This window comes from Periophthalmus magnuspinnatus, chromosome 16 (assembly GCF_009829125.3).
Source record: "Periophthalmus magnuspinnatus isolate fPerMag1 chromosome 16, fPerMag1.2.pri, whole genome shotgun sequence".
NCBI lineage: Eukaryota > Metazoa > Chordata > Actinopteri > Gobiiformes > Gobiidae > Periophthalmus > Periophthalmus magnuspinnatus.
In genome coordinates this window covers 6,613,955-6,686,043 of record NC_047141.1, presented here as the reverse complement: position 1 = coordinate 6,686,043, position 72,089 = coordinate 6,613,955, and the positions used below count along the sequence as shown (strand labels likewise).

General features: G+C 41.5%; 1 protein-coding gene across 1 annotated transcript; it reads right to left on the bottom strand.

Annotated features, from left to right (window-relative positions):
• Positions 1-63,808: 63,808 nt before the first annotated feature.
• On the bottom strand, positions 63,809-66,091 carry LOC117384115 (poly(A) polymerase type 3-like). The gene is made up of 2 exons (XM_033981399.1): positions 66,006-66,091; positions 63,809-65,534 (listed from the first exon to the last, which is right to left on the bottom strand). The coding sequence occupies exons 1-2, from the start codon at positions 66,089-66,091 to the stop codon at positions 63,809-63,811; spliced, it is 1,812 nt and encodes a 603-aa protein (XP_033837290.1).
• Between the last annotated feature and the right edge of the window lie 5,998 nt (positions 66,092-72,089).

The window sequence follows — 72,089 nt, the reverse complement described above, 5'->3', positions numbered from 1 at the left end:
TGATCAGGACTAAAGCACATCCATTTGCAGATAGAGTTCAAGTCTTTAGAGCCAGAGCCCACTCCAGACTAACAGACAGAGGGAGGCTTATCCATCCACAATAGAGAAGGGACATCCTAGCCATGTATTGGGTCATCCAGCCAGGTGAAGGAAGGGAGGATCTGGGCCCACAGAACAGGAGCAGGGCACAGGAGGGCATCTAGGGTCCAGCCATCACGGGCAGGTCAGCGGGCAGGTTGCAAGCTCCAGAGGGGAGTGGGATAGGGAACAAGTGAATAGCAAAGAACGAATTTGCAACTGAAATGACCTACATTCAAAATAGGATATGAACCATTATCTGAATATTTCTGCAATGTGTTAGCAGTAGATGGAGCATTCAAAATATACAGGCTATGACAGTGACAATTTTTTTTCTTTTAAAAAAATGTATAAATCTGATTAATACATATTTTTTCTTGATGTATTCCTTTATTATAATAATTATTATTACTAATTTATTATATTATTTATTTATTATTATTATTTTAATTTATTTACTTTTTTTTTCCTTGCCTTTTTTTTCCTTTTTTTTTTATTTACAAGCATATGTTCTTTTCTCACTTTATTTACAAGCATGATATGTTCTTTTCTCACTTTACAATGAAAACTAGTACTAGCAAATATCACACAAACATTTAAAACACCACTTTTTGTGAATGAATAGAAACAGAAATACAATAGAAACTGAATTATTCACAATTTTAATGCTGTGGAATATGACCAAATGTACTGAGTTTGCGTCTGTGTTTTTGAAGTGTTTTCTGTCATGTCGTTCACACACGGCTGAAACCGCACTAACGAACACGGCTGAAACGGCACAATCCTGGTGGGTAAACTCCGGTGCTTAGACTCCGGCAGGTAGACATAGATTTGTTTGGAACAATATATAAAAAATATATCTCAGCTGAGGCTTAAACATCGGTGGAGGTGAGAGTGAGGAGCAGACTGGTGTACATGAAGGACCAAAGGGAGGTGTAGAAAAGCAGATGGAGGTGAAGAGGAACAGGAGAGGATCTGATAGAGGTGTAGAGGAGCAGACAGGAGCAGAGGGAGGTGTAGAGGAGCAGACAGGAGCAGAGGGAGGTGTAGAGGAGCAGAGGGAGGTGTAGAGGAGCAGACAGGAGCAGAGGGAGGTGTAGAGGAGCAGACAGGAGCAGAGGGAGGTGTAGAGGAGCAGACAGGAGCAGAGGGAGGTGTAGAGGAGCAGAGGGAGGTGTAGAGGAGCAGACAGGAGCAGAGGGAGGTGTAGAGGAGCAGACAGGAGCAGAGGGAGGTGTAGAGTTGTAAATGAAAGCAGATGTGTGACACTTTGAACGTGTCGTTTACAAATAGGACACTGATAGAGCACTGCTCTGCAGAGGTCCTCACTCTCTCAGACACAGACTTTGTCTTTCTCCTCTCTGTCTCTCTCAGTTGTTCTTTGTGTTCTCAGTGTGTGTGTGTAACAGTGTGTATCAGTCACACACTCACACAGCTGCTCTCCTCATGTTACATCTTTGACCACTTTATTTATTCAGGAGCTACAATTCTTGTCTAGAGAGAAAAAAGGAACTGAGGCAGCTGTCACTCACCCACATACATGAGACTAAGAACAGACAGAAAGACAGGCCCTGTAGGCCCCCACTCTCTGTAGCCCCCCACTCTCTGTAGGGGCCCCCACTCTCTGTAGGGGCCCCCACTCTCTGTAGGGGCCCCCACTCTCTGTAGGGGCCCCCACTCTCTGTAGGGGCCCACAGACAGAGTAGCCTGGGTAAGACAACCTACACTATAACAAATTGCTATAGTTTCTACAGTACATTTTACTTTTTCCTTTCACATATTACAGCTCATACCTACAGATCACAATGCATTGTGGGACAGAAAGTCATTACAGTTAGTAAGAACAACAGTAACACACAAGCTAACACAAGTTAGCTTGTGTGTTACTGTATTTGCAAATGTTGTATTTTCATGTTTGCACACTACACACAGTTTTGTGAACTAGCACTTCGATGTAAATGGAGTTATCTGCAGAAATAGAGTAATTATCTGGAAACAGAACTGCCAAGTGTTAAGTTTACAGGAAATGCATTAATGTGGAGAATATGGACAAGGCAACAGTGCAAAACTATCAGAGCAAGTAGATTAATGATAGTTAGAGTGACAGGTGTTCTTAAGAGACACTTGAGTGACAGGTGCTAAAAATCCTAGTCTGAACCAATTTTTTGAGGAGTTTGCAGGCGTCTCCTAATATCTTCATAGGCTTCCTCCACCACCTGATTCCACTGCAGTGCTGTAGCCAGGACGTGTCATCAGAGGTACAGCCCCAAATCCAATGAAGTTGGGATGCTGTGTAAAACCTAAAAAATAATAATGCAGAATGCAATAATTTGCAAATCCTTTTCAACCTTTATTGAACTGAATAAACCACAAAGACCAAAAACTATTTGAAATGTGGACTTGTCAGACCACAGCACACTTTTCCACTTTGGTCAGACCATCTCAGGCTCGGGCCCAGAAAAGCCGACGGTGTTTCAGGGTGTTGTTGATATGTGGCTTTCACTTTGCATGGTACAGTTTTAACTTGCACTTGGAGATGTAGCGACGAACTGTGTTAACTGACAACGGTTTCCTGAAGTGTTCCTGAGCCCTGCCTTAGGGGTCGAAGGTCACGGGCATTCAATGTTGGTTTTGGGCCTTACCACTTATGTGCAGAGATTTCTCCAGAGTCTCAGAATCTTTTGACGATATTATGGACTGTAGATGATGAACTCCATAAATTCCTTGCAATGGTACGTTGAGAAATGTTGTTCTCAGACTGTTGGACTATTTGCTCACACAAACGTGGTGAACCTCACCCCATCTGGGGATGTTCCTTTTAGAACCAATTATGACACTCACCTGTTTCCAATTAACCTCTTCACCTGTGGAATGTTCTAAACAGGTGGATTTTAACCATTCCTCAACTTTCCCATTCTTTCGTTACCCCTGTCCCAGCTTTATTGGAACATGTTGCAGACATCAAATTGAAAATGAGTTAATATTTGCATAAAAAAAACAATAAAGTTTACCAGTTTGAACATTAAATGTCATGTGTTCGTAGTTTATTCAGTTGAATAAAGGTTGAAAAGGATTTGCAAATCATTGTATTCTGTATTTTTTAAAAGTTTTACATACATCCCAATTGGAATTGGGGTTGTATAATACTCCCTACAACAGAAGCATCGCGAGACTGGACTGCACTAGTCTAGACTGGACACTATCACAGTGTCTTGAGGGTTCATGTTTTCGGGAGCTGGGCCCTGATGTAAATAAACTTCTCCATTAGAACTCCATCCTCATGTCTCTTCTCACAGCTCTTGGGCATAATCATCAATCACTATTGCTTTATTTGTCCCAGAGGAGCAGTTTAATCACATAGAGCAGTAAAATACAATAATAGAAAGGTCAAACAAAAGCCTCAATGCAACTCAACAGGCTGGGTCATCAGAGCCAGTGTCAGGGAGTTTCTGCTGCAGTGGACCCAAAGCAGTGTGGCAAACAAACTAAAATACAGTCAGAGGTCCAAGTCCTTCCAAGTACAGTTTACATTTAGGACAGTCTGGCTGGGGGTGCGACTTAGACACGACTTATCTGTTGAATATATGAATGTATGAATATTGATTTTTTTTCTTAATTATTATGGATTTTTTTTACTTATATTCCGGAGCAACTTATAGTAAAGAAAATACGGTAAATGGAAAACACAAAGTTATCTATAGCCTTCTTGTGAGACAAAAGCCATACTAGTCTTTGTCAAATCCTTTAAAGACATATCTCAGAAAAAACAACACACAATACTAAAATTTGTACCACATTAGCGTAGTTAGCGCAGGGTTGCCATAGATACAGGAAAAACAAATGGCTCAAATCACACAATCCAATAGTCCTTCAAGTTCTGTCTTTTAGAACTGCACATGCTGCACTTTTTATTCCAAAATTCCAAAATGTTAAGCTAAAAATTGAAGATAAAAAAAACAAAAAGTAAAAAAAAAAGTTCAGTGTGCCAGCTGGTCAGCCACAAGAGCAGCCAACCACAACCATCATTCAATCTATTCCAGTACCTCACCTATCTGGAAATCCCATTCAAAGCGAGTACAGCCACAGGTGCGAACAGCGAGAGCCCGAGGGATGAGCCGAGCACCTCCAAAAGCAGCGGAACGAAGGAGGAGGACCCGCTCGTCTCCCGTTCTCCCCGTGCTGATGGATCGCGCACCCTGTGAACATCATCCAGCTAACTAGCATACGCGCTAAACCTCTCCATCACTGCCACGCTAAAGGCTCCAAATGAAGCGTCCCATTTCCAGTGTGTTGTATTGTTAAACGCAGTTCATTAGGACTTTGGATTGATGCCGTGTCAGGGCACAGGGTTTATACGAGAACTCAAACACAAGTGATGGATCTGAAGAACTTCTGAGCAGACATAATGACAAGAGACAACAGAACACGGAGGTGGTGATGAGGAGGAGGGGATGGAGAGGCTGAGGAGGCTGATGGGAGGTGTAGAAAAGCGGATAGGAGCAGAGGGAGGTGTGGCTGGGGATATAGAGGAGCAGAAGAAGGTGTGGAGGAGCAGAGGAACATGTGGAGGAGGAGAGGAAGGAGAAGAGAAGCAGACATGAGCAGAGGGAGGTGTGGATGGAGATATAGAGGAGCAGAGTGAGATGTTGAGGAACAGAGGAAGGAGAAGGGGAGCAGACAGGGGGAGAGGGAGGTGTAGAGAAGCAAACAGGAGTGGCATAGGAAGGTGTAGCGGAGCAAAGAGGAGCAGAAGGAGGAGCTTAGGGAGGTGTAGCTGGGGATATAGAGGAGCAGAAGGTGTTGAGGAGCAGAGGAACATGTGGAGGAGGAGAGGAAGGAGAAGAGAAGCAGACATAAGAGGGAGGTGTAGATGGAGGTCTAGGAGCAGACAAGAATTGGGGGAGCTGCAGATGGAGGTATAGAGACGCAGAAGGAAATGTAGAGGAGCAGACAGGACCTATAGAGGAGCAGAGTGAGTTGTTGAGGAACAGTGGAGGAGCAGAGGGAGGAGAAGAGGAGCAGATAAGAGCAGAAGGAAGTGTAGATGGAGGTCTAGGAGGAGACAAGAATTGAGGGAGTTTCAGATGGGGTATAGAGGAGCAGAAGGAAATGTAGAGGAGCAGACAGGAGCATAGGGAGGTGTAGCTGGGGATATAGAGGAGCAGAGAGATGTTGAGGAACAGAGGAAGATGTAGAGGAGCAGAAAAAGAAGCAGAGAGGTGTAGAGAAGCAAACAGGAGCAGAGAGATCGGGATAGGGAGGTGTAGCTGGTGATATAAAGGAGCAGAGGAAGATGTGGAGGAGCAGAGGGACATGGAGAGGAGTAAACAGGAGCAGAAGGAGGTGTAGATGGAGGTATAGGAGCAGACAAGAGATGAGGGAGATGTAGATGGAGGTATATAGAAACAGAAGGAGGTGCAGAGGAGCAGACAGGAGCAGGGGGAGGAGGCTCCGAATGATCCGTCCCATTTCCAGCGCACTTTGGTGTTAAATTGGAGTTCATTAGGCGTTTGGATTGATGTGGTGTCGGGGCAGAGGAGAGAACAGTGAGGGCACCGGGTTTATGGAGGAACTCGAACAGAAGTGATGGATCTCACGAGCGTCTGAGCAGATAATGACCAGAGACAAAAGTTATGGGGGTGATGAAGAGGAGGAGACGGAGAGGTCGAGGAGGCGGTGGTTCTGCTGCTGCGTAGAAGGGCAAGGCGAGGAGCAGAGAGGTGTAAAGGGGGAGGGAGAAGAAGAGGAGCAGAGGTAGATAAATGAAGAGGAACAGATGGAGGTATAGATGAGCAGACAGGAACTGGGGAGGAGCAGGTAGGAGCAAAGGGAGGTGTAGAAAATCAGATGGAGGTACAGAGGAGCAGATGGAGGTACAGAGGAGTAGACAAGAGGAAAGGGAGGAGCAGAGGTAGGTACATAAAGAGGAACAGATGGAGGTATAGAAGAGAATACAGGAACAGAGGGAGGAGCAGATAAGAACAAAGGGAGGTCCAGATGATCAGATGGAGGTATAGAGGAGCAGACAGGAACAGAGAGAGGAGCAGATAGGAGCAAATTGAGGTCCAGATGATCATATGGAGGTATAAAGAAGCAGATGGAGGTGAAGAGGAGCAGAGGTAGGTACATAGAGAGGAACAGATGGAGCTATAGAGGAGCAGACAGGAACAAAGGGAGGAGCAGTGGAGGTGTAGAGGATCAGATGAAGGTATAGAGGAGCAGTCAGGAGCAGTGGAGGTGTAGAGGATCAGATGAAGGTATAGAGGAGCAGACAGGAGCAGATGGGGGTCTAGAGCAGCAGACAGGAACAGAGGGAGGAGCAGACAGGACTTTCTTTTTAGAGGTAAGATCGGGCCTAAAAAATCCCGCCCGACCCGACCCAGGCCCGCGGGTATTAAAGCCCGACCCGGCCCGAGCCCGACCAATTAACTTGATTTGCAGGCCCGAGCCCGAAGCAAACCCGAAATTTCATATTTTATTTGTGAGGATAAATAAAAAAAATAAAGAACCAAACAAAGTTAAACATGCGTAAAAATAAGCCTAGTAATAAAAAACCTTCGCCACTAAAGGTACGTTCACACCGGTGCGTCAGGTGCGTCGCGTTCACATGTAAAGTCAATGGTGAACGCGCGTCTTGACCACGCTGCGTCCACCATTGGCTTTACATGTGAACACGACGCACCTGACGCACCGGTGTGAACGTACCTTAACTACTGAAAATGGTCTAAGGTCCTGACAGCAAAAGTCCACGCACTTGTCTGTGATGGCCTGCTTAGCGCAAAAAGGTGCGGTCTTTGGGACAAATGATAATATAGATGTTTGACGATCATCACTTTTGCCAGTACAGCTGTTTAAATGCCTGCTCAGTGTCGAGGTGCCAGTCTTTTTGCTCTCGTATGAAAGCAAAGCGCCACATTTACTACATTCAGCGAAGCCAACGCACGTTTCTGTAGCATTTTCAACAATCAATTTGAAGCCACACCTCACTCTTGCCGGTGCGTGTTTGCCTTTTCAGTTCCCCTGTCTTTAGTTTATCCTTTACTTCTTGCTGCTCCATATCAGCGATACCAGGTCTAAATAGATGTGGACTTGCGGAGGGGAAGAGGGGGCGTTCACGTGCGCAGAGTATGCTCTGGCTCTGCGGCTCCTGTTTAGTAGTTAAATAGCAATTACCTTACAGCGCCTTCTGTTTTATCCAAATTATTATTTTTTTTATAACAAGTATTCCTAAGTTTAGTATCCACACATCGTTTTAGTATACATTTTTATAAACATATTTATTTTTTAAAAAGTCAGGTAGAGAGAAGCCCGAGCCCAACCCGACCCGAACGTAATGATTGACATTTTAGGCCCGACCCGGCCTGAAATTCGGGTCGGGTCGGGGTCGGGCTCGGGCTCGGGCTTAAGATCTTACCTTTATTTCTTTTGTTTAGTTTATTCGGTCAACAAAATTAAAACAGGTTGTTTATTTTACCTTCTTCAGAAAATGAGAGATGTTGTAATCCACCAAATCATTACATCTCAGGACTTTGGAAATAGTACGGCTCATGAATACTGTATGTTGATGGCGCTGAGCTTAATGAGCCACGCAGCACGTTTTTGGTGAGTGATAATTGGCTGTTAGCTTGTTTTGTATGTTTCTTCCATATCTCAGTGTGGTATGTCATATATGGTAATTCTAGAGAGTTATACAAGAGGTACATGGATTTGGGGTCAAAAATGTATTTAAGTTTTCGAAAAATTCCAAGGCACTTTAGCAATTTTGATTTAACATACATGATGTGAATTTATGGTCGACTTTTACTCCCAAAAATGTATTTTCATAGACCTCTTCAAATGGGACTATGTCTGAATATAGGGAATTTGGTCTTGATGTTACATGAGTTTATTTATGTCAAACATTTTTTTTTAATTATTATTATTATTTTTCTCAGTTGTTTAATACCTTTTCCAGAAGAAAAACATTGGTATAATCTGCAAATAAAATGAAGTGGAGGAGATTGGTTACTATGGCGATGTCATTTATATATAATAAGAATAACTTTGGTCCCAATATTGATCCCTGTGGTATCCCATAAGTAGGTCTGAACTTGAGGAAACGCCAAGAGACCCGTCCCAGCTCATCTGAAGGGGCAGGAGAAGGAGCACGTGGAGGTGTAGAGGAGCAGAGGGAGGCGTAGATGGAAGTATAGAGGAGCAGACAGGCGCAAAGGGAGGTGCAGAGGAGCAGACAGGAACAAGGGAAGGGGCACTTGGAGGTGTAGAGGAGCAGAGGGAGGCGTAGATGGGAGGCAGGTGTAGAGGAGCAGACAATGAAGAGCGGACAGGAACAGAGGGAGGTGTAGAGGAGCAAAGGGCGGTACAGAGGAGTAGGCAGGAGCAGGAGGTGGTGCAGAAGGTCAAGGTGTAGAGGAGCAGAGAGGAGCAGACAGGGGGAGGGAGGTACAACAGAGGAAGAGAAGTTGAGCAGATGGAAGTATAGAGGAGAAGAGGGAGGTGTAGAGGAGCAGACAATGAAAAGCAGATGCAGAAGACAGATTTTGGAGATTGTGGACCAATAAAATAAAGATTGAAATTGAAGTTAGAGTAACGCTCGTAGATCTGGGGTATACGATGTCTTTTTTTGTAGTAGAATATTGAAAAGTTGTAGCTGCCTGATGGAGGACTTTGAGACCAGCCTCCGTCCGTCGACTTGATAGAAATGCGTGGACCAGCTTGTCTCGGTCTTGTCATGGAGGACGTCCTTCACTAACATAATCCAAACTCCACAGGTTTTCCGTAATATCTTCGCTTACATCTCCAAAGTTCTCCTCATACAGTTCAGCCATGTTGGTTTCTTTTGTTGTTCATGTGCCAGAGAGTGATTTTGAACCTTTGGTGTTTGTAACTAGGCCTGTCACGAAAAAAAATAAAATAAATAAAAGTACAATATTCTGCGATATATATTGAGATATTCTGCGATAAACGATAATATTGAACGGACACAAAGCAGGATAACATTTAGCATAATGAGCCATAAAAGTGACTTATTACAACAAAAATAACAAAAATCTCCCCATTATTGCCGAGAAATTTTACACACTGAAAGCAAGATTTCTGTTTGATCTATTTGCTTATTTTACTTAAGTGTTTTTGGTTTTTTTTAATGGAACCAGCTACGTCAGTTAAAAGCTGGGCTAAATCCACATATCAGCTTTATTTTGTACAATTATTCTATACGTTTTGCAGCTGTAAAACCTCTCACCACACATTTTATACACTTTTCTCACACAGGCATTAACATTTTCTCACATTTCTCTCTCGTTTAAACTCTCTCAAAGTTCAAACCGTGCACGTTCATACTCTGTAAAAGAAAATCATGTAAAATTGCACTAAAAAAAGTTATGACAGTATGTAAAAGTCTTTGTCGGCCCATCGTTCTACAGACAAGTACCTTTCTCAGTGTATAAGTACCAGGAAAGCTTCTTTGTAACGTAACGCATGTGTCTGCACCTTCACTCATCTGATCAGACAAAAACGTTTTTCAACTCTCTGTGTTCACAATTGCACACACATAAATATTGAGCCCAAAAATATCTTGTTCTATCTTTCATGTATTGAACGATAAGTTGATATAGTAATTATGACAGCCCAATTTACAACAAACCAAATCTTTCAGTTCTTTGACACATATGACTCTCGCTGTGTCCGGGTTCCCATTGGCTCGAATCATAACTTTACAATTTCTCATCTGGATTGCTTGTGTTTTGCTTTGTTTTTTTTTTGCTTTCATGAGTATTCCGGCATTCTGTTTAGTAAGATGTTCATTCATATAAACTCCCATGCCAGTTGATTTGTTTTTTTCTTTTTTGTGTGTCTTTGAACAGATCCATTTTGTCTTTCTGACTTGCAAATCTCACTATAATATTTGCCTCTCCGTTGTTCGTTTTTGGAAGTTTGTGACAGGCAGCGATGTGGTTGTTATCAATGTGCGTGTGCTGCTTTTTGAGGAATTACGCAACTTGTTCTAAAGTTTGTAGTTCGTAGAGCCGTGCGTCCTCGCCTTTGATGTAGCCCTAGTGTAGGTTTGAGGACGCGTCTCCGGTCCGGTAACAATTAAATCGTCCATGTGCGAACATCGCTACAAATCGTTAATCCGTATCTTAAAAGATTTGATTTTCTTGTCTTTTTATTTGATTATTGATCTGAGGTGTTTTACTTCTTCCAACAGTTGCACGAGTTTGGTTTGCTGTGTAGGTACCTTAGTGAGGTAGAGAGGCATAGAGGAGCAGACAGGAGCAGAAGGAGGTGCAGAGGAGCAGACAGTGTAGAGGGAGCAGAAAAGAGATACAGATAAATAAACAGGAGCAGAGGGAGGCGTAGAAGAACAACAGGAGTAGATGAAGCTGAGGAAGGTGTAGAAGAACAAACAGGAGCAGAGGGAGGCGTAGAAGAACAGGAGTAAAAGAAGCTGAGGGAGGTGTAGAAGAACAACAGGAGTAAAAAGCTGAGGGAGGTGTAGAAGAACAAACAGGAGCAGAGGGAGGCATAGAAGAAAAACAGGAGTAAAAGAAGCTGAGGGAGATGTAGAAGAACAAACAGGAGCAGAGGGAGGCGTAGAAGAACAGGAGTAAAAGAAGCTGAGGGAGGTGTAGAAGAACAAACAAGAGCAGAGGGAGGCGTAGAAGAACAACAGGAGTAAAAAGCTGAGGGAGGTGTAGAAGAACAAACAGGAGCAGAGGGAGGCGTAGAAGAACAACAGGAGTAAAAAGCTGAGGGAGGTGTAGAAGAACAAACAGGAGCAGAGGGAGGCGTAGAAGAACAACAGGAGTAAAAGAAGCTGAGGGAGGTGTAGAAGAACAAACAGGAGCAGAGGGAGGCATAGAAGAAGCTGAGGGAGGTGTAGAAGAACAAACAGGAGCAGAATGCGGTATAGAGGAGCCAACAGGAACAGGGGATGGGGCACATGGAGGTGAAAAGGAGCAGAGGGAGGTGTAGACGGAAATATAGAGGAGCAGAAGGAGTTGAGGACAATGATGAGCAGATGTAGGAGCGAGAGGAGCAGACGGGAACAGAGGGAGGTGTAGAAGAGCAAAGGAAGGTATAGAGGAGTAAACAGGAGCAGAGAGAGGAGCAGGAGAAGAGCAGAAGAAGGTGTAGGCGAGCAGACAGGGGGAGAGGGAGGAGCAGAGGGAGGTATAGAGAAGCATACAGGAGCAGGGGGAGGAGCAGAGGAAGGTATAGAAGAAGAGAGGGATGAGAAGGTCAGCAGAGGGAGGTGTGGATGGAAGTATAGAGGAGCAGACAGGAGCAGGGGGAGGTATAGATTAACAAACAGGAGCAGAAGGAGGTGTTGAGAAGCATACAGGAGCAGGGGAAGGTGTAGAAGAACAAACAGGAGGAGAGGGAGGTGTAGAGAGGACAGGACTAGAGGGGGATGTAGACGGAGGTGTAGGAGAACAGACAGGAGCAGGTGGAGGTGTAGAGGAGCCGACAGGAACAGGGGAAGAAGAAGAGCAGATAGAAGTATAGAGGAGCAGAGGGAGGTGTGGAGGAAGACGACAGGAGTAGAAGAAGAAGTAGAGGAGCAGACAGGAGGAGAGGGAGGTGCAGAGGAGAAGACAGGAGCGGAGGGATGTATAGATGGAAGAGCAAAGGAACAGACAAGAGCAGAGGGAGATGTAGGAGAGCAGACAGGGGTAGCGAGAGGTGTAAATAGAGATATAGAGGGGCAGAAGGAGGTGTAGAGGAGCAGAAGGAGGCGTAGATCAGACAGGGGCAGGACTCAGACTGAAGCGTCCCGTTTCCTGTCCTTGTTGTAGTTAAACGCAGCTCATTGGGCGCGTGCGAATGGATGCGGTGTCAGGGCACATGTTTTATGAGGAAAGTCGAGCGGCGGTGATGGATGTGAGACGCTCTGAGCAGACTCTGAACAGACATAATGACGAGAGGAAGTGCCACCACGACTTCCTCACTTTACACAGACCTTGTCAAAAGAGCGACACGCATCACAGAACCTCGCCGTTCGGAGGATTTAAGTTTCCTTCAACATTAAAAGTGACAGATTTTTGTTTTAAAGAGCGAGAGTTGTGTTTCGGGGATCACACGCACGAGCTATAAAGAAATGAGGTACTACTTAAAGGAGCTGCATAAAATAAAACAAAACTGACTCTTGTGAGGTTTAAGTCATGTTATGTTGTTAACTCATCAAAAACAGACCTGGAGTTGTGTTTTGTTTCAGTCACACGTGTTTGAGTAATCCTGCATTATTAGTCTAACATCTACAAACCTCAAAATGTTCTGTTCCACCTTGTGATGTCATTAAGTGGAAGTTTAAGTTAATAGCTGCTTTTTATCTTTAGTTCAGTAGAGATTGACATTTCCAAAGCTGAAATGATCCAAATGTTTCTAGTGAAGGTGTTTGGAGTTTAAAAAAACACAGTGGAGCACTTCCTGTATTACCACATGACATCACAAGGTGGAACAGAGTGTTTGAGAGAAGAACCCAGACTAAATATGGAGGATGTGTTAAACATGTGTGAATGAAACAAAACACAACTCCAGGTCTGTTTGTGATGAGGAAACATAACAGATTAAAAAAAATAGCATAATATGGGCCCTTTAAAGTTAGACTATGTAACTTTTCAGGAAACTAGAATATTCCAAAATATGGTATTACATATCGGTGAGTTTCAGATGACACCACTATAGGCCAATAATATTTAAAAGGCCCAGATTGTGCTGTCAGATCTATGTCATGATGTAATTTCCTCCATATTTAGGCTGAGTTCTTCTCTCAAAAAGAAAACACTTTGTTCCACCCTGTGATGTCATTAAGTGGTAATACAGGAAGTACTCCACTGTGTTTGTAGACTCCTTCACTAGAATCATTTGGATCATTTCAGCCCTGGAATTGCCAATCTCTACTGAACAAAAGGTAAAAGGTAGATGTTAACTTGAACACTACCACTTCATGACATCACAAGGTGGAACAGAGTATTTTGAGCATAAACACATACACCCTGGTAAATGTATTCGCTCATATTTGCATACGCAGTAGTGGATCAAGTATACAGTTTTGTTACTTAAGTAAAAGTACAGATACAGAGGTAAAAAGTTACTCAAGTAAAAGTAAAATTATCGGATGAAAGTATTTAAGAACCCATTTAAAGTGTACTTTAAGTGTAAAAAGTACAAGTACTTCATACAAGTACTGTTTTTTTTATTTACTGTAAAATGTAGTGATATTGGTTAAAAATGAGACATATTTCGGTCAAAAGCAACAATATGAATCAATATCTTAATTTTTCTGTAGAATTTTATGTATTTATTTTGTTTTGCTCAAAGCCGAAGCTTGAACTTGGTAGAAATAACTCCTCAAATCATATGAAAAGTACTTTTTACTTTTCAGTCCTGTTCAAAAATGTACTGGAGTAGAAAGTACAGATACTGCTCTAAAATGTAGTGAAGTAATGGTAAAAAAAAAAGTAAGTATCCACTGTAAAATGTACATAAGTAAAATAGAGATACCTAAATATTCTGCTTAAGTACAGTACTTTACTACATGTACTCCTTGACCTTTCACCACTCAGCATATGTGTATTTAACCAAAGCAATTGAAAGTTTACTTAGCATTATTCTTTTTTTTAATCTTTTGTACTGTAGAACAAATTGTGAACCTGACTTTAAAACTCTTCCAGTTGGTGTAAACGGGTGAATTCAGGTCTCGTTCCAAAAGTCCGAGTCTCCTCCCACTGCAGTTTCATCTTCATTAGAGTTATCGAGCGCTGAGGTGGGCCGTGTGTCTGATCCGGGAGGGACATATGGTTCTGTGTACAGCGCTGTCATCCGATTGGACACATCTAGTCCCCAGAGACCCAGCACACGCTCACAGTTACTATGGCGACAGCACACACACAGACTGGGTCTCCATGCATTCTGGGGACGATGTTCACGTCTTAACTTTGACCATAGTTATAACTTGTTTAACTAAACTCCTTTTAAGGTCCCATAATGTGTGAAAGTGACTCATGTGAGGTTTAACTCATCAAAAACACACCTGGAGTTGTGTTTTGTTTCATTCACACATGTTTGAGTAACACTTTATTATTAGTCTGTCTACATATGCAAAACTCAAAATGCTCCATTCCACCTTGTGATGTCATGAAGTGGTAGATTTAAAGTTAACATCTACCCTTTAACTTTCTGTACAGATCAGCAATTCCAGGGTTGAAATTATCCAAATGATTCAAGTGAAGGTGTGTGGAGTTTAAAAATACAACACAGCACTTCCTGTATTACCACTTCATGACATCACAAGGTGGAACAGAGTGTTTTCTGTTTGAGAGAAAAACTCAGCCTAAATATGCAGGGTTTGTGTGTTAAACATGTGTGAATGAAACAAAACACAACTCCAGGGCTGTTTGTGATGAGGAAACATTATAACATAGATCAGAAGGTAATGTAGTATGGCCACTTTGAAGTATTTTAAGTTATATCTGATCATTAAAATCTGCACGTGAAGAAACAAACGTGGCTTAAAAACCCTCTATGTATTTGAGCATGAGGTGTGTGATATATTGTACAAGCAGCTCTTGAGCGCAAAATATGTCTGCTGGGTACTGTCTGCATCTAATTAGAAAGTGTTTTATTGTCCATTAATCAGGAAGTGTGCATTAGCATGCTCAGTGCTGTTAGCTTTACTGTCATGGATAAAAGCTCGCTCTGGTCTCTGAAAATTGTGGAAAAGTGCTTATAAACTAAAGGTGTTCTGAATACATAAGGTTAGTGAGGAATAACTTTCAAAACCTGCAAATCATTTGAAATGAACTAGTTGTGTTTTTCACATTTTGAATATTGAGAGTTTGAACTTGGATGTTTGTTATTTGGGATATTTCACTATACAGACAGCAGAGTCCACAAGTCTTTGAACAGAAAAAGTTCTCAGCCGAAATCTCCTAAAAACTTCGTTCACTTGAAGTGGTCAGCGGCTCCTCTATCCCTGGACAGTCCCGAGTCGTGCTTCAGGTCCAGAGTGGTGCCTGACACATGCTGTGTCCCTCAGGACGGTCCATCTAATGACCACAAGAGGATGTGAGGAGACAAGCATGTCACCACGGCAACAGTTTCACAGCGTTACATCAGCGCTCGGCTCACTCTGTGTGTGTATATGTGTGTGTACTGCAAAAACAAACAGGTATGAGTTGACTGAAAATGTATTTGAGTAGTTCTGACAAGTTAAAGGTACAGTTTGTAACATTCACTCCTGCTGGTTTAAAAAGACACTAGAATCACAACTGAACCCTTAAACTGTATATATTAGACACATACAAGTGCATCTCATTCTCAGTTTATGAACAGGCCTCATGTGAAAACTCAGAACTCAAGTCAAGCATTGTCACTGTCTGTGCAGCACTTTGGAAACAATTTGTTTATGAAATGTGCTATATAAATAAAGTGGATTGATTGAAGCATTTCGTAAAATTTGTCAAGTCTTAAGTCCTGAAAAGTGCAACTTAAGTATCTCACATGTGGTGTTCAAATCCCGCTGTGTACATACTGTTCTTGACAAGACACTTCACCTGCCGTGCTTATATATGAAACCAGTGTGAGTGATGGAGGTGCCTGGTCTATTGGCACATATTTGCAGCCTTCCTTTGTCATTCCGTCTCATGGCAGTTGTGGCTGTTCTTCAAGCTCAGTAACCAGCCGATGAGTAAAGAACTGCACATACACCACACATCAAAAGGTTGTTAGTATGTTACTAACATCTGCATTTTATATACACCCTGAAGACAGCGAATACATCAAGTAAAATGTATCAAAAAAAATAAAACCTCCACTAAACATGTTTTGTATTTGACATTCAAGTGCTCAAAGTGTCCACCCTTTGCTTTATTGAACAGCACTGCAAACCCTTGGCCTTCTCTCAGTGAGCTTGGGTAAAGACATAGAACAATTCTGAGTTATTTTGATGAACAAAAATGAAAAAGTGGGTCCCAACTTTTGTGTGTGTGCTCCATAGAGTGTATAAACATGTTTCTAAAATGAGTGTGTCGTCACCCATAGCGTTCAGCTCCAGTCAAATAAAACTCAGAGGCTAGAGCAGATACAGCGGTAAATTTGGAGCCATGTTAGGAATCCCGAGCGTGAGTATCATGGCAACCAAAGAGCCAATCTGGAGCGAGGCTGATGAAGGTAACGCCCCTTCACGCCCACACCACTGGTTTAGCAGGGAACGGGCGCCTGGCAACACTGTCAATCAAACCTGTTGCTAACGCTAGTGAGAGCAATGTCAGGGAAAGAAGACGCCTGATTTGTCTGTTATTAAAGTTCATATCTTGATTTACAGACACAATAGAGAAATAAAAACACCGAGATCATGTAGAGCGGGTTAATACAAACATTTTAAGACCAAAATGACGAGTCTGACAGCAGCATTTAAAAAGAGAGGGCCCACAGGTTTTCAACGTAAAGTGAATTGGGGCCAGAGTCGATGGAGCCGGAAGCACGCCCATGATCACATCCTATTTATAACATGATGGCTAGCAGGTTAGCTATGTCTGTTTATATATACAGTCTACGGTGTACTCCAGTAGCAGATTTATTTTCTTACATGATGCTATTATAATTAAGAACGATATAATGTGCTAAAATCCTTGTCAAAACGACCCAAAGCAATGAACAACGAAAATTAATCCAAATCAGGATAGACATATAGATTTTGAACATTTTGTGTCAGTGTGTGTGTGTGTGTGCAGTAGTATTAGCCCTGACAGATCGCACTGTTAATTGCTAATTGTGTTTCTCATTAGGCGCGGCAGGGTGACAGGTGTTGTGGAGTGTTGTGAGTAGTCGGGGCCCCCAGATGAATTGGACGGGCCCCTGGTGGGCCGGCTAATGGCTCCCCCGAGGGCCCGCATCAGCCCCGGGGCGCGGCGCAGCACGGGGCCCGGTTTTAGAAACTGTCGCAGCAGCGGCGGCCCCCGGGAGCCCCCCCAGGCGGCCCCAAGAGAGAGCTGACACATAACAGTTCCAACTCCAAATGTAAATAGTGTAAACGTGTAAACATTTTCAGTCTTTTGAGCTTAATAGTGTGGGCATATGGTGTACAGTATCTGAGGAGTGGGAGACGATTACCAGTACACATAAAGAATACAGAATACAGCAGTGAGGCCTGCAGTGTCTAGAAACAGAAACGTGAACCATTTAATTTGAACAAAAATTTACAAAATATTTAGATTCATATAAATTCAAAAGTGTTATAAAAAGGTCCTATATTATGCAAAATGTACTCTTATGAGCTTTAAGTCACGTTATAATGCTGTTACCTCCTCAAAAACACACCTGGAGTTGTGTTTTGTTTCATTCACACATGTTTGAGTAACACTTTATTATTATCTGTCCACATTTCAAAAGCTCAAAATGCTCTGTTCCACCTTGTGATGTCATGAAGTGGTAGTTTTAAAGTTAACAGTGACCTTTTAACTTTTGTTTAGTAGAGATAGGCCATAATTCCAGGGCGGAGATGATCCAAATGATTCTAGTGAAGGTGTATGGAGTTTAAAAACACAATGGAGCACTTCCTGTATTACCACATGATGACATCACAAGGTGGAACAGAGTGTTTTCTGTTTGAGAGAAGAACTCAGCCTAAATATGCAGGGTTTGTGTGTTAGACATGTGTGAATGAAACAAAGCACAACTCTAGGTGTGATTGTGACGAGGAAATGACATTATATCATACATCTTTTATATAATTTTAACGAATTATATTTATTTAGGCCTGTTTGATTTGACTGGTTTTGTTGCGTTAGAACTAGTGAGATTTGAGCATTTATTCATATATTTTCTTATTAGTACTGTTCTTACCCGTCTCTGTGCAGCACTTTGGAAACTTTATGAAATGTGCTATACAAATAAATTGTTTTGGATCATTAAAATACTTCACCTTGGCCCAGGGATGTGAGCCAAACTTGCTCACACTACAGTCCTACGTCTGAGCTAAACTCTAATAAACGAATTGTAAGTTTTGGAATGATTCACCACCAATCCATTTATAGTTTTCTTTAAAATTTTTGGTGAACTTTACACTTGTATTTCCTGGTTGGACATTTACAGTGGGCGTGGCATATGTAGAGGTAAATCTTTTAACTGTTACCTAGCAACCATGACGACAAGAGCCGAAACTAGTTTAAATGACTCAATAGTAATAAATGCATGGATAAAGTGACAGACAAATGCCTCACGTGTAAATTGTCTGTGTTTTGGACGTACTTTCCATGTTGATGACGGAGACAGCAATGAGTTCTACAAAAGAATCCCTCTATCTCCTGTTTTATTGTAGCCTACTTTTCTACTCAAACCTTTTTCCACAAACTGACACTTGACTGATGTAAAACTATACTACATATTTACCAGCAGAAGTCAGAATTAGTCATATGCAAAAACAAGTCCTACTGACCTTGTGCTTCTGGGCCAGACACTTGTGAAAGATTAGAGGGAACATTGAGCACGAGTCTGAGCAAACACACAAACTCCCTGAGCGTCCCATGGACCACTGTGAGCAACATCAGACGTGTGCACTGTGGTCATGCTGCATCACATCCATCCAAGTTAAATGGTTTATTAAAAGAATCAAATTACCACATTTACATTTCTGTTATAAGACTTTTAATTAAGTGCTTTAGCCACTTATACAATGAAAATGACAAAAATCTTGCTCATGACCTGTGTAGTATGTTAATGCTATTGGAAGTATAAATATTTAATTTTAACTATAGAAAAACATGAGCTTCAACCAAACCAAGACAACTGTAAACTCCAATGTTGAAAACACACTTAGCATTTTTATGATAAAGCTCTGACTTGTATTATGAGTATAAGCCATTGTGTGAAGCTTTTGCTGTGACTGAGTGAGATTGTCCTACTGTGTCTGGGAGACAGTCCGGTAACTCTTTTTCAGTTTATGACACGATCATTTGATTTTTACCACTCATAAACTAGTGACAGTATCAATGACCAACACACACTGAGAGGAATCTGTATCTGCACAGCTGCTCTATTACTGTACATTTATATATCATATCAAAACACAATATATAATGTGTATTTGTATATAAAATATAGTCAAAATTAGTGGTATGGGTCAAAATAAATATACATTTACAAACCACACACTGCAAACAGTGAACTAACACACACACACACTTCAAAATGTAAACAAACACACACTGGAAACTAAAAATACACTGTACATGTGACAGTGTGACAGTCATTCTGTGTCAGAGGTTGGAGGATCGAGTCCCGCTCGGACCAACTTCATGTTCCGTCATTGTGTCCTTAGTTCCGTCATTGTGTCCTTAGTTCCGTCATTGTGTCCTTAGTTCCGTCATTGTGTCCTTAGTTCCGTCATTGTGTCCTTAGTTCCGTCATTGTGTCCTTAGTTCCGTCATTGTGTCCTTAGTTCCGTCATTGTGTCCTTAGTTCCGTCATTGTGTCCTTAGTTCCGTCATTGTGTCCTTAGTTCCGTCATTGTGTCCTTAGTTCCGTCATTGTGTCCTTAGTTCCGTCATTGTGTCCTTAGCCACTTGGGTGAAGACACTTCACCCAAGTGGTGTGTGCTTGATGATTGGTGGTGGTGCAGATTGGCATTTGCTAATGCTAATAATTACACATAATAAACATTTGACCCACAATTAAGTCAATAGCAGAATAAACCACGTGTAACAGGTATATGGGGTAAAGACCCGAGTTATAGTGCTAAAACCTTGGGCTAGGATCAGAAGACAAGGGATTCGGCTCGGGGAGAGCGTGACAGAGACAGTATGCTGCAGTTGGTACCATGTATTAAAAAACATGTACCACAATAGACAAACAATGGCCATACACAAATAACAAATTGATCAGTGAAATCCAATGATAAAGTTCATCCAGTAATAGTTCAAATGCCCACAACCCCCGCTCAGTCTATATGCTGTGAGCAGCAGAAGTTCAAACAGTCAGTTTATAAAATGTTGGAGGTAGATTGCGGCCGGGTCAATTTGACCTGACGATGAGAGGTAGAGTAGGGGCGGAGTGGAGGTAGAGTAGGGGTGAAGTAGAGTTGCGAGGCAAAAAGGACTGGCTATAAGCCTCTTACCGGCCTGACCAGAGCAGGTGCAGTTCACTTGTTGCACAAGTCTCCCGATCTAGGTTCGTGGGTTAGTCTGTAGCTCGCCATCTGGGGATGAGAATCTGGCCTGTGTAAACATAGGACCATCGCCTCAGTCAATACAGTTCAATTCAATGTGACACAATCATCTGAATTTCAGTGAAAATAAGTATCAATTGCTAAAGGCTCAATCTGTCACAATACTTAACTGTATCAGTCAATAATCCTAATAAATACAATATGAGGCAACATTAATCTTGTGCATAGAAAATGCGCATGCGCATTAGAGTATTCGGACAATTAGTGTTAATTTATACAAATCAAAAACATGATATTCATAACAACTGTGACTATGACATGATGTAAACTGGCAAAAGACGTGATGCAAGTTTCATAATATTTGCTTAAAACCATTGGAGTAAACAGGGGTTAAAACCCAATGCTAACCGCTCATTAGAATTGAATGGAGCGTGTTAGGCTAACGCTAGCAAACAAATGGACTCACCAATTCCCCTTTATATTATGAAATCGAATCTCATCCCTGACGTGGCATTTCCTCGATGGTCGGTACCTATGGTTGAAGAGTAAGTCTGACGAAGTTGGAGAGTTATTATGACAAAATGAACGTAAATAGCAACTTTAAACCTACTGGCGTCACACGCTCCTCGCGCCTCGCACCTGCGGGTGTGTAGAGTTGCTAATATGGGCGCTGATTGGCCACAACGAGTCACGTGAGCGGGCATGTGAAATTTGTGCAGCGGAGGGGAATGAGAGAGAGGGAGAGAGGGAACTGATATACCAGGAAATCCGCAATTTTCCCCCGGGTTACACACGCTTACCGATCAAGAACAGCATCCAGTCCATCAAATCATAAGGTCCTCTGCTCCTGAGTCCACCATGAGATCTTCACTCGGTTCCATGAACCGCTCCGTGTCCGAGATGCCTCTAGTTTAACTTGTACAAACATCCACAGTGTCCTCGGTCGCGTACTTCCTTTCTTTTGTCCGTTTCGTCATGTTTAAAACGCAAAACTGCTACAAAACAGTGCGTAAAATTACGCAATTACGCGCGGATCTTTGCCTGAGGGCGGGCCGTCGGAACGTTAAGGGGTTAAACACTTAAAATCATTAGCGAGTCTTCAGTCCACATCGGCCACATCGGTGAATCACATAATTGTCTGGAGCAGCTCGTCCCCGGTCACACTCACTGAATCACATTGAAAAATAGCGCAGAATGAATTGTGTGTTTATTTTATTTTCAATTCCGGGTCGATTTTGTTGTGCGCAGCACAGATTTTCTGTGCGCGGAGACCGTGTCAGCAGTGCGCAATTGCGCACGCGCGCAGCTTGGAGGGGACAGTGCTTGTGCTGTTGCTTGTGGGTGTTACAGTTCCACCTGACCCTCGCCTGTGTGTAATAGAAACCCTCAACGGGCCCCTGTGTTTACCGTGCTCCGAGCCGCGTGGACCTGCTTCCTCCTATTGTCACAGGACACTAATTATCTCCTGCCTGGGGCCCCTGGACTGGCCCCGGCTGCACTTGATTCTCATTAGCGGCCTGGGGATGGGCCCCTGTGGGACGGCTCTCTGCGTTAATAATAATAATCGCGATGAGATCACAGTTGGGGCCCGTGTACTGTGTCTGTGGGCTCCCCGGGGACTAATGGAGAGCAGCTCAGAGAGGGGCCCGTGTAAACAGCAGGGAGCAGGGTCTGCAACGGGAACACTTACAGCAGCAATAAGAACAGGCGTGTAAAAAAATATCCAAAAATCAACATATATACATGTATCTGATACCAAATTTATCTTTAAAGTCAAGTTATAATAATAGCAATAAAATAGAGAACAACAGGCTCAATATCAGCACAGCACGCTAATGTAACACATAAACAACGAACTGTCTTATATGTTTATGTATGATATTAACAGTTAATCAGATATGTGACATGAGAGTTCTTTTCACTGATGTTTACTGTGGTCTTACTACTTCATCACAGTTCACACCGTAGAACACATCAAATCTAACATAAGCTCTGGCTCATATCACATATACACACAAAACTGCATATAAATGCATGGAAAATATACATATCACTTTGGCCTGCTAGTAAACAAACCAGTGAACTGAAAACTTTATATTTTACTTCTCAATTGTTTCTCAAATAGTGCTCTGTTGGGTCAGACTTCACATAAACTAAACATTTACAATATTGTTCTAAATGAAAAATAATCACCTTTATGGTCTTATAAATGAAGGGGAAATTAAAAATGAAATATAATAGATATAAAAGAAAGTCAATTAAATTTTCTTACAGGTATTACAAACCCAACAGCACCATCTTGTGGTCAAACAAGTAAACTGTAACATGTATAATCAGCTGTTACATAACACATAAGTACATGAAGTGTAGACAGAACTGAGTATGTGTCTGGTATGTTAAAGTAAGATATTAACAGTTAATCAGATAAGTAAAGCATAAAAACCAAGCAACAGGTTTACTCTGGATCTCACTCCAAATCACTAAATCCATTGAATTCTTCATCCTCAGTGTCACTTCTGAACAACTCCGCCTGCTCCAGAAGTAGATGAAGCACCGCTCCAGAAGTAGATGGCTGTCATACTGGTGCACAAGTCTATAGTGCCCTCACACGGTTGTCAGTGTGACAATAACAAAGATGTGACATTATATATTTGAATAATTTCACATATAAGTTGCATCTGAGTATAAGTCGCACCCCCGGACAAACTATGAAAAAAGTGCAGTAAGTGAGGAATAACTTTGAACTACTGCAAAACGTTTAAAAGTTCAGTGTTTCATGTTTTTAAGACACTAAATGGTTAAATATGGCTAAATATCACTAACAGACCTAATTCCCAGGTGTCCAATCGATCCCGGTCAGTTTCAAGAAGATATCCCTGTAGAGTCAGACCTATTTGATCTGCAAAAGTCCAGAAAGACCAGAAAGGAACTAGAAATGAAAGTTTTTCATTGTGACAGGTGGTGTTTCCATTTATGTCTAAGATCACGTGTCTGTGGACCTTTTATTCTCTCGCTCAAAGCCTAAATGTTTTTAAAATCCATCTCTGTCTGTTAGTTATGCAAATGACCGTGACCTTCTGCACCCAAAAATGCTCTTAATGATCTATTTATGATGCTTTCTAAACTGGAACATTGCGAGGTCCTAATTATGGGCGATGTACATATGAACTGCTGGAGAAAGAGTCTGAAACGTTGAAAGACTTACGCAAAGGCCTGAATCTCACAAAACTCATTTCTATTCCAACTAGACCTGATCCTAGAAATGTAATTAAAGGTAGTCTCACTGATGTAACTTTAACAAACCCCATGATTATGAGACAAACAGTGTTTTTCCCACTTGATTTTAGCTACGACATTTCATTTTTGACCTATATCACAGTGAAATCAGGCTTACGTTCATATTCCCCGACCCTGATGTGGCCTTAAACTTTTTTTATTTATGCATTTAGTGAAATCGCAGACCGACATGCGTCAAAAAGAAAAATTAGAATGAAAAACTGGAACAATCCTTGGTTCAACACAAAAATTGCAAGTTTAATTAGAGAAAGAAATGCTGAAAAATGCACACAACTAGGTCAGATTTAGATTGGAAAGAAAAGCAAAAAAAATAGTTCTTACTTCGTGTCTGCGTTGATAGAGAGTCACGGAAATCCTGCAAAGTTCTGGAGGACAGTAAGGTCTCTCAGAACTTCTCAGAACCTTGTATTCGTGCAATATCAACCCATATTTTATTGGGTTCAGCTGTTGTAAATTCCAAAGAGGAAATATGTGATGTTTTGGATAATAAAGATGATCCTATCTGATCTTGATTATGTTGAATCTGAACCTCGGGCAGATAAGTCACATTTTCTCTTTAAGGCCTTTCACTTACATGGAGGTTTTAAATGCTCTCCGCTCCACAGACCCGAACAAGTCCACAGGAGCTGATGACTCTGATCCAAAACTTCTATTACTAAACTGCTGAATATTTTTTATTTATCAATTCAAATGGCAGTGATACCAGAATGATGGAAAACGACACATGTTTTGTCTTTACATGAAGGTGGGACAACTAAAACTGTAAATTATTTCCTAATGGTCTTTCAGCAGTTTTAGAAAAGTTAGTTGCAAAAAAAGTTGCAGTTTATTTAAATAAATGCCCCATTTTGAAGTCTTATCAGGCGGGTTTCAGAAAAGGGCAGAGTCCTGTCACTGCAACTACAAAAGTTTAAATGACATTTTCACATTTGATACAAACACATTTAAATAGACCTGTGGGGTTATGTATTTGTTTAGTTTTGTTGTTGTGTATTTAAACAGGAGGCGCTCATGGAAAAGACTGCTGCTCTCATTGGGCTCTCCCTATCAATAAAGATAAATGAAATGAAAAATCTATCTCCATGGTGACAAGCAGGTGACACACCAAGCAAAGTTACAAGTAAGGTCTGTGGAAGGGCGAGACTGTTGACAGTAAAGATACAGGTTTTTGGGTTTTATTTTGTTTTCAAACTTTTTTGGAAAAAAAAAAAAAAAAGCTATTGCCCAAGTAAAGTAATAACATCTCCCTGGAGAAAAGCAAGTGACAAAACCCTCTCCAGAAAAGTTACACAGTGCACTTTTAGCCAGTGTTCCTTTGAAAATAACATTAAGTATTATTTTGTACTCATGACTGTCACTACATCTGTTGTGAAGTGAGAATAGTTTATTTTGTTTAAAGTTACTGTAAATGTGTGGGCCCTGTTCTGAGGCCCCATCACCCCCACCCTCTGTGACCGGGGTAAACATGAGTGTACCTCCTGTTCTGCCATCAGCAGCAGCACAGGGGCCTCCTCAGGTCCCAGGTGAGGACGGCCCCCGGGGGCCCTTTATTTTCCAGCACACACTGCAGATCCAGACACTGCAATTACCTCATTATGTACGCTAACAACTGGAGCAAACAAGCACAGAGCCCCTGACTGACAGGTGTGGCCCTGCACACACATCTGAGCAGGGTGGAGCTACAGCACACAGTGTGATGTGTTTACTGTACATGACACAGTGAGAGGGCTCATGGTTCAACACTCTTAGATTATTTGTATTGGACAGGTTCGGTTCAGTCCAAAAAAAAACAAAAAAAACAAACCTCAAACAAACATTTGGGGTTTGATGTTGGACAAACTGGTGTGAAGACAACGGCCAAACCTGAGATGAGGCTGAAGTTTCTCTGTGTGTTCAGCTGAAACAACCTGCCACATGTGAGAGCCACTACACAGTGGACCAAAGGCCTTATGGGAATCATAAGACTGAGTATTTGTGGTGTGTGTGTGTGTGTGTGTGTGTGTGTGTGTGTGTGTGTGTGTGTGTGGACAAGACACTTAACCCTCCTCGCCCCCAGTGTCTGTGTACACTGGTGTATGAATGTGTGTGTGTGGTGAGTTGTTCCTTGATGTAAAGCGCTTTGAGTACCTTGAAGGTGGAAAAGCACCACCCCTGGCATCGCCCCTGGTTGTACTATCCTCATTTTACACAGGAAAAGCAAGTATAGAATTCTGGAAACTATCTCCAAAGTGTCTCACAAGCCGGTAGCCCACACTTCAGTCCCATGAGGTACATTTGATCTTCCGATAATCTATTTGCATCGATTCTTTGTTCAGACCAAGAAAGCGCTACTGAGCAGTCGAACGGTACGATCAGTCAGGCACGAAAACTAACAAAACCTTGGTCTGAAAAATAATCTACTAAAATTAAAAGCCCACACTTCAATTTACACGCATTCTGTCACTTCTTACTGACGCATTTGTGCTCTACATTTCCCCAGCGACAGTATCCCCCTCTCTATCTATCTGCCTCTTCTTCTCTCCTCTCCCTTTCTTTGTGTTCCTCTCCCTCCCTCCTCGCTCACACACATTTTTTAAACCCGGTAAACATGTCTGTCTGCCTTCATTAGCGGGCCCCCTCGTCATGACCGGCCCCTCCGCTCTTGATTGTCTCGCTCTCCCGCAAACTATTAAGACTATTAACTGGCCACATCTGTTTTTCATTAGGCGCTGCAGTCACCTCCTCCGTGGTACGGCGAAGCAAGCGAGGCCGCCAGGAAACAACGCTCCAGACTGACAATGAGAGCGGAGCGTTGATGGATTTGAAACGACAAAGATCTGTTCATGCGTTCTGTCATGTTATATTTGCAGCTATGTCAGTTTGGAGTGATTTGGATCGGCGAAGTGACGTTTGAGAACTTTTAAGCGGTTCTTTAACGTGGATTGTTGGAACTGAATCTTTTTCTTTCTATTGTGGTGCATTTTTATCCTGAATCAACACCCGAAGCAGAGCAGGCGATGCAACTGAGAGCTTTGTGCACAAAAGCACATCATAATAACACATCCAAGCCTTGGTTATTTCTCTCTGTGATTAGTTTTTTAGATAAAATTCGTTCTCACATCAGCTTCTGTTATACAAATGATTAGCAAAAGATCCAGTCCTTTGAGCGGCTCTTTGAAATGAACGGATACAACACATTCGGATTCCGTAAACGAGCCCCAAAAGTCTACCAAACTGTGTGATAGGTTGGGTTCACGAAATACCGTAACATTTTGGAATCTTTATAGTTTAAAATAAATAGTCGGTGGTGTGTGATGTGAGGGAGCGTTGTCTGGTGAGGTGGAAATACTCAAGTTAAAGTTAAAGTTGATGGGAACCACTACTTTTTCAGCTTTGCGTATTTTAAAGAACACATCCAAATGGACTTTTTTGAGCCTTCAACCATGTCATACCAATGTTCCCCCGTCAAACACATCCAGTACCCGGAGATGTAATTCGTTTCATTCACGCTTGCTTGATGAGTCCCACTGTCCTGTCATCGAACACTCATTTGTTTGAAATTTACCAGGATTGTTGCGTCACAGGTAGAGACCCTTTGCAGTTTTTAACGCTGGGTTTACACTAACTGCAGGTTGGGTTTGGCACATACTTTGAGTGCAGACTGCCTGTTACACCAACTACAACTGTGTACAACTGTGGTGTGTATTTGACCAAAGCCCCCAGAGTCGAGTGTTTTAAGTCTCGCTTTAAGACTTTTGCTTACTCTCTGGCTTTTAAAACCACATGACTTGTGTGGTTCTCTGCTGTCAATCATTTATTTATTTATTTATTTATTTATTTATTTATTTATTTATTTATTTATTAGTAGTAGTAGTAGTAGTAGTAGTAGTAGTAGTAGTAGTAAATTATTTTATAGATGTTATTTATTGCTATTTATTGGATTTGCGTTCATGTGACTTTACTGGTTTTAGTGTTTTAGGATTGGCAAGTTTTTTTGTTTTTTTTCCAATACCTTTTGTTGTATTTAAAGTTGTTGTTTTTTTATGTGTGCAACACTTTGAAAACAGTTTTGTTTATAAAATGTGCTACATAAGAAAAAGTGGACCGTAGACCCACGCCTCACCCGGACCCGCAGTCACGCTCTGAGGTCAGTGTAGCAGGGCACACTGATCTTAAAGTCTCCATACGTCTTACAGGACCCACACGAGTCTTAAGTTTCTGTCTTCATATTGTTTTCATCTCTGCTCCGTGCTTACATGAACATATCGAGGCATGTTAATTATTAGGTAAGATGATTTTTTTTCTCCCTATGGAAATTTCCTCTTCTGCCAGTAGATGGAGCCCTACTCCAGATTCCAGTATGGGCACTGACCGAGCTGAAAAACGGTTCTTTTCAAGTAATTAATTTTAAGTTCTAAAATGAGATGCCAAAGCAAATGTACTCAAGAGCATGTATGGTCTGGGATGGATGCTTTTATATGAACAGGGACAGTGCACAACAACACATTGACCTTAAAAATACAGTAAAGATGTATGGTGCCAGGTTGTAGCAAAAGTACTCATTTCTACCTGTAGTCCCTGAACAGGCTGAAGTTAAGAACAACAGTTTAGTGTAGGCAGATGAACGACCTGTAAACATATTGTGCATACATCTAATACAACACACCTCGCCCCTCAGTGTTTAAAGATGTGTGTTCAAGCACAACTGAAGTCTAATCAAAACTGAGTCTTGATGGACATTGTGGACATAGTGTTATCTCAGAAAAGTAAACACATTATCCTGTTATTGTTGGCCCTTCAGAATGTTTGAATATGCTCCCTGTGTGAAGTCTGGACAGCTCTGAAGAACATTATACTTTACTTCTACTGTGTAATAGTTTAGCTAGAGCTAGTTTATGATACAGTACACACCCTAAACATTCAGTTTATTGGATGTACAGGTTCACAACAGGTCTCAACATAGTTTAAGAATTCCTTCCTTATTTGGCAGGGCAACAGTCCCATTCAAATCAAAAGGGATACGGTCTTTACAAAACCCTTCAAATGAGGAAGAAATCATTCAAAGTTCAAGGAGCCTTTAATGTCCACAAGGGGCAGTTTAGTTTAATTTGCCTGAAACTTATGAACAGTTCATGATGGTTCTCCACAGGCACAGTAGAACAGAGCTGAATGTCGAGACTGTGAAGAAGAGGAGGCTCGTCTGTGTAATCCTAAATCACGCTGGTCACTGAAAGCACTTTGGCTTCGTACTTTGGCCTTTTACAACAGAAGAACATCTCCGCCAAAAGGCTCCACATGCAGCCATCTTGTTCGACATCTGAGGTGAGGGGTGGGGCCATGTACCAGACCCTCTCAGCCCCTCAGCCAATAACAGCACGTTGACTTGTTACAGTAAGAGTATTAAGTATTGCAATATAAATGTTAAAGGACAGGTATGATGGTGAATACATTTTTGGAGCTTTCTACCATGTTAAACCATTGTTCTTCATCAAAAAACATGCCTGAAGACATTTGAGATGTCATCCGTGCATGTTTGAGTAATTTAGCGATCTCTCCTGGGCTCTATTTAAGATGCTCCGCCCACAAGCCTACATCACCCACGCTCCCACACGACAATTCTCCATAAATATACCAAAAAAATATACAAAACTGTACACAACAACTTCACAAACCTGATGTGATGTGCAGTCGTTTCATTATCGGGACGCACGCTGATTGTGTTGCGTTAGCGCTCGGAAGGGGGAGTAACTTAGCATGGAGAGCAAAGGGAGGGGAGAGTCAGAGCGTCAAAAGCGAAAGTGAAACTTATTAAACATGCTAGTACGTTGTTTTGGGAGAATATAGCATTTTCAAAACAACAAAAGGTAACACGGTGATCTAAATATGTTAGGTGCTAGCAATTAATACCGAAATGTAGCTCACAAAACCCGGATGATGCAAAAGATAGTCTTTAAAGTCGACTTTGTAAAAATTGTGTTCATTATTATGAGACAGTACACTCCCAGCATTTATACTTTGTTAGATTCAACTTTTTCTTAGCAACTTATTGGGCCGCGGACAGCTGTAATAATCATCTCCATGGGGAAATTACACTGTTTTCTGTAATTATTGGTTATTTACCCGAATGCAAATCAGACGTAAACACAGCGGGACGCACAAGATGTTCAGTCAAACGTGGGGGTTTATTCTACTAAATTAATTGGCTGTTCTGTAGTCACGCAAAAGTGGAATTTTCACAACTCTTTTTGTTGTTTCCAGGTTTGTGTTTGAGCTCACCCAGACTCTTGGCTCCTCTCCTGGTATTAATACATTCTGTTTGCTTGTTTTTCTACTAGGGCTTCGAGATTAATCGCGATCGAAATGGGGAAGGACGACTGATACTTTGCAGAACGTTCACTGCAGGGTGTGATGCTAACTTGAGGCACTGCTCTGTCAGGAAAATGGTAAAGTCACATTTTTATACAGCGCTTTTCCACGTTCAAAGCGTTTTAAATCAAGGCATCACTCACCCATTCACACACATATTCATACAACAGTATACGCAGACGCTGGGTGGGTGAGGTGAGGTGGGTTAAGCGTCATGCCCAAGGACACAAAGACAGTATTTATCTGTAGGAGCTGGAATCGCACCGCCAACCTGTGTGGGTCAACCGATTATGTTTATGTCAAGAGCGAGATCCGAACAGTCAGCCTTCAGCGGATCAGTGGGCAAATACACTGTACTTGTGTCGCTCTATAGTTATAATCTATGACACTCGTGGATCATTTTGTCATAATTTGCACATTTTAAATCACAATATTCATCTAAAACGTCTTAATAAAAGAAACATGTCCGCTGATTTTCACTTTAGGAAACCACAATGCCCAATGGAAGCCGTCGTCACCTTAAACGTCAAAGAGTTACGTAGTTGTCTGTAGTAGTTGCAGATAAAACAAACCAAAAAAGTACCAAAATGAACACGCAAATGCTGCCAAATCTGTTGCCGTGTATCGCCGATTAAGGAAAATAAAATTAAAGAACAGAGTAAGTACGTCACAGTGGCGGTGAAAACAAGGGTGGATCGGCAAAATGGCGTCTTGAACATAAGCGATTAAACATTGACGCGAATTTCTCCAAATACGACTTCAGGTAAAATCTCTGAAAAGTCCATTTTGCAGAATAGGTCTGATTTAACACAATCTGACAATAAAGAACTGACTTCATTGAAACTACAACAGATGAACTGATCTATGCTGTGAAACAAGTTCCTCTCAAATAACATTACAGTCAGACGCTAGCTAGCATTAGTCAATATATATATTCTTTTGTTTTGTTTAGTTTTTTCAGTTTGTCGCTCTCATCTTCTCGTTGAAAATCAAACACCTAAACTGAACCGATAACGCGCATATCGATCATAGGCTCCTGAAAATGTGTTGTTCAAGACTATTTAAAAGCTTTTTTGACAGTGTTTGCTAATGTGTGCATTGTGTCACCATGGTAACTGCTGAACATACATGTGGAAACTCCCCAGCCTAATGTCAACGCAAAGTATCAATGAATCTTTATCAAATCGAAATCGCAATTTGAGTCGGTGCAGTTATCAAATGCATGGGATTCTTGTATTAGTTTATCAGTTAGTTTGTTATCTTCTCTCAGACGTTAACATCCTGGAGTTGTCCGCAGAATCCTACTATCCAAATTGCAATTTGAATAAATGCAATTAGCAAATCACAAAGGCCGAGACCATCGTAATTTCCTCCATAAACAACAACATCTCCTGTTTTATTCTGCCTGAAACTGCCAACCCTGATCTGAACAAATGAAATGTGAAATAGTTAGTTCATATTTCAGTCTTTTTATCAAGTCTTCTGGCTGCGTTCGAAATTTGAACTTTGAACCAATCGAATCTAAAGGCAGAAAAATAGCCATTTGTCATTTTTCCAAAGCGTCCAGCCCGACTCTCTAGTATCGAACAACTTATACTGATGTGTTTTTTTTCTCCCAAAACATTTACAATTACATTGCACAGGAGCTGACAATAATAATGACATAATCACTCAGACCGTAAGGCTTAAAGTTGAACTATACTTGTGTACATAGAGCTGTTATTGCATTGCCCAGAATGTTCCACTGTAAGGCATTTATCTTCAAGACAAACAGTTGATGCTACCAGGTCAAAAAGGTAAAGAAGTTTAAAATTAAAGGCGCTGAATCAGAACTAGTTCATTTTAAACAGTTTGCAGTGGTCCAAAGTTATTCCTCACTGACCTTATGCATTCAGAACATCCTAATTATGCTTTTTACAACTTTCAGAGGGTTTTGCAGTGACGGTAACGCTAAAAACTATCATGCTAATCCACACTTCCTGATTATCGGACAATAAATGCACTTTGTTTACACAGTGGTCTTATTTTGAGCTGAAGAGATGCTTATATACTGTATCTGTACTGGGGCAAGACACAGAAAGGAAAAAATGTTGTCTCATGAATCTAAGGCTCTCCACAAGAAAAGTTACATAGTGTGCCTTTTAATATCCTTCTAACATTTCTTTCTTTCTTTCTTTTTTTCTCTTCTAGTGACAGTTTATTATTATTTCCTCATTTTAGTATTCATAATTTCATGTCTGACACTTGCTTAGTGTTTGTGCTCTCACCTCTGAGCTCACACTGACACCTAGTGGACTCTTTATGTCAGTGCATGGACTGGTTGGTCAAATGTAGATTATATTAGGCAGGGGTGGTATTGTAGCCAAAAAAAATTTCTCAAGTAAGAGTAGCGGTACTTCAAAATAATGTTACACAAGTAAAAGTACAAAGTGATCTAAGAAATTACTCAAGTACAAGTAAAAGAGTAACTGACAGGACATAACATCTGAGCTAATTTGAAGGAAAACTCTGGTATTTTCAACCAATAGACTCAAAAATGAGACAAACTAAACAATATATGAAGGAGCTGCAAGAAACACACACGTTCAAATCATTTCATATCGTCGACATAAAACCTTTGTCACTTTTTACTCACAGTGGGAAAAAGAACCACAACTTCCACTCAAGTAGGACTACTATTACTTCAATAAAGATATTACTCAAGCAGGAGGAAAAATATGCTGTTAGAAATGTACTCTGAAAAGTACAATTTGTTTAAGAAGTTACTCAAGTACGTGCAACTACACGCCATGGATGTTAGGTTAAACAAAAGGTTATGGCGAGATTTATCACTGCTAAATGGCTATGGACTGGTCAGACTTGCACTGAAGCATCCACTTTTTATTCCTGGTGTGCAATGTTTTTAAAATATGTGATATGTTTTAACTTTTGTAATGTGAATGTTGAGTGTGAGCTGATGAATATGCGCTAATGTGTGTGTTTTTTATATTGTTGAATGTGTGAATTGCATTGTATAATTTATCTTTGTTGGGACTGCAGATGGAAACTAGCTGTTTAGCGATAATCTGGTGCAGTACATCTCTGTTTTATGAGCATAATGTCTCTGTACATTGTCCCTTCAAATAAAGACTAACTAACTAACTAACTAACTAAAAATATTTCCTATTACTTCAGAGATAAAACATGGTCCTAGCTTTGTAGAGCTTTAGATGAAACAAGAAGCAACACAGAAACAACCTGAAATGTTCAATTCAATTCAGTTACTTTTTATTCCAGGCTCATGGTCCATTTTTAAAAGTGACAAAACTGTAAATATTTAAGTTTTAAGCAGCCAGCCTCCAGCCTGTCTCCACATCTTGGACTGAAGCGGATTGCACTGAGTCTTATGTTTGTGAGTGACATTATCAATTCATTTTATGACTTATTCAGCTGCAAATAAAACTGTACATTCAAGTTTTTAGTACAGCAAAGTGTTCACTCGTGCAATGAAAAACATCTCTGTCGCACTAGTCCATCGATAAAGTGTCATTATGATCCACCTGCAGACTTTGGAGATTGTCTTGTTTGTAATGAGTCCAGAGGTGAGCAGTGATGTACAATATGATTTAAACAACAGCAACTTTACATAATCAGAACATGAACTAAACTTGAACATAAGAGTATTAGCTTGAGCGTACAACATCCTACATTGTCTATAAATCTCATCATCACGTTTATGTCTGGTGTGAGAACATCTGTGAATGGGTGAGTGGTTCCTTGATGTAAACTGGTGGAAGAAGTACTCAGTTTTGTACAGATAATGCAGCCAAAAATAGTCAAGTAAAAGTAAAAGTATCACATGAAAAAATCTACTTAAGTAAAAGTATTAAAGTATGTGTTTAAAAATGCAGTTAAAGAGTAAAGCGCAGATTTTGAGATGTAATGAAGTTTCAAACTTAGTGATTTTGATAAAGATTTGTGCTGAGTTTTGTTCGACCGAAACAACAGAATTAACCCCAGCTGTTTTTATTTGCATATTTTTGTTTGCTCAAATTATGAACGTGTAAAAAATAAACCCTCAGTCTTTTCAGCAGATCTCAAGCAGTACAGTAATACAAAATACTTTTACTTTTTAGTCCTGTTCAGAAATGTAGTGGAGTAGAAAGTACAGATACTGCTCTCAGATGTAGTGAAGTAAACGTAAAAAATATCCAGTTTAAAATCTACAAAAGTAAAGTACAGATACCTAAAACTTTTAAATCTTGAAGGTGGAAAAGTGTTGTGTAAAAACATGACCAGTGACGACTCGATTCATAAAACACAAAAGAAAGAGCTCATGAGAACGATCTGGAGTCTATCTGTCGTTCTGTTCTCTAGTGATTCTTAATAGTGAGAATTAAAGGTGTGAGGGATGTACATGTATTTGCTGCTCCGTGTTCTGTCAGGTTGGATCAGTTCCTGCAGTAGTGGCGCGTGTATACATTAGTGCGGTAAACATCATTAATTGTGTCATTTAAATCTGCACAGTGCCAGTATACAGTGTCTGCATATTTAGTATAAGCAAACTGCAATAGAATGTTAAGATGCACAAACTCTCATACACAAGCTGTGCCGTTTTATTAGCAGCTCTGAGAAACTGTTTAAACGTCTTATATTACACAAAATGGACTCTTCTGAGCTTTAAGTCGTGTTATAATGTTGTTATGTCATTAAAAACAGACTTGGACTTGTGTTTTGTCATTCACACATGTTTGAGTAACACTTTATTATTAGTCTGCAACATCTACAAACCTAAAAATGCTCTGTTCCACCTTGTGATGTCATGAAGTTGTACTTTTCAAGTTAACAAATACCTTTTTACCTTTTACCAGTAGAGATTGGCAATTCCAGGGCTGAAATGATCCAAATGATTCTAGTGAAGGTGTGTGGAGTTTAAAAAACACAGTGGAGCACTTCCTGTATCACCATATGACATCACAAGGTGGAACAGAGTGTTTTCTGTTTGAAAGAAGAACTCAGCCTAAATATGGAGGAAACAACATTATGACATAGATCAGAAAATAGCATAAATGGGCCTTTGAAATATTATTGACCTATAGTGATGTCATCTGAATCTCAGTAATATGTAATGCCATACTGGGATATTCTAGTTACTTGAAAAGTTACATAGTGCACCTTTAAAGAGCCCATGTTAGGCTATTTTCTGATCTTTGTTATAATGTCACAAACATTCTCAGAGTTCTGTTTTGTTTTATTCACACATGTCTGTGTAATCCTTTATTATTAGTCTCTCTCCAAAGGTCAAAATGCTCTGTTCCACCTTGTGATGTCATAGAGTGGTAGTTTTCAAGTTAATTTTCCATTTTGTTCAGAAGAGATTGGAAATTCCAGGACTGAAATCATCCAAATGATTCTAGTGAAGGTGTGTGGAGTTTAAAAACACAGTAGAGCACTTCCTGTATCACCATATTACATCACAAGGTGGAACAGAGTGTCATCTCACCCTTCTGCCTCTGTGTGGAAAACCAGCCTTACAATATGGCCGACATGACCCGAAAAGATTTCTCCTGGGAAACTCTGGGTCTTTTTAAAATATATTTGGCAACATTATGTTTTGTATGTGATTATACTGCTTCATTTCAATAAAAAAAAGAAAAAGTTAAAAACATGAACCTGGTAAAAATCTGATTCAGGTTTTGTTCCCTGACAGTGTATTCTCAAACGAGACCTGCAGGGGGAGCTCTATCGCTGAAAGTGTCACTATATAGTTCTGCTTTAAAGGTCCTATATTTCACAAAATGGTTTCTTGAGACTTTTAAGTCATGTTATAATGTTGTTACATGGAAACCATGGAGACGAGCAGGTGTTGTATCCTCAACCAGAAAAGTTACACAGTGCACCTTTGTTTATACACTGATATCCATTTTCAGTTTAATACAAAAAATCTTTAAAACATCTTGATCCCACCTGCTGGCTAATGAAAGTACTGCACATCACATCAGGTTTGTCAGTGGCTGTTTTGTATCATGTTTTTGTTTTGTTTTTGTTTTTTGTTTTTGTTTTTTGTTGTTTGTTTTGTTTTTTTGTTTTGTTTTGTATCATGTTTTTGTATATTTATGTAGAACTGTCTGTGACACAGGGGTCATCAGTATAAGAACCTCAGTGTCTTGATTCATGACTCACTTTAAAACCACACAGAAAAACGTGTGAAAAACGTAAATTGGATTCCACACGACCTTATCCTTGTGACGTGTCATTAGGCTCACCTGTGCTGTGGTGCACTCTATGAACTACAAAAGGTGCAGGAGTGGGCCTGAGACACATGGCACCAGGACGCAGAACACCAGGGATCGCCACCGTGCCTTCTCTGTGTGTCCTAAATACGTGAAAGGATAGTGGTGTCTGCAGTGGGCCATTTTAGCTTTACAATAATTTAACTTTCAGCTCAGCCACTGACCTATGCAAATTCACAGGACACTTCACCCCTGTGTCTTCTTCATGTCTTCAAATAGCTGACACTGTTTATCATGCTTCACTCAGGTTCAGTACTAAAGACATGTAGTAAAGACATGACGCGTCACTACGACTTGAGTGAGTGAGATAGTCTTCTCTGTCCACGAGGAGGCCGGGGTTTACTTTTACTTACAGTGCTATGCTCAGACTACTGGCTCCATGCATTTGTACTTAAATCACAAAGACAAGTGTTGAGTCTTTGCCTTTAAACCAAACGATCAGCTGTTGTTCTCTGTTCCTTATGTCCACTCAGCTCCTTTTCCTTTGAAGACTGGACATTGCCTGAGCTCTTATCATAAAATGCCTTTAAATTGAAGATGATCAAAGATGGCCTCAGTAATGTGCACTTGTTTTTCCTAATCTGTGACCTTAATGTCATTTATTGTTGTTTGTGTGTAAGTTTTCTATGTGTTGAACTGCCTCGTCTTGGCCAGGACTCTCTGGAAAAAGAGGTTTTTCATCTCTTTTTTAATCTCATACCACAACAGAACAGGCATTTTGCTGTCATGGAGGCTGTAGTGGGCAATAACTTCAGGTGAGAACCATTTTTTCCCTATCATAACCTGTCTTTCTCCAAATGAACAACTCCTTTGATGTTTTCCAATCAGGCTTTAGACTCCACCACAGCACTGAGACGGCTCTTATCAAGGTGACAAATGACATCCGCCTGAACACTGATGCAGGCAAAGTCTCAGTCTTGATCCTGTTAGATCTGAGTGCTGCTTTTGACACTGTGGATCATGGGATCGTCCTACAGAGACTAGAGGACTGGGAGGGCAGCTCTGGTACGGCACTAAACTGGTTCAAGTCCTATTTAGAAAACAGGGAGTACTTTGTTGAAATTGGAGAATGTGTCTCAGATTAAATTTCCCTGTCAATCCTGACCCCTGTTGCTCAATCTGCCATTAGGCCAGTTAATACACAGCAATAATGTGTCCTACCACAACTATGCAGACGACACTCAGATCTATGTCTCACTGCAGCAGGTGAATATGGACCAGTGGATTCACTCACTGCATCCAACAGATCAGTGTGTGGATGTGAAACAACTTTCTCCAGCTAATCTCAGACAAGACTGATGTCATCATCTTTGGCCACAGAAACACAGAGAAAGTGTCAGCAGTCACCTCCGGTCTCTCTCTCTAAAACCTTCAAATCAGGCCAGAAATCCAGCCAGCAACATCAAATCAATAACATCTGCAGCTTTTTACCATCTAAAACATCAAAGGTTTACTGTCAAAACCAGACTTAGAGAGACTCTACTTTGACAATGTTTAAATCCAGGCTCAAAACAGTTCTTTTCAGCTGTGCATACGACTGAAAGGGTTTTATTCTGCACTTTTCTCTTTTAATGTTAAATGTTTTATGATGATTATTTGTGATTATTTATGTTTTGATTTGTGTGATTTTAATGTCTTTCTTATTCTGTAAAGCACTTTGAATTACCTTGTGTACAAATTGTGCTATACAAATAAACTTGCCTCGCTTATTTTTAGTGAGGTTTCAGAGTCCGGTAATAAATAAGATTAGTTTTCTAAATACAGAGAGAGTCCAGGTGCTGCTCCAGCACCTGCCTCTTTGCCTTAAGTGTCCTCATGGTCAACATATTTTTTAGATTTATTATTTGCCCCATGAAGAGAGCAAATGTGTAAGTAAAATTGTTTTTAAACACTCAACAATATTGTCAAAGAATTTCACTTCCTCTGCCTCTCGCTCACATGCATCAACAAATGACATTAATTTGATCAAAACTTTCCTGGGGGAGGACCCTGAGACCCCTCAGCTCATACAGAGCTGCAGTATGAAATAAGCTTAACAGCAAAACTTCACACCTGAAGAGAATCTCTGAAGAAAATAGTATTTGCTACTTTTAAATACAGTACAGTGTGGTTATATGAAAAAGAGCCCCTTTCTGTAGAGCACCCCTAAAATGAGCATGTCCCTGTATAAACCTAATGGGAGTACAGTAGACTGCACACACACACACCCCCCACACACACACCCACACACACACCCCCCCACACACACACCCACACACACACCCACACACACACCCACACCCACACCCCCACACACACACACACACACACCCACACACACACACCCCCCCCCACACCCACACACCCCTTCACACACACACACACACACCCCCACACACACCCCCACACACCCCTACACCCCCCCCCCACACACACACACCCCTACACCCCCCCCCACACACCCCTACACACACACACACACACACACACACACCCACCCACCCCCACACGCACACACACACCCACACACACATACACATACAAGACTTACTTCTTTCGAATTTGGTGAATTTTAGACAAACAATTTTTGGGCTGCCTGTCAGATGGAGGAAAAATATAAGCACAGAAATATTGTTAAATAACCTCATGGTCTGAAATCAGACGATGTGAGACCTCAGTGGAATAATTAATCATTTGTGTTCTTATATTGTGACGCTCTGTGTAAAAAACAACACTGTACAATAGCCTCACAGTTAGTGTGGTTCTGTGTTAAACTAAACAGTGTTTATACTCTTACTTCAAATGACAGCACACACACATACTGTGCTCTTCTACAGGGATACAAATCTAATGGAACGAGTTTGCATATTTCAGAATAATTTATTCTTGCCCTGTTGACTCAACAGGATGTTGAGACCACATATTCATTTATTTAAAATGAGATTTTTGTTCAAACTTTGTCATTTGAGTGATGTGAGAAGTCATATTCAGGGAAGAATGTTTTTGAATGGATAGATTATACTGAATATATTTAGATTCTGTTGAGCTCAGACACATGTGACCTGCTGTTAGACCTGAACCACTGCAGGGCCCGAGGCTCATTACTGTGTTTGACTTTAAACACATTTGACTCACTCAGCGTTGATACAGGGCCTTGTTTATCCTAGTGAAAAATACAATGTTACAAGGGATTTTTACATAAACTAGGGCTGTGTCCAAATGTCCACACTGTCCCCTCACCCTCATTCACCACAGACCTGCTCTGTTTAGTGACTCTATACTGCAGCTAAACTGAGACAACAGGATTTGTGTAATAAATAATGATACATTTCACCTGGCATTCCAGTATTTATTTCACATGGAGCCAAATACAAAATCATTTCAGAATAAATAATCATAAATGTCATTGTGTTTGTTTTCTAAAACTGTGCTCTGAATCACCACTCTGTTCTGTGTTGATATAATGGTATTTTTCCTGTTTTTTCTCTGTAACTGTTTGTTGTGTATTTGGTTTGACTGAAATTTAAAAAAAATTATATAATCAATTGTTTGCCTTGGCCATCATCTGACTTACTTCAGTTTCCTCTTCAGAGATGGATCCAGACATAAATCTGGCTGTTTATTGCCACATTTCTTCAAATCCTGAGCGATATCACCAGAAGTGTACAGCTGAAAGCAGACATTTACAGACACTAAAGAAAAAGACACATACGCTTTTTTCTTCAGTGTCTGACATGAAATCAGAATAAACTTTTTATGTTTTAGGTCAAGTAGGATTGCCTCTTCAAAGTCAGAAGTTTACATACAGTAAGATTATTATTCATTTAAACAATTTTGGGGAAAAATCTAGATGATGATGTCATGTATTTGGAAGCTTCTGATTGTTTTATTGACAACATTTGAGTTCATTAGAGACACACTGTGGATGTATTTGAAGCCCACATGAAACACACTGCTTCTTTGTGTAACATCATGGGAAAGTCAAAAGAAATCAGCCCAAGATATCAGGAAGAGGATTGTGGACTTGTAGAAGTCTGGTTCATCCTTGGTGCAATTTCCAGGTGCCACGTTCATCTGTTCAAACAATTACACACAAGTATAAACACCATGAGAATGTCCACAGCATCAAACCACAACAACAGGAAGGAGACGGGTTCTGGGTCACAGAGGTGAACGTGCTTTGGTCTGAAATGTGCACATCAGCAAGAACAAAAGCAAAAGACCTTGTGAAGATGCTGCTGAAGCTGGTCAGAGTGTGTCATTATCCACAGTGAAACGACTGTCCACTCCGAGGGCCAGACTCCTGCTCTTGTGGACCATGACTATTAAAGTTTTGTTGCCATTTTTTTAAAACAATACTTAAATTAGTTATGCATATATGTTTGAATAATTTATGTACATAGTTAAAATTCAGTATACATTTAATTCCGCACTTAATAATCCCTTTATTCCAACTATTAAAACCTTCCAGCAAGCCTTTCCAACACAGTAACACTCGTCCCTTTCCTCTTCTCTTTTCACTTTCCTCTTTCTTTTTGGTCGTCTCTCCCTCCTTCTTCTCTTTGAAAGGCTCTATCTCCTCGGCTCTTAGGACCTACCTCTTCCTCCTCATCCTCCTCCTCTGCCTGCTCACTCATTTATTGTAAAAATTGTAATAACATGTCAGTCATTTAACTACTTCTATACACACTAAACATTGGATTTATTGGGTTATTTCAGCGACATTTGTCAAAACCTCAACGAACATGAACATCAGCAGCTAAAAAACGCCTTGAAAACAGCAGCTTATCGAGTATTGAGCGAGTTTTTGTGCTACTTAGTTACAAATATGGACTTCAGACACACAAAAGACAGAAATCCCCCCAAAAAACAACTCCTCGTTTAACATTGAGCTGTGAATATTTAGATTTCTCACCATTACAAAGCAGAAGTGTCAGTCTTCAATAATGTCCACGCATGATTCAAATAGACCAAAAGGCTTAAATGCAGCTGTATTATAGTTTTTTGTTACTTTATGAAGCTTTTTGCTTTGTGGTTTCTCTTTGAGACGCTCCACCGTGAGCACAAGAGTGTGATTTGTGATAAAAGACAGTGTAGTTTCAGTGAAAAGCCTGCGGACTGGGCTTTTACCGCTTATTACCAGTTCATTGAGTTTGAAGAAAAACAAACTCACTGAGCACTTTTTTACCTCTTCATTAAAAGGGAGGGTTATTTTTCAGACTTGCCTTGTGTCTGGTGTTAATTGAGTCCCCGGTGATTCTCCTCTGGCCACAAGTGTCTAGTGTCTACATGTTAAAAGGTGGTGTACTGTGACCTAAAATAAATACATAAAGTCTCTTAGAGTAGATAAGGACTATACATAAACTGTGGCAGGTGAGTACCCTATTCACTTCATCTGCTTTGACTGTTGGGCGTCTAAACTTTTCCTCATTGATTGCCACTATTTACCTATTGAGATCAACACAACAGATACAGTTCAGGTGGCACTTAACACAGAAACTCTGCCCACAACCACATTTCTAATAATCACATAGTTCAGATCATAACTCATGACGTCTTTGGAGCCATGTCGCCATAAGAGTCCCAGGCAGTGAGGAGAAGGCTCTTCAGCTGCTCTTAGCCAGCGGCAGGAACATCAGAGGAGTCATGTGACCCTACAGCTGTTTAATAAAACACTACAACACCCACAATAAGCGCTGCTCATTCTCCTCTACTGCGCTGGTTTTAATTAAAATTTCAACATGAGTGAACTTAAATGGCCCCAGTGTTTGCACATGAGAGAAGATGCTGCTGCAGTAAACCTCACAGACTGTAGATCTGTGACCTGAAAAGTTTAATCATGAGCCTCCTTAAAGCTGCGAGGCCACGTTTTAATGCAATAACTAAACATTTACCAAGGAACAAGGCACCTCCACTGACACCTGCAGTGTGCGGTCTGAGCCCCTGTCGTTACTTTTAGTGACATGGACCAGCATCCACTGCATCCTTTCTATCCCCTCTACTTCATGTTGTGAATGAAAATTTGAATCTGCCCTTAGCCAAGAATTAAAAAAACAACTCAGGATCTGCTACTGAAATTGGATTAAGCCACTTTCAAAAGACCTGTCCTACTCCCACCTACCACCTTGGGCGTCAAGAGAGAGGCATGACTCAGACTGACAGTCTGACTGTTCCTCTGGGACATGACAAACCAAACCTGCAGATAAATTCAGTGTATCCACTGGAGCCGCTCATGGGAGGTCGTGGAAGCCATGTGTAAAACTGCATCTAAGTTCATAACATGAACAACAGACTGGCAGTGGATCGTTTCAAATGTGTATTTTAGTTCTTTAGGGTTAATGTTCAGTTTATAAATCAGTGCAAATAAAAGGGCAGATGCAGATGATCACAGCAAGGACTGTGAACAGCATCACCAGCATCAACAGCTCAGAGGATTCCATCTTCTTTGGCTCTGTATCCTGTTTCATTAGAAAAAGTGTCAGTGTTAATAAAAATCTGGACTCTTAAGCAAAGCATTTGTCCACTTCATTCACTGCCTCTTTGTAGAGTGTGGAGCTTTGTTTGGAAGAGTCCATTATTACTGTTACAGTGTTATTGTAACAGACCTTTTTTCTCCAGTTCATATCTGCTAATGTTTTTGGAAGCCCCGCCCCCTTCTCCATAAATGGCCTCTCATAAGATTGTTGAGGTCATATTACATTAAATTGACTCCTGTAGCTTTGAGTCATGTTGTAATGTTGTTACCTCATCATAAACAGACCTAGAGTTGTGTTTTGTTTCATTCACACATGTTTGAGTAACACTTAATCATTAGTCTGTCTACATCTGAAAAGCTCAAAATGTTCTGTTCCACTTTGTGATGTCATGAAGGTGTGTGGAGTTTAAAAACACAGTGGAGCACTTCCTGTATCACCACATGACATCACAACTCTACCTAAATACGCAGGATGTGTGAGTTAAACGAAAACCAAAAATCAAAACTCCGGGTGATTGATGAAGAAAACAACATTATAACATAGATCACAAAATAGCGTATTATGGGCCCTTTAATGCTGTTGTATGTGTTTGTTCCTGGTCACTTAATGTGACTTTTAAAGTAAAAGTACAACATAAGCTGACTGCAGTATGTATTTTGCTGATGCTAACATTCTTCAACAGTATTAAATATTCAAATGGGTCATTGCTGACTTGGGGAATCAGAGGAGAACTGTTCTGCTGAGGTCAGGATTATGTCCAGTCTGCAATGTACCTTCACAACCAGCAGAGGGCAGCAAAGTCTACAGACCTCCCAGACCTGCACTGCTCACTCTGTGCTTACATGTACATACAGTGTGTTTTTTTCAGCTGTGGATGCAAAATTATTTTAGTTTTAAGTTGTTCTGCTTTGGTTCATCAGTCCCAACCTTAATAACCTAACACCCCATCCATTTTAAAGTGGAACTAAACCCCTAAACTCCATCTGAAACCACATTTGAAACAGAGCTGCTAAACTGGGCAGTACCTGGAGAACTGAAGTGGACAGTTAGAGAGGAGGAGGAGGAGGAGGAGGAGGAGGAGGAGGAGGAGGGGCGGGGTCTGGTGGTATGAGGAACAGTGTGATTAATTACAAACACCTGGCTGTAGGGGCGGAGTTTGAAGTGTGGATACCTGTAAAACCAGAAACCCTTGGCTGTGATCCGGACAGCCTTTAGTGATGTCACCAACTACCAGAAACTGCAAAAGCCACTGGAGGCAGCCAAAACTTACATTTAGCCGTTTTTTAACCATAAAGCTGCAAATTTACCGAGTTTGTATCAAAGTTTCCAAAAATGACGAGCAGGGCCGGTCCTAGCTTTCAGGGGGCCCTAAGCAGAACATGTCTCTGGGGCCCCTCGCAGTGGATGTACCTGGACTCAGCTATTGTCGACTCGCATTTGACGACATTACGACCACGCTCTCGTCACATCGTCCAATTGTGTTTCTACGTATATGACCAAAAGACTGAAATATTTTAATCTAACTTAAAAACAGCCATTCAAAAACACCCGAGCACTGTTTATAGTATGACTTTACATATTATATTATTTTCAATACAAACGTATGGGCTCTTGGGGGCCCTCTAGTGGCCATTGGTCCTTAAGCAGCTGCTCAGTCTGCTTATAGGCTGGTCCGGCCCAGATGAGGAGGAGCACCAGCTAATGCTATTAAAAGATCATATACACAGTAGTGAAAAAAGTGGATTTTGTGTTTTAACTAAAGGTTATTAGTATGAAGACAATTTTTAAACTATAGTCAATGTAGGAGACAGAAAACGTGTGCACTGTGTGTTTGCTGCATCTGTACGTTTGGTTGGTTGAGAGCGAAGAGGGCGGGGCTTACATGTGCACGTACGTTTGTGAAGGCGGCGCTCACCTCTGGCACAGGTGTTGAGAGTGAGGGCCGGGGAGCTGTCATTTTTGCTGTCCGCCAGTTCCACCGCCATTTTCTCCGCCATTTTTACCTCCGTCTTACCATATTCTGCTGCATCCGTCCATGTCCATTCATCTCTGCTTTGGTCCTGATAACTTCGTGTGTGTTCGCCAAATAAATCTCCACAAAACACATGTCGGATCTCAGCGTATTTGTTTGTAGTACACAAAGCTACGAACCCAGGACCAACTCTGGCTCTCACTGCAGCTTTAAGGTTCATTAAGGGAAGCCTATTCTGCAAAGTTTTATTTTTATTTTTATTTTTTTATCTTTTTACCATGTTATAGTCATTTTTCTTCTCACTTACCCTCTCAAAGTTGTATTCGGAGTGATTTGTGCATGTTTGAGCATGTGTGTTCTCTTATTTTCAAAACGCCATGTCACAGATTAGCTAGAACTATCCTCGTTATGGGTTTGCACTTAGCGCCGTTACTACCGGCCTGGTCTCCTTCCACTGGTTTTTAAAAGAGGAAAAAAGCTGAAGTTAGTTCCTCCAGTCCACCTCATCAACAGCCAAAATTCCATCCAAAATACCAGGATAATTTACACATGAGGCAGTTTAAACCTTCTTTTATTTTTATTAGTCTAATCTTATCTCTTATTGTGCAATGTTTTGGCCCTTGTTAGCATTATGGTTGCTAGGTAACACTGGAATTACGTCTACTTCTACGTCTACATCTGCTGTCTGTGTCCAACGAGGAAGTAAAACTAAAATATTAAATATAATTAGGTTAAATATGTCTAAGTGAAATGAGTACTGAGTGAGGTATTTTACTTCCTCTTCCTTTGCTCTCCATGCTAAGTCACTCCACCTTTCAGTCATCCTGCTAATGAAACTACTGCACATCGCATCAGGTTTGTCCAGTTGCTGTGTACAGTTTTGTATCATGTTTTTGTATATTTATGGAGAACTGTCCCGTGGGAGTGAGGTGATGTAGGCTTGTGGGTGGAGCCTTGCACATAATGGCTTGAATAGTGCCTGGGAGACACTCAAACGTGCATGAATGACATCGAAAACCTCTTGAGGCAGGTTTTTTGATGAGTGAACAACATTACACGGTTAAAAGCAAAAAAAATCAATCAAAATCAATTTCGCATAATAGCCCCTCTTTAAGTTGTACAAACGAATGCGTCCTCAGCACATTCCAACATGGCCGCTGAAGTGCTGCTGCGTGAGACTGGATGAGCAGGAGCGAATGCAGACGCACAGAGAGGACAGTTCATTTGGAGGTGCAGATAATCAGGTTTAGAGCCCGGGCTGAGACAAGGACAGGCCTGTGTAAGTGGGGCGGACAGGCGGAGGACGGACTGCGGTCACTCCATGCTTCCTTCTATTGTATTATCGCAGGACAAGAGCAGGGCTGTGGGGATGTGTTGCCTCATCAACTTCCTGCAGAGAGACTATTTTTTAAATGTTAAATTGGGACTAAACAATGAATCATCTTTTGCTGTTGATCTATACATGGTGTTATAATAGCACCGTTTACTGTGTGTAGCATAGACTGCGTAAAGAAGTGGACTAAGTGAGTGTGACGTCACCCGTAGCGTTCAGCTCAAATGAAGCGCATCGAGGCTAGCAGTTATAGCGGGGAATTTGGAGCCGAGTTTCATATTAGGAATTCCGTGGACGGGTGTCATAGCAATCAGAGAGCCAATCCAGAGCGAGGCTGATGAAGGTAACGATCATTCCCGCGCGCACTGATGATTTAGCACGAAGCGAGGTCTTAGCACGCTGTCAGTCAAACCATTTTGCTAACACTAGCGGGAACAACCTTGGGGAAAGAAAGCACCTGATTTGTCCAGCGAAATTAAAACACCAGGATGCGTTAATACGAACTTTTTAAGACCAAAATGACGAGGCTCACTGCAGCAGTTACAGTGAGAGAGGCGAAGCTTTTCAATAGAAAGTGAATTGGAGTCAGAGTGGATGAAGCCGGAAGCGCGCCCGTGCTCACTTCCTATTTGAACAAGGCGGGTAGCGGGTTAGCTATGTCCATTCATATATATATATATATACAGTCAATGGTGTGTACTGCCTCCACTGGCCACTGCAATTTCAAGTATTTGATGACATCACACTGTACTGACCTAGTTAAAGTGTGGATACCTATTAGACTCCGCCCCTCCTCCCTCCTCTCAATCTTCCCTTAGTCCTCGTTTATGAGCTTTCAACGATGTAAAAATGGCTTCCTCTCATCATTGCCTTACCCAGAGTAGTGGAATACTGATTGATTCATGCATGTTTAAGTAATCCTCTGCTGCGTTTGAGGCTCGAGTGGGTTGTGTTTTTCATCATTTAATGTTTTGATATAGTTAATAAGGTGTGTAATTGCACTTATTTGGGATATTTAAATCTGAAAAGGCCTGGTTTTGAAATCTTGCTCCATTTTGTTGACTTGATGTATGAGTTAAAACTTAGATTTCAAAATATTAACCGATCCTTCTGTGCTATCCATCCATTTTCTTCCGGTTATCTGTGACGGGTCAGACTTCCTTCACCCAAGACACTTCCTCCAGCTCCTCCGGTGGGACCCCAAATTCCCTTCAGTGTGTTCTGGGCCTCCTCCTTCTGTACGATCCCTCAAAACCTTTGTCGTTTGGCGTCTGTTGGTGCTAATTTAAGGCCTGATCTTTATGTCCCCGTGGCAGAGACAACGACCTTTGAAGTTAAAATGTCCCATATAAAGCTTTTTGGATGTAAATGGTCACAATCATACAGCGCTTTTCCACGTTCAAGGCACTCAGACCACTTTACATCAAGGAACAACACTTACGTTCATGCACCAGTGTATGCAGAATGGATCTGACCACTTTACCAAAGATGTTTACGTCAAGAGATGGATTTGAACCGCCGACCTTCAGATCAGAGGATGAGCACTCGACGAACTGAGCCGCTTCCACCTGATTATAACTGATTGAATGAAACCATAAAACATCTTTTGGTGCAGATTTGACCGTTTTATTGTTTCCATTTGAAAGCTTATATCTTGAACAAATTGAGTTGCATGTCTCCTTAAATGCGTGACATTTTCATGCACTGCTTTTCCACCTTCAAGGCGCTCAAACCTCTACCACGTGATCCCTATATTATATAAAAACTACATAAATAACAGAATGATTACAGTCAAATCAATTGGACCCTTAAGATTGGCCAGTCTCCGGAGCAGATGCGTCTCTGCCGTGGAGTGCCGCTCTGAATGAGGTCCCCTAATCACACTGCCGTTACCGTGGTTACACAGCAAACACAGACGCTCCCGCCGCACACGCTCTTAAGACAGAATGAGTGAAGGGGAAGGATAATAATGAAGTCGTGTGTAGTCTATATGTAGATGAACCACAATCCAGAATACATTATGATGGCGTTATGGCAAAATTACAGATAAGAGGCAGCGTCCAATGGAACAGTCTGTGCACTTCCATGATTGAAGACGCCGTAAGGACGCTGCAAAGACGCTGCAAAGACGCTGCAAAGACGCTGCAAAGACGCTGCAAAGACGCTGCAAAGACGCTGCAAAGACGCTGAAAAGACACTCTAAAAACGCTGCAAAGATGCTCTAAAGATGCTGCAAAGACGCTGCAAAGACGCAGCAAAGACGCAGCAAAGACGCTGCAAAGACGCTGCAAAGACGCTGCAAAGAGGCTGCAAAGACGCTGAAAAGACGCTGCAAAGACGCTGCAAAGACGCTGAAAAGACGCTGAAAAGATGCTGAAAAGACGCTGCAAAGACACTCTAAAAACGCTGCAAAGATGCTGCAAAGACGCTGCAAAGACGCAGCAAAGACGCTGCAAAGACGCTGCAAAGACGCTGCAAAGACGCTGCAAAGACGCTGCAAAGACGCTGCAAAGACGCAGCAAAGACGCAGCAAAGACGCTGCAAAGACGCTGCAAAGACGCAGCAAAGACGCTGAAAAGACGCTGAAAAGACGCTGCAAAGACGCTCTAAAGATGCTGCAAAGACGCTGCAAAGACGCAGCAAAGACGCAGCAAAGACGCTGCAAAGACGCTGCAAAGACGCTGAAAAGACGCTGAAAAGACGCTGCAAAGACGCTGCAAAGACGCAGCAAAGACGCAGCAAAGACGCTGCAAAGACGCTGCAAAGACGCTGCAAAGACGCTGCAAAGGCGCTGTAGGCTACCTAATGTTTACCGTCTTAAAAACAGAATTAGCAAACAGAAACAGTTTGCAGTGGTCCAAAGTTATTCTTCACTTACATCATGCATTCAGAGGATCGTAATTATTCACCATGATGAGTTTATAAGCACTTTTTTCCAACTTTTAGAGACCAGAGCAGAGTTGGGCAATGCTAACAACAACTAGCATGCTCACGCGCACTTTATAACTGAAAGCAGAATATAAACAGTAGACTTTTTATGATCTCAAGAGCAGCTTATACAATGGAGCTCAACAGCGACGCCTACACAGGTCCGGAAGTACATTTTTCATTAATTTTTCCCATAGACTTTTCAAAAACTTCAAAGAATTTAAAGACATCGCGGAGGCTAACCAGCTACGTGCCAAGTAATATCTGTAATGTGATTGTTTTAAGTCAAAAAGGGATGTTTAAAATGTAAGATTCTGCAAAATGTTTTAAGAACTTTATGGTTTAAGAAGTTTCAGAAACAGATTTTAAATAAAAGTATATTTCTTGTGGTCACTTTTCCTCGAGCAAGCTTTCAAAATTTAAATATAGTGTAGCTTGAGTGCATAAAAAAATCAGGACCTTTAATGAAACAACCATGATTTGGATGAGGAAATAACAGATCTCGAGTTCAAACGTTTAAATTACAACATTAACGTCATTAAAGTCATTTAAATCAGCGCTCAGTGGCATGAATCCTGATGAATCATATTTCAAACGTGCGATTCACCTGATTCTTTGTTTAAATGGTTTGACAGCATCAGTACAGACACATTGCATACACATAAACACAAATGCAATGTATATAATTTATCTGTATGTAACTTCCATCATTTAAAAGCAGCCTCAAGTCATTAAAACGAGATGGTCGTTGCAAAAATAAGTGAAAGTTGCAGCACGTCCATATAAACGTAAATGACTGCACAATGAATTTGGTGGGTTAGGACTTGTGGTGAATATTTGTCATAGTTTTACATCAGTTAAGTGGCAATTTGTGTAAAAAAAAGTAGAGTAACAAAGTACAAAAATCCAGTATTTAGCAGTTTAATTGTGTACTATAGACAAAAGCGAGGTTGTTTACATTATAGTTGCTGGTTAATAGTTATGGAATTACCTTCATGTATGTCACATCTGCCGCTCCTGTCCAACCAGGAAGTCAAATTATAAACTTAAATCATTATTATGTAATTGAAACTCTTACGTACACTTCCTTTAAACTTCCTCTGACGCTATGTAAACAACACAAATATCGTTACAAATCGTTTTAAATGCTCTAAGCGTCATAAGAAAACGACTGTAAGTGTTGGCGCGCACACTCCTCCCTGTCTTTTGTCTGGACTGTTCTGGAGACTTCCTCTGATCGCCTTTGACACAAACACATTGCGCACGCTGCTTCCCCGTTGCCGTGGTGATGCTTTTTGACTGTTCCGCACAAACAATGGGTCAGAGGTGCGAGGGAGCCAGCTGCTCTGCCCTCACATTCGTCACCAAACGCCATCAGAGTAATCACATAACATATTGATGGATGTAGCAGGCGCCGTAATCCCACTGCGTACAGCGTCAATGCCTTTTGTCTCATAAATCCGATTGTCAGCCCAAGCCCCATTCAATATTGCAACCTTTTGGTGAAAATCTTTATTCATCAATGAGACATACCTCAGATAATCCGATCTGGAGATGGAGGGATGGACTGTGCTTCTCTGTCAGGGAGCAGCTGTTTGAGTTTGGCCTGAGAGCGTTTTCCTTCTGCGATGGGTCCAAAATGTGCATGGAAAGCAAAGATTACACACTTCTGAAATAGTTAACAAAGATGTGAGTCTGGAAGCCGGTTTTATCTCCTTGAGTTCAGATGGGTGTGATTGACAGGTGGATTAGCCAAACCCCCTGTCAACCTGATTGGATGGTTCTGTCTGAGTTTGTCCTGAGACACAGAGGACGAGTGACCAGACAAGAGGTCATTTTCACACTGCCACTAGGAGCGGCTCCTCTCTGTCACTCTGGAGCAACTTCTCTCACTCTGGAGCAGCTCTTCTCTCACTCTGGAGCAGCTCCTCTCTCACTCTGGAGCAGCTCCTCTCTCACTCTGGAGCAGCTCCTTTCTCTCTCTGTCTGGACTCTCAGGGACAGTGTGGTGTGAAAGCAGCCGACCTTGTGGTGACAGTGAAAGTGCTTGGAATTGGACCAAAAAGCACTGGATCGTAGGACATAATGTAGGAATCGCCTTTCTGTTTGCAACCTGCATCAGAGACGCTCCTCCTCCTCCTGCCTGTCTGCGCAAGTGAGCCTGGGTCTGTCTGCGCAGGTGAGTGTGGGTCCGTCTGTGCAGGTGAGTGTGGGTCCGTCTGCGCAGGTGAGTTTGGGTTTGTATGTGTGCTGTTCCAAAAGCTTTTCTCTGATGTCAACAGCGTGTAAGGTCTTCAAGGTGTATTTAGCCACAGCTGAAAGAACAGACCAGTTTACAGCACCTGGGAGGTGAGCGTGTGGATTCATGAGGCTCTGCTCCTTGAAGCGTGTTGCTATAGGAATAACTTCAGTGATCAGCTGATGGACTCATGTGGCTCATTGTGTGTGTTTGGGGTGAATGATGTGCAGTGTATGTGAGTCGACTCCAAAATAAAGTAAACAGAATTAAGTCTGGGGTACTGGGGTCACTCCACATCTTAATATGTGTGAAAACCACCTGAGAAATCTGTAGAATTTAAACAAAGAGCTAGTCTGAATCCCAGGCAAGATGGAGTAAAGTAATGATGTAAGACTCGGTCTTAAGTTAGATAAAAATAAACAAAGTACTCAAGTAGTAGCAGATGTACATTATCTGATATGTTTGGCTGCTTACTGCCATCTTCAGAAGCTAAAATGTATTTATGTAGCTGCAAAACAAAATAGAATCCAAAAAGTGACTCAAGACTGAAGCAAAAATCTAAGTATTTATTGAACCAGTGCTCGAGAAATGGCAGATCCTAAGGTGTGTACTGAAGTATCACACAGGAGGCAGCAGACCGGAGCCCTGGACCTGCAAAGAGTGAAAAACAGTGCAAAAAGTGGATCAAAAAGTTTCTCAAAAGCTCAGAGAGCAGCCAACTGGAAATTCACCATGTCCCACCATCTGACACAGGCTGCTGGGTGTATGTAGTGAGCCTGATTGTGCCCCACATGATGCTGCCAAGGAACTCCACCCATACACTCACATACTCGCTAATATGCATGCGTCTGCAGTGGACACATTTTGAGTTCTGTGATGGTTTCTCGACTAAAATACTGCGCAGGAGATCGTGTTTTTAAGTGTTTTTATCATCCGAGAACCAGGAAGTGCATCGCTAACTTTACAGAGACAGCAAGACTCTCCACTGTACAATATCTGAACAGCAGAACAAGCCGAAATCTTAAACTTTTATAACATCCAGCTGCGATCGAAGCACAGACATCTTCCCTTTCCGCAAATGCACAAAGACACTGACACTAAAATAAGCTGCGTTCGTCTGCGTCGCCATGTTTGTTTTGGGGTCGCTTGAGTGCAATAACATAAACTAGATAACCTTTGACCTTTACTGTCACCCTCACATGTTGTAATCACATAAGGTAACTAAAGAGGCAGTATGAATCAGTGACTCATGTGTGTTCCCTTGTGACAGCTGTCGGGAGGACTGTGCTGTGACGGACTGAACCAGGCCAATGGGACTCTGCGGTACAACGGAGCGTATTATTGCACCAGCTACAGCTTTCCTCCTGAACGAGCACAGTCACAGGTTTTGTTTTAATATTTTACTAAGAAATCGTTATGTTTTTAGGGTAATTAGTATTGAACAGTAACATATGTCAGTTATTTTCTATATTATCTAATGCAAACTAAAATATTGATCTAAAACCACTTGATAATCGAAGCAGGTCTATTGACTTCCTGTTACAATCTGCAGAACCGATTGGCCCCGCCTCTTCATAAAGACATTTCACTGTGACAAAAAGCTGATTTTTATTTTTTACTTTTTTATTTTTGTTGAAAAATATCCGCATGGCATGAGTCATGAATGAATTTTAAAAAACAGACTAAAACACATTTTCTGAGCACCTTGAATGGAGGACAACACAAGCTGATGCAAACATGGACGAAAGAGTAAGAGTAAGAGCGAACGCCGTTATAACCTGGTCGAACGTTCTTCAAAGTGGATTTTACGGATCATTAGCTTCATCACATAATTACCTGAGCACAAACTGTAAAAAGAAGCGTGTGTGTGACGTCACTCATAGCGTTCGGCTCCAGTCAAAGGAATCGAGGCTGGCGGTTATAGGGGTCAATTTGGAGCCAAATCACGGCCACGAGTATCATAGCGACCAAAGAGCCAATCCGGAGCCATGCTGTTGAAGGTAACGCCCCTTTAATGCCCACGCCATTGGTTTAGCAGGGAGCAGACGCTTAGCAACGCTGTCAATCAAACCTGTTGCTAACGCTAGAGGGAGCAGCCCCTGGGAACTGCATCTATCATTTTTGAAAGCGTAAATGTGAGCGGTGTGCACAAGAGAGAAGGCAAGAGGGAGCGCACTACTCAAAAAACTCTTTCTGCATTATTCACGACCCCAAGGTTCGTGACCCCAAAGTTGAGAACCAGTGAATTACAATAGCGTCATGCTGTTGAGAATCTCAGTTCTAAATTTGAGCCTTTTGTTTCCACCCTCACTCAACAGTCTGTATTTACCTGACAGGATATCCGCGCTGCCCTCTGCCTTTGAGCAAGTCACACCACGCTCCATGTATTGAGTTTCTCTCCCACACACGGGGTGCAGGAGGAGCACAGTTCTGCCGCGTTACATCAGAGACTCACTGCCAACAGAATCCAGACCTGATACTGTCTAAACAGGACACACTCATGTAACGTTACGTAACTACTCATCTTGATGTATACGTTGTGTTTAAAGGTGCATTTTTGGTGTGCAGATTATTTATTTAACCTGGAACCATTCTTGAGTAAGATTGTACTGGATTTAAAATGAAAGTTGAACCAAAATCAACACTAAATCAACTGTTTTGGCAACTAAACTGTGTATATGGTATTTTAATAATATTGTATACTGTGCCTAGTCCTTTTTTGGCAATTTTTTGTGCAAACTAGGAACATTTGCAGCTTTGTAATTAAAAAAAGGTATAAAATATGTGTGTCCTTTCTTCAGTGGCCTCTGCAGTTTCCAGTAGTTGGTGACATCACACAAGACTGCCCTGATTACAGCCAGGTGTTTCTGATTATGAGCATTATAACCCTTTCTTTATGGGATCAATACATATTAAAATTAATGTCATGCAAAAATAAAAACCTGACCTGTAAATATGCGAGGTTGTAGCCCAAGCTCATTCCGTCCTTAGTCCCCTGCTTCATAAAACATGACAATAGACACAATGACAGCTCCACAAGCATCTCTACACTTTAAACACATCATACACCCCCCCCCCACACACACACACACAGCGTTAGTATCTATGTCCCGGCTCATGTCCTTGTTTAAGTTCAGTTGTGTGGACAGATTTGATTGTCCAATAGATATAACTGATGTAAATTACAGGGAGCTGAGTGTGGATGGTGTTCTGGGTCTGAGAGGCGGAGTAAGAAAATTCCAGCCTGTCCAAAGGCACTTTTCCTTCATGGTATTACACTGTCATCTCTGGAGCTTGCTCTTGTCGATCTGTTTTGATTTCTTTCAGCAAATTCCTGTGGTGGGACAGGGATCAGACCGTGTAACATTTAGTACGTACGGGTAGAGTCTGAAAGTTTAATTATGTTTTCCCAACTCCCACAGACGAATCCTGGGCACGACACTTGGCCCACCTCGCCCCCAGTGTGCTCTGGTGTATGAATGTGTGAGTGAATGTGTGTGTGAATGTGTGAGTGGTTCCTTGAGGTAAAGTGCTTTCAGTTCCTTGAAGGTGGAAAAGCGGTATGTAAAATGTGCCCAGTTGTCATGTTGTGTTTCCTCAGAATAATATAGTGACGGTGGGTCTTTGGTTTTATGTCTTGAGTTTTAGGAAATTGTTTATAAACCCTGAGGAGTACAAGTTTCTCAGGGTCTTGTTCACGAGTGAGGAAAGGATAGGATAGAGCGTGAGATTGACAGACGGATCAGTGCAGCGTTTGTAGTGGTGCGGTCGCTGTATCGGACTGTCGTGGTGAAGAAGGAGCTGAGTTGAAAGGCAAAGCTCTCCATTTACCGGTCAATCTACGTTCCTCCCCTCATTTCATTTCATTTTTTTGGTTTATTAGGACAGTGTACAGTTACATTAAGCACAGTGGCAGATATGTTTGTACCCGATTGTAGCTCATAGCATTTCCATCTGTAGTCCTGGGAAGGGAAGACAACACACACAAAAAACAACTTTACAATATACAAATATACAATAAAATAGATATTTATGAGTTAAAAGTGCAATGTGTAATGTAATGTAATGTAGTGTGAGCATGTTTGGTGCTCCAGAATCCAATATTTGACGGCCCGTGAAAAGCTATAAAAATCAGTCATGTTCTTTAGATTGTCTGGAAGCCCATTCTGTTCCTCGATGGCTTTATAGGAAAAGGCTGATTGAGAGAGGGCAGACTTTCTTGTAGGAGCATTGCAGTCGCCTCTAGACACAGACCTTCTCTACTTGTAAGCTGAGAGCGAGGCTGGATGTAGGTCTTAAGAGGAGGTGGGGCGGCGTCATGTAAAACTTTATGGACCCGACGGATATCAGAGTACCTGATCAAGTTGTCGAAACTTAGTATTTTATATTTTTCCAAAACATGGCAATGATGGTAACGCCTTGGCTTTTTATCGAGAATTTTCAGGGCCTGATTATGTAAAGATCTAAGAGATTTTAGAGCTGTTAGGTTCGCCTGAGACCATGATGATATGCAATACAGAATATGAGATATGATCATGGCATCAAAGTAAGACTTTGCAGCTTCTAGTGATAACGCGTTCCTAATATGTCGAAGGTTCGCAATGTTAAACTTCAAGACATTACAGGTCTTTTTAATGTGATTTTTAAAGTTAAGTGAAGGGTCCAATATGACACCTAGATATTTAACCTCTTTAACGTTTTTGATCACGCGATTATCCACATAAATATTTGGGAAGACATTTTGAGTTTTTTTGTTTGAGAAATACATAGTGACCGTTTTCTCAGTGTTCAACGCAAGGCAGTAATTGTTAAGCCACTCTAGTGCTTTTGCCATTGTGGTGGATAGCTTAGCGGCAACAGAATTAACGTCAAAACCATACACAAACAAGACCGTATCATCAGCTACATTAAGACTTCTACATCACTGCAGATGGAGGGCAGGTCATTAATGTATAGACTGAAGAGCAATGGCCCCAGAATGCACCCTTGGGGCACACCTGTAGTACAGGCGAGGTATGGTGAGGTTTTATCCTTTAGTTTTACGCACTGGTAACGGTCCGCTAGGTATGATTGAAACCAATTCATAGTATTTGCAGATAAATGAAAGTTTTGCATTTTGGTCACCTATGTTCATAAGCTTTAAGTAATGACCGAAAGGACAAGGTCGCGGATACAAACGACTGAAATGAGTTTCATCCAACCAGGGTTGCTGGTTGCTCCCTTAGAGATAGGGAAAGGAGCTTGGTCACATGGGAGGAGCTCGGAGTAGAGCTGTTGCTCCTCCATGTTGAGAGGAGCAGCTGAGGTGGCTCAGGCATTTGTTCAGGATGCCTCCTGGATATCATCTGGAGAGGTGTTCTGGGCATGTCCCCCTGGGAGAAGGTCCCAGGGAAGGCCCAGTACACACTGGAGGGACTTCATGTCTCTCGGCTGGCCTGGGAACGCCTTAGGATACTCCGAGAAGAGCTGGAGGAGGTGAGTGTGGAGAGGGAGGTTTGGGCCTCTCTGCTCAGACTGCTGCCTCCGGAAAAAGCGTAAGAAAATGGATAGATGTTTATAAACCATTACAACTGATTTCAGAGTGGTCTCGCAGGCTGAGGCACAGCTTGTCAGGCAGCATGTCATATGAGAGGCATTGATTGCATTAAAATACATTGCATTAGCTGCCTCGCATGTTAAATTGTCTCTTGTGTGTTTAAAATTGGACAAATTGAATTTAATTATACAGGCTTTTTTACTTGGCTATTTAAAGTTGAGTTTGGACTCAGCAGTGACTCTTAGGTATGTAAATTCACCTACTGTTCCTTTTATCAGGAAGGAGGGTTAACTCTGGCAGCAGTGTTTTAGACCAGTTTAGTTGTTTTGTTCCACTTTAAGTAAAATCATTATGATGGTATGTATAGTACTGTGTCTCTGAACAACAGAGTCTCCCTCTCTTCACATGGGCAATTGGTGTGAAGTTCACCATTTAGCATGTGTAAGCTATAATGAAATATTAGTACTGTAACATGTCAACAGTCCTTTTCTTTTTCCTCTTGAGTTTTTGTTTTGACAGTGGAGCTTGACAGTGACGGCCCACTCTGCAGCTCTGAAACAAAATGTCCCATTCATTTTTCTCATAGACCTTACGAAAAAAAAAAATATTAAAAGTTGAAAAGCTTGCTCAGGAATAATCAGCTACGTGATAAATAAAGACCATAAGACCTATACTTTCATTTAAAATCTGTTTCTGAAACTTTATAAACCGTGAAGTTGTTAAAACATTTCACAGAATCTTGCATTTTAAACAGCCTTTTTGGACTGAAAATGTTATGAATATTAATTAGTGCGTAGCTGGTTAGCATGTACCTCGTTAGCCTCCGTGATGCCTTTGAACTCTTAATATTTGAAATTTTTTTAAGTCTATGGGAAAAATAAATGGAAAATTGACTCCCAAAACCTGAGCAGGCGTCACTGTTGAGCTCCTGCGAATGTTGAAGAGGGGACATTATGCAGAATCAACTTTTTGGAACTTTCTCCCACGTTATACTGTTGTTTCCTCATCAAAAACATCCCTGAAGAGGTTTAGATGTCAGCCTTGCATGTTTGAGTAATTTATCGATCTTACCCAGGTCTAGAGGTAAGATCGGGCCTAAAAAATCCCGCCCGACCCGACCCAGGCCCGCGGGTATTAAAGCCCGACCCGGCCCGAGCCCGACCAATTAACTTGATTTGCAGGCCCGAGCCCAAAGCAAACCCGAAATTTCATATTTTAGAGGATAGAGGATAAATAAAAAAATTAAAGAACCAAACAAAGTTAAACATGCGTAAAAATAAGCCTACTAATAAAAAACCTTCGCCACTAACTACTGAAAATGGTCTAAGGTCCTGACAGCAAAAGTCCACGCACTTGTCTGTGATGGCCTGCTTAGCGCGAAGAGGTGCGGTCTTTGGGACAAATGATAATATAAATGTTTGACGATCATCACTTTTGCCAGTACAGCTGTTTAAATACCTGCTCAGCGTCGAGGTGCGTCTTTTTGCTCTCGTATGAAAGCAAAGCGCCACATTGACTACATTCAGCGAAGCCAACGCACGTTTCTGTAGCATTTTCAACAATCAATTTGAAGCATTTCCACACCTCACTCTTGCCGGTGCGTGTTTGCCTTTTCAGTTCCCCTGTCTTTAGTTTATCCTTTATTTCTTGCTGCTCCATATCAGGGATACCAGGTCAAAATAGATGTGGACTTGCGGAGGGGAAGATTATTAAGAGGGCGGCGTTCACGTGCGCAGAGTATGCTCTGGCTCTGCGGCTCCTGTTTAGTAGTTAAATAGCAATTACCTTACAGCGCCTTCTCTGTTTTATCCAAATTATTTTTTTTATAACAAGTATTCCTAAGTTTAGTATCCACACATCGTTTTAGTATACATTTTTATAAACATATATTTATTTTTAAAAAGTCAGCTAGAGAGGAACCCGGCCCGACCCGACCTGAGCGTAATGATTGACATTTTAGGCCTGACCCGGCCCGAAATTCGGGTCGGGTCGGGCTCGGACTCGGGCTTAGGCTTAAGATCTTACCTCTACCCAGGTCCTATTCAAACCCTCCTGACGGTTAACAGTACGAATCTACGCCTGTTGTACAACTCTCAACCCGCAAACCTACGTCACACACTGCCATTTTCCATAAGTATACAAGAGCAGGATACAAAACACACTACAACTTCACAAACCTGATGCAATGTGCAGTAGCTCCATTAGCGACTATGTTGTGACAGCGCTCTGACGGAGGAGTGAGGATTATTGAAACGACGCAACCTAACATTGTCGAAATATGTTATGTTTCAAGCGTAATAAGTTCTCTTTAATCAAATCTCATCATTCATAATTTCCTCTGAGAACTGTCCTCTCAATCTGCTGCCAAAAGACTGGAGAGCGGTGGAGCAGAGATGGCACTTTACCCACGCAAAGCGGAGGAGCGAGGGCCCCGGGGAGACAGTTTAGTGCGCATCCGAGTGTGGCATTCTCACAGACGAGAGGAGGGCACACGTTTGTTTAGAGAAGGGGGGGATGACGAGGAGAGGGGGCAGGTTAGGGTAAGAGGAGGGGAGGAGGGAGAGGGAGGGAGGAGACGGGACAAGGACTGGAACGGCGAGGGGAGGCGGAGTAGGAATAGCAGAGGGAAGAGGGGATAGGGTCAGGGGAGGTTGTTTAGAGGAAAGGGAAGAGGGGATGAGAGAAGAGGAGGAGAAAGCACAGAAGTTTGTTTAGAGAATTGAAGGAGGATGAAAGGAGCGGGGATGAGAGGGAAAATAGAGAGAGGTGGGGGGGAGGAGAGGAGGCAAGCTTGTTTAGAGGGGAAGAAGAAAGAGAGGCTGAAGAAAAGGAAGAGGAGCGTGTCACAAAATGGCTACATGTAATATTGATTAAGACAAAGAACATCAGAGAGTGAAGCCCGTACGTCACAGAGGGCGTGTTCGGGGGGTAGGGGACAACGGGGATTGCGTCTTGAATGCAGGAGGAGAAAGACGAGTGAAACATGCATGAATCACTCTAAAAACAAATGGGTTAAAGCTGAACTAAGGACCATTGTGACCTCATTAAAAGTGTTTGTAAGACCCTGTGATGGTTGAACAATTACACGAATATGTCTAATGTGATGTATGTATTTAAACACGATTTGTGCAAATGAAAAAGACGCTCAAATTGAGTTCTATCAATCTGGAAAGGCTTAATATCATTCATTTTTGTTGGAAAATATCTGAAAATCTACACTTTTCTACACCAAAAGTTGTCTGGATTCAAACTATAGACGAAATATATAAAGAAGTGGACTAAGTGAGTGTGACGTCACCCATAGTCTTTGGCTCCACTCAAATTAAGCTCATCGAGGTTAGCGGTTATAGTAGTAAATTTGGTGCAAAGAAACATATTACGAATTCTGACTGCGAGTATCATGGCAACCAAAGAGCCAATCCAGAGCGAGGCTGTTGAGGGTAACGCCCCTTCCCACCCACACCTCTGTTTGAGCAGGGGATGAGTGCTTAGTAACGCTTTAAATCAAACTTGTTGCTAATGCTAGTGAGAGAGAGCATAAAGAAGGCGCCTGATTTGTCTGTTATTAATGTTCATATCTTGATTTACGGACACAATAGCGAAATAAAAACACCAGGATCATGCAGAGCGGGTTAATACAAACAAGACCAAAATGACGAGTCTGACAACAGCAGTTACAGAGAGAGGAGCAACAGTTTTTCAGCGTAAAGTGGAATTTGAGCCAGAATTTATGGAGCCGGAAATGCGTCCATGCTAACTTCCTAATTGGGATGCAGCAGCTAGCAGGTTAGCAATGTCCATTTATATATACAGTCTGTGATTCAAACGGATCTGCAGAGAAAGATGAATAAAAGATGGATCCTTCTGAGTTTGACAGTGTGGTCAGTTTGTTCATCTGCGTCTCAGTTCCATCACTGATTGATCATTTAACTCAGGACCATTGACACTAGAGTCGTTTTATTTTTGACAAGTATGTTTTGCAGTTATCTCCTCCAGGGCCTGCCCACTGGTGTAGCAGATGAAGATGCTGAGATGCCTAATAGTTCTGCTGCTGCGGGGAAGGACTGTAGCCGTACCCGCAGAGACAAGAAAAAGGGAGGGAGACGGCAGGTGAAACGATCGGTGGAGAGGTAACAATAGAAGAAGACTGTGATTGGTTGACAGTGACTGAGAGTTGAAAGGAGGTAAATCCAGACTCTTTTGTTGCTATTTTAATACGTTTACGTGCACAGAGAACTCGCTAAAAGTGCGCTAAACAACGGAATTCAAATCGTCTTCACCACAAAACCTGCTAGACCGCTCTTGCCCCAGTCTACATCAGCTCAAAGAACCAAATATGTGCACAGATAAACAGTATAATCACTTTCACTTTAGATGTAGCAGACCAAATCAAAACAACACTTTCATAATCCGCAGTGGAGCGACTAAAACGAGTGAGTACACGTCCAAATTAAAGACTGTACATATATATAAATGGATAAAGCTAACAAGCTAGCTGCCTCATTCGAAATAGGAAGTCATCACTGCTGCTGTCAGACTCGTCATTTTTGGTCGTAAAATATTCGTATTAACCCACTTTACATAATCCTTGTGTTTTTATTTCATTATCTTGTCCGTAAACCAAGATATGAACATTAGTAACAGACAAATCAGACGCCTTCTTTCCCCGAGGTTGCTCCTGCTGGCTTTCAACAGCCTGGATCCGGATTGGCTCTTTGGTTGCTATGATACTAGTGCAGTTGAATGCCTCTCCTAGCTCGATTCTAATATAAATCAAAATGTGCTACGCGAGCGTCTATTTACGTACCAGCTTCTCCAGTTATTCGGATCTGGGACACTCGATCCACATCTCAATGGTAGTTCCCGGGATTCTACAGTCATACTTGCGTGCGTGTAAATGTAGTGAGTGTTGCATTAGCTCCTGAAGTGATGCAGTCCAGACCACTGCACTCTGACTGTTTCGCGCGGCTCCTCTGGCACTTTGACCCTGTAAGTCTCTGTAAACCTCTGTTGTAGCATGTCACCAATAACAGAATGCATGGGAGATCTTTACACGAGCTCTTCACACGATGCTTTTGACACGTGGAACGCTGTGTGCGCTCAAGGGATGGACAAAGGTTTTATTTAAAGAGACGGTATTTTACTTCTACGGGGTATTAACTGCTAACACATAACATATTTAGATCACCATGTTTTCTTTTATTGCTTTAAAAATGCTATATTTGCAAAAAACAATGTATTAACATGTTTTATAAGTCTCACTTTCCTCTCTGCGTTAAGTCACTCCCCCTTCACAACACGATCAGCGTGCATCCCGCTAATGAAACTACTGCACACCAAATCAGGTTCGTCAAGTTGTAGTGGACAGTTTTGGATCATGTTTTTGTATATTTATGGAGAATTGTTGAGTGGGACCATGGGTGGGCGGAGCATTGCACATAATCTTACTGCTAATCGTCAAGAGGGTCCAATAAGGAGAGAGAGATTGCTAAAATACTCACACAGGTATGGATGTCATCTAAAACCTAACAACATTTTAACATATTAAAAAGCTAAAAAAAATAATAATAAAAATCAATTTTGCAGAATACACCGCTTTAATATTTCATGAATATAACCTCAGATATTAAGTCAATTTTCTTAGTTTTTTTTTTTTACTAATTTAATGCTGATCTATTCACTATTAACGATTAAAAACAAAATGTGATTTTGTACTCTCAAATGGTTTCATTGTTTGAAATCCTCAAAATGTTTAAAGACACATTACGCAAAGTTGACTCCGTTTAGCTTTTAAACATGTATGACAGTGTTCGCAATTTAGCTTCATTCATCCAGGTCTCAATAATGCAGTTAGGACTTGTGCTGTACTTGTAGCTCATACAGCTGCGTGGCTAGAATTGTACTCAATTATCAGCACAAGATTAAAAATCGACTCATTTACAGTAATGTGACGATTCGTTACTTTCCATCTCTGGTATCAAGTTTCTCTCTGTCTTGTTTTAAAGTGTCATACAATCCTCACCACTAAAGGGCCCTTGTTTTATAAAGGAACTAAACTCACTAAATCTGTCAGCATTTTGTTACACATCGGCATAAACATTTGCTTCAATAATGAAAGGCCCACGATGCACACTCGACCAAGTCAGATCTGTGGAGAGGTGACCTATTATGCTGAAGAGTAAAAATGCATGTTTTTCAAGGTATCTTTGAGCAATACAAATGAAATGAGAATTAAATTAGGTTTAATGTGAAACTTTCCAGACAAAACAATAACATCTCCATGGACACAAGCAGGTGGAGGATCCCCTACCAGAAAAGTTCCATAGTACCTCTTTAGCATTGCATTAAAAAGTATGGATACAGCTTGCCTCTGATGTGTGTATTGTGAAGTCAATGACGCTCTATAACTGAATCAATTATGTGAACTGAACCCTACTGGACACTGGACTGTGGTTGGTGATCCTGACAGAGTGAAACTGAAGGACGGGTCAAATGCAGCAGAACAAACAAATTTGGCACGTTTTCACCTCCTTACAGACACATCTTAATATTAACTAGTAATATTAAAACAATCTAACAAACTAGCCAGTAAAATGCAAGGATTCATTTATTTTTGTAACGCCCAAAATCACAACAACAGTTGTCTCGAAGGGCATTCATGTTTTGGTTGATGGGGGAAATCGGAGTACCCGGAGGAAACCCATCCAGACACGGGGAGAAACATGCAAAACTCCTCACAGAAAGGCCTGGGATCGAACCAAACCCTCTTGCTGTGAGGTATGAGTGTTGCCACTCAGCCACCGTGCTGCCTACACACAAAAACAAAACAACAGGAAAAATCAGACAAAACAAGAAAAATCGGCCAGGCGAGGAGGAGGAAGACCAGGCGAGGTTAAAGCTATACCCAAGAGGAAGGTTTTAAGCCTGGTCTTAAATACAGAGACTGTGGGGGCCTGTTTAACATCAGCAGGGAGTTGATTCCATAGCACAGGAGCTTGGTAACTGAATGCTCTCCCTCCCACTGTACTTTTGGACACTCTAGGAACCACTAATAGTCCCGCATTCTGAGAGCGGAGTGCTCTGTTTGGCTGGTACGGGACAATAGCATCTTGCAGATAGGATGGGGCCATACCGTTTGCTTGAGGGACTATGTCTTTTGGCTGGCCTGGGAACGCCTTGGGGTTTAAGTCGTCTTTTTGAAGATGAACTTGGGCCTCTTTATGGGTTTATGGCAGACTCCAATGGCTTGTCCAACTGGAGAAGACTCCTTTTTCGCCCTCTTAGCCGCAGGGTTGGACTCTGGAGAGTGAGGGCGCTTGGTGGAGGTCTGGTCCTTTCCATGAACATTAGCATCTGCCTTTATTCCGGTAGATTCTTCTTTCAACTTTTTCACACTTTCACTATTGTCTGGAGAATGTCCCCTTTTTTTGGCCTGTCCACGGGGTTGCACAGCCGCTCGGGTGTCCTCAGCCGGCAGTTTAGATTTAACCGTCTCTTGGTCGGCGTATGCTGCTGATAACTCCATCCCTTCTGCCCATAACTTACCAGAATGAGCATATACATTATGGATATATCTTTCTACATTCTGGCTTAAGTTCACGTTCTTGGCGGTTGAATAGAATTTGACTCCAACCAGCCACGTTGTGTTCAAACAGTCTTTTCCAGGGAAGGACTCTAAACTTGGGCAAGCCAGAGCGACGTGGAAATTCTTCTCCAGGGTTCCAACCAGGTGTCGAATTTTAGACTCCACAAAACCAGCCCATACTTGGTGCTGGGCCTCTGTAGCAGCATTAGCACGCAGTACAATATAATATTTGTAATCCTGGAAAAATTCTGCAGGTTCAAAGAGTTTTTTCCAAGCTGCTTTGCTGTCTTTCATCTCCATTATGGTGTGTCCACGCTTGATCTCCTCCATCATGATCTTCAGAGTGGAAGAAGACACATTGAAGGCGGAGTTTTGGTGTGGGTACGATGGCGTGATAATCGGCATGTGGTGAAACCGATCGCTCACATTCACTCTGGGATTCCACACCGGAAGGTTCAATTTGTGCTCCTCAGGGAACTTCAGTAAGATGGGGTAAGTCCAGTCCCACATGGAGACGACCTTAAAGAACTTAGCCACCAAAGTTGCAGTGGTGGCATAAGGGTACAGCTGGCATACTCGGGCGACTAAGATACCCCAAGAAACTCCACCCAGAAACCCCATCTTATTAGAGTAGATGTTCCGACATTTCGCCCAGTGTTTTATGGTGACTAGCACTTCTCTGAATGTGAAGATATTTGGCACCAAGCTCATGATCTCCTGTGTAATTCGGTAGCCCTGTAGACTCCTCACACAATGGATCTCCATGTCTTTCAGATGAGCAACATCCATCAGATTCAGTTTGTTGCTAATGCTGTTCCGGTTAATTTTTGCATACACCATGTCGATGTCTGTTCCGTAATAAGTGAGCTTTATAATTGGGACAAACGCATCCTCAACAACCTGGATGATCTGGATGCCACTGTGGGTCTTCAGTTTCTCCACAAAAGATGAAAAGAATTGGGATCTCTCGACAAAGCCTGGTCCCACACAGAGCAGGTCAATGTCATTTCCCTTTGTGTTGATGCCCAAAGCGTAGGACCCAAATGGGACTACTCGTCCGCCAACCTGTTCTGTGACGTGGTCGGGAACATTCATCTCCAAGCAGGTCTCGGTCAGCCATTTCTTAAATAGCGACTCTAAATTTCGGACCATCCTTTCACGACGTTTGACCTCCAGGTGAGATTGGAAGATGTCGATGGATTTTAGGTCCTCCATCAACATCCTTGTCCTCCTTAGTTCTTCCTCAGATGGCAAGTCGAAACTGGCAGGTTCAGTGATCCCGTACCATTTAGGCACGTCTTCCAATGAGGAGATCTCGAAGAGGCTGTAAAAACATATGGAGAGATCATTAGTCAAAAATGCTAACATTTCATTCTAACATTGCAATTTACTTTAGGTTAAGACATAAACTTGGGTAGGTAGGTTTGCCAGTGGTTCTTGTAAGCCTTAAGGTTACTTTTAGTGTGGTAAAGAAGTGTTCCTCAACTTTACACAACTACTGTATTTGTGGTAGGACTGTTCTGATGGTACTAGCATTTGCATTCTAACACAGGAATAGTGTGAAATGTGCTTTCTTTACTTTAATGTTTACGTGCCAAATACAGTTAGTTTTGATTGTTATGTTACTATGTGCTGATTTGACTTCTCATAACACCTATGATAAACTATTTCAACAGCAATTCTACATAAAACAGATACATACTCAGACATCGTAGCAAATGAAGCTGTACGTTGAGGATTTGTGTGAATCGGGAGTAAAATGCACGAGGAGCACAGTTTTGCAGCTTACTCTCACAGAGACAAGTGTAGACTGAGGCTGTGTGGACTGAGGGGTTCTACAGGTAAACTCTGGGACTTTGACGTGTCATCGCCCGTTGTCATGGCGATTCACGACAACGTTGTCATGGCGACTCATGACAACGGACATCATCAGAATCTGGAACTATTTCAAAACAAAACAAAACTATTGACCTGATTTTAGCAGAAACTGGACTTGAAATAGTAGTAATAATAATATAATAGTCCCATTAAGAGATACATTCATGTCTGTACATTGATGCCATTGTCGTCATTTATATTTCAATGTGACAAAGTAATAACTAGTATTTTCTGTTTATATTTAGTCAAAGTGTATTTTCATTTCTAATACATAATTTTATAAATGCCTTCTACCGATCTTGATTCATATTTTTCTTTTTTTTAACAATAGTTACTCATTGCACAATATCACATTAATTTTGTTCTCTGACAGCAGGGGCGGAGCCAGACATTTTTGGTTGGAGGTGCTAAAGGGGTGCATTTAGCCTACCCCTGACCCCTGCCATGTTTGCTTAAATGTTTTTTTTTTTTTAAGTTTAGATTTTTAATGATTTATTAATTTTTTTGTCTCATTTTGAATACTCGGTGGTTGCTACTTTAACATTTTCTATTAAAATTGGATGTGTTATCAAAGTGAGGTAAAATCTTTAGGGGGAGCTATAGAGGAGCTTCAGTTATTCTAGGGGAGGCAAGTGTCCCCTCAAGTCAAAGCCCCATTAATTAAAGCACTTGACCCGTGCATAGTGTTATAATAACTACAAAGCTGTATCAGAATTTACATATATCCATCCAACCATTTTCTTCCTAGTCTTCCCTCTCCACACACACTTCCTCCAGCTCTTCTGGTTGGAGTCTGAAGGGTTCCCAGGTCAGCCGAGAGACATAGTCCCTCCGGCATGTCCTGGGTCTTCCCCGGGGCCTCCCCCCAGTGGGATGTGCCACTAACACCTCTCCAGGGAGGCGTCCAGGAGGCATTTGGAACAGATGCCCGAGCCACGTCAGCTGCTCTTCTTGAGGTGCAGCGGCTCTACTCTGAGCTCCTCCGATGACTGAGCTCCTCACCCTATCTCTAAAGGAGCGCCCAGTCGACCTAGAGGGGAAACTAATTTCGACGGCTTGTATCTGCAGTCTTGTCCTTTCAGTCATTACCCAAAGCTCACAACCATAGGTTAGGCATAGAATTTACATATAGATGATTGTAAATATTCTTACCTCTCTGAATCTTCATCACCACAGCAGCCAAAGTATCAGCCTCCTCAGCCTCTTGATCCCCTTCATCTTCACTCATTTTATGTTGATACTACTTGTGTACAAGTTTTGAAATTTACTCAATTACCGTAAGCCCTGGTATCTAGACAATCCTACTAAATTAGTCTCTTGTAATGGTGCATGTGGCTGATTTCAGATTTTCCTGTTCGTTTATGTTTTTGTTTTGTTCCTCATGTGTGACTTTGATGCTGTCAGTGTGCTCAGATGGGCTGTTGGAGCTGTGATGATGACTTGTTGTGTTGTGTTGTTGTTGTTGGAGGTGACTGTAGTTTTCTTCTTGACTCCTGTGATCTGTTTCCCTGAGCCCTCTTGCTCTCTGTCTGCTGTCCTTTAGTCCTTTAGTTTGACATGCTGTCCAAACACGTCCCTCTCAGCCTGTCCATGTACCACTGTAAACACGGGGATTTACGATGGACGTCTAAGGCCCAGCTCCCAACTCTTAGCTCTTGGGTCCGTGTTTCTGGAAGCAGGACGTGAAAATGGGTCAGGAGTCTCGGAGTTGCCCTGACATAATCCAGTATTTAAAAAAAAAACATGCAAATAGATTTTATTGGGGCTGTTAGTGATATTTTACAATGTTCTCTTGTCAAAATCATACATGGAGGAAGGTTCTCCTAGACGTTTTTAGCTCCATAAACCATTGTCGGTCAAATCACGTCTATTATAGCCACGTTTGACTCTTGGGCCACTTATTGTATGGAGTTTGCATGTTCTTACCGTGTCTGTGTGGGTTTCCTCTGTGCACTACTGTTTCCTCCATCAACCCAAAACATGATTAAAACCTTTCGATGAATATTTCTTAGATCTAACTGGAGAATTATTACCTAAAATATAGCAGGTCACAACAGTTCGATAGTAAAAGTTTTATTTCATCAAACACCACCGACATTGGTCAACTTCATAAACTGGAGATGTTAGATATTGACTAGCGTTACTCATTGCCAAACGTAACAAACATCTCAACATTTGTCTGCACTGTCTACCAACGCTTTGTTTTTCTGTCCTGTTAAAGTGAATGGAATAGAATATTAATATGTGTACATGTGCGCACGCAGCAGGTCTAAACGCGACACTCCTGGTAGCGTCTGTGCATGTGGAGGTTGGAGTTTATATTTACATTGTGTGTTTTGGTTCTTAAGCCGATTATCCAAATTGGAAGGCAAAATGAGCTCCTCACTTTGGGCAGTCAGATCCTATGACTAAAACCTGTCAGGAAATCTAAACAGACTCTCTCTACGTCTGAATACTGATCACCTAAACCCCAGCACTCGCAGCCAATCATTACTCAGTGCTAGTGCAGACTCCGCAGCTCACTGACTGAGTTCATGCCTGGTATTTTTGAATGAAATCAGCAATCCTCCTCCATTGTACCTGCCTCATAGAGTGCGTGGAACAGCCTGGCATGTTGGTCTTGATAAGTTCAGAGCTATATGGGACACATTAGATGAGATGTTCTGTGCTTTTTTCCGCACAATTAGCCCCAGTTCCTCCTCTGTGTGTTTGCTTATCGCTCGCTGACGGAGCTTTGACTCGATAAAACGCTGTCGTAAAACCCGGTGGAGGGCTGTGCCAGCTGGCTGCAGAACAGTTACCGTCTTTACCGAGCAGGAGCCAGAGACGAGATGAGGGAGAAGAGTCCTACTCAATATAGGTGACAGGAATGGGAGACAGAGAAGCACAGATATAGTACTGACGCCTCATTTTTACCTCAAACAATTTATGCCATTATGCATTTTGTTGGCTACGCTAGCAAGTGTTCATTTTTAACAATGTATTTTTTCACATCAGGTTAAGGTTAGGATTAGGGTTACGGTTAGGGATAGTTAATTTGGTTAAGGTAGAGCGTAGGGACACGTTAGCGAACCGGGTCTTGGCATTGGGAAAAAATTATACCGCTAATTAACAGAATTTGTCAAGATCATATTTTAAATTTACGTAAGATGCATCTGAATTTGGTTTAAATCTGCTATAAAACATAAATCCACTTTTTTCACTACTAAACTGTATATGGTATTTTAATAGCGTTATCTACTGTTCCTAGTCATTTTTGGCAGCTTTCTGGTCAAATCCACCTAAATCTAAGTTTGTGCTGCCTCTGCATTTTCCAGTAGTTGGTGACATCACGAGTAACTGCCCTGATCACAGCCAGGTGTTTCTAAGCACAAGCACCTGGCTACAGGAGCGGAGTTTGAAGTTAACTGAGGATACAAATTTATTTCTTAATTTCGCTTCTGCAATGTTCCAAGATTTATTTCCATCCAGTGTTGCATTCATTTTTCACCAAGATGTTGCATTGATGATGGTCGAGTCTGACGCTGCACAAAGTTTCTCCAGCACATCCCAAAGATCCTCATTGGGGTTAAGGTCTGGACTCTGGACAATCCATGTGTGAAAATGATGTCTCATGCTCCTGAACCACTCTTTCACAATTTGAGCTCGATCAATCCTGCCATTGTCATCTTGGAGAGCGGAGACAGACGGTGTTGCCAGGATAGGATGTATAAATAGGGTTTCTGGGTAATTAGAGGTGTGGTTGAGGTGTGGTCCTGCTCCTAAATCTCAGTTAATCATATTAACTCCATGTAACTTCCCACAAATGTAATACAATGTTTGTTGGCTACTACTGAATGTCTTGGTTAATCAGTAAGTAATATATATATAAAACATTTGAACCGTTTCCTTTGTTGTAGTTTTCTTCATAAAGTATAGGCCTACTAAGTGCAGAGGCGTTGCATGATCTGTGCAAGGTGAATAATTCAATTCATTTATTTTTGTAACGCCCAAAATCACAACAACAGTTGTCTCGAAGGGCGTTCATGTTTTGGTTGATGGGGGAAACCGGAGTACCCGGAGGAAACCCATCCAGACACGGGGAGAAACATGAAAAACTCCACACAGAAAGGCCTGGGCGACCCGGGGATCGAACCAAACCTTCTTGCTGTGAGGTATGAGTGTTGCCACTCAGCCACCGTGCTGCCTACACACAAAAACAAACAGGAAAAATAATAGGCTCTATATCTGCAATATTGGAAACATACATTTTTGGACAGTAATATCAGTAGTATAAATATATTATACTTTTAGAAGTGTAACTAGTGATGGAAACTGTAATCCACTTTCAGACTTGTGACTGATGGAGTTCAAAAAGACTATGGGCCTCAGTGTCTTCCCCATATACCCAAAGCAGTATGCACTGCTGTTGTAGCATGGATCAAACTCACACTTCAGTGGGTGAGCACCATAATACTATGAGCTAAATGAGTTCATAATTCACCCATAAACATTGTTATTACATTTGCGGGACAACGTGTTTGCACCACAAACGTCTTAATCTCCCACAAATGTAATAAGTATTATGTTTGTGGGACATTTGGTTATTATGTTTGTGGGTTTATTACATTTGTGGGGAAAACAATATTCTCGTTGCTCTGGTCAATCAGAACAGATGATGCAGTACAATGTGTTTGTAGGAGCAGAGACGACAGTGAGACAGACCTGGACTGGGACAGTTAGGACTTGTGCTGTACTTGTAGCTCATACAGCTGCGTGGCTAGAATTGTACTCAATTATCAGCACAAGATTAAAAATCGACTCATTTACAGTAATGTGACGATTCGTTACTTTCCATCTCTGGTATCAAGTTTCTCTCTGTCTTGTTTTAAAGTGTCATACAATCCTCACCACTAAAGGGCCCTTGTTTTATAATTGTATTACTATTATACAATTATAATAATATATTATTATTATTATTATAATTGAGCTGTGATGATGACTTGTGGTTCCAGGTCTTCCATGAAAAATCCCCTCATGATCGGTGACAGTGGGTCTTCCATGGTGAATCCTTCGTTCTGTTTGTAAATGGTTCCTTTGAATTAAATCTTAGTCGGGTCATTGTAACTTCTATTGTGAGTTTGGTTCATTTTTGGTGTAATTTCGTGGGATAAGAACATTTCATCTGGTTTCATGGAGATGTGCTTTAGGTCGTCTGTTGCTTTGTGAGTGATCGTACGCTGTCGACTATGGGATGGAGTGTTGTTCCTGTTTTGTGTATCTTCAGTGGGTGATATATCCGTGGTGTGATGGTGGCTGTGGTACCAGATCATCGTTTGCGTCCTGGGTTATTTTGTTTTGGGCTAATAGCGGCTTTAATAATGATTTGAGAGTCCTTTTTAATTGTTCGGTTGGATGTTTTTTGAGTATGTGATAGGTATTGCTATCGTGTAAAAGTTCTTCCATTTTATTTTTGTAATTGTCCTTATCCATAACAAGTACATGGATATGGACATAAGTTATTTCCCAGTTGTCTGGAGTCACTGGTGGTTTGCTGTCTCTCGTGGGTTTTGGCTTTGGCTTGGATTATCTTAAGTTTTTGGATGTGCCTCCCTTTAGTTTTTATGAATTCTCTTTTGTATTGTAGTTTAAAATGATAATAATAGTTTAAATTTGCAGGTCCCATTTGAATAATGCCATTTGCCTCTAGGTCCATGTTAATTTGAGTAATGTTGTCCATAGTGAATATTATCCTCTCTTTAACCAGGGCCATCTGTCCTCAGTATTCTTGGTCTTTATTTGGTTCTTGGGATGAGTCCTTTGTCTCAGCACCATAAATGAATTCAAAGATGGTTTCAATAGCGCGCTGACTTCATGTGTTGCTGATCCAGTGCTCAACAAGCCTTGACACTGCTTTGTCTAAAACTTTCTTTCAGTCTTTAGTAAATTTAATTCTGTCTTCAGTTTTATATGTAGAATTGGTGAGTCTTTCTGTCAAACAGGAGTTTATGATTCAACTACT

What these genes read in the sequence shown, in the direction of transcription:
- LOC117384115 (XM_033981399.1), bottom strand. Translation starts at nt 66,091, where the DNA reads ATGACAACGGGCGATGACACGTCAAAGTCCCAGAGTTTACCTGTAGAA. An exon ending in CTCAGTCTACACTTGTCTCT is followed by an intron (nt 65,535 to 66,005) that starts GTGAGAGTAAGC and finishes ATGTTTTTACAG; the next exon opens with CCTCTTCGAGATCTCCTCAT.